Below are 67,618 nucleotides of genomic sequence, written 5' to 3'. Positions count from 1 at the left end.
GTGTTGTCTCTTTCGATGTAACCCTTCTTGAGATGTTCGATGCATGCTGTGTTGTCTTCAAAGATCATCGTCGAGACATCTACGACGGGGTAAAAATCGTAGGAACTTCAAATATGGCTCACAACCGCTCTTAACCAAAAGCATTCCTCAGTTGCTTCACTTAAGACAAGAATTTCAGCATGGTTAGACGAAGTGGCAACTAAGGTCTATTTAGTTGACCTCCAAGAGATTACGGTGCCTCTAACGGTAAAGACATAACCCGTTTGAAAACGTGCCTTGTGTGGATCAGATAAGTATCATGCGTCGGCATAATCAACAAGGCAAGAATCGACTCGAGAAGCAGGGGGTGCATCATCACTCGAGGATCCGTAGGGATATAACAAGCCTAAATCCGTAATACCCTTAAGGTAACGGAAGATATCTTTAACACTAGTCCAGTGTTTGCATGTTGGTGCATTACTGTATCTTGCCAAAAGATTAACAATGAATGAGATGTTGGGTCTAGTGCATTGAGATAAGTATAATAAAGTGCCTATCACACTTAGATAAGGAACTTCAGACTCCAAAATCTCTTCATCATCATTTTTCGAATGGAAGGGATCTCGTTTTGTATCTAGCGATCGAACGACCATATGAGTACTTAAAGGCTTCACTTTATCTTTGTTAAAGTGGAGCAGCACCTTTTGGGTGTAGTTTGTTTGATGTACTAAGATTCCATCTGAACGGTGCTCTATCTCAGGATCGAGATAGTATTGAGTCTTTCCTAGATCTTTCATCTCAAATTCCGACTTCAGGTGTGCGGTAGTTCTCGCGAGCTCTTCAGGAGTTCCAATGAGATTTATGTCATCAACATATACTACAACTATCGCAAAACCAAAATGTGACTTCCTAATGAACACAGAAGGGCATAGGTCGTTGTTCGAAGATCCTTGACTAGTCAAATACTCACTCAAACGGTTATACCACATTCTTCCGGATTGCTTCAAACCGTAGAGTGAACGCCTCAGCTGAATTGAGAATGTGTTTTGAGGTTTGGAAATGTTTGATCTAATCAATGTAAGTCATTCGAGAACTTTCATATAAATTTCTCTATCAAGATCCCCATAGAGATACGTAGTTACTACGTCCATCAGCTGCATACTCATTTTTTCAGAAACTACCAAACTGATAAGCAACGAAAAGTAATCATATCAATAACGGGTGAATAAGTTTCGTCATAGTCAATCCCGGGGAGTTGTGAGAATCCTTGCGCAACAAGACGAGCTTTGTAATGCACAATTTTGTTCTTCTCATTACGTTTCTAAACAAAAACACACTTGTACTCAACGAGCTTCACGTGTGGAGGAGTAGGAACTATAGGTCCAAACACCTTACGTTTCGCAAGCGAATCAAGTTCGACTTGGATTACTTGTTTCCAGTTTAACCAATCTGTTCTACGTCGACATTCATCAACAGAACGGGGTTCAATGTCATCGCTCAACATGATCTCAGTAGTTACTACATATGTTAATACATCGTCGACGATTATCTCATTTTTTCTCCACACATCATCTAAGCTAGCATAATAAACCGAAATTTCATGATTCTTGGAAGGAGGATTCGTCTCTTCAAAAACGCTTCTGTAATATAGAATTTCCTAATGAGTTGGATAGAATGAGTAAGCGACAGTCGAATTCACAGTAAGCTCTTCAAAAGCCCGTGTTATGGGTTTCCTCTTCCAAGCGTGTGAATCTTTTGAACCAAGAGGTCTGCCACGCTTATGTGTAGGGGCAGATGATTGGCTAGCTACTAATATATGTCGATCACCAAAGTTGGTGTCTCGGGCCTTCATGAGGGAATTTCGACGTACATTTGGTACATCCATCTTTGCAGGCACATTTGCAGCTGGAATATGTGATATTGTCACTCACGCTAGATAGGTGAAAGCATCTGGCATGCTCTGAACTATGCTCTGGAGATCTAATATACGTTGCACTTTAGTTTCAAACTAAGAGGTGCAGGGATCTAAATGAGACAAAATAGGAGTTATCCATGATAATTCATGTCGTTCTTCAGGAACGTTGATGTTCTTATCTCCCTTAACGATGGGAAGACTGTCTCATAGAAGTGACAGTCCGTGAAACGAGCGGTAAACAGATCGCATGTCAAGGGTTCTAAGTAACGAATAATCAAGGGAGAATCTTATCTGACATAGATTCCCATCCTTCATTGAGGCTTCATTTTTGTATAGAAGGGTGGAGAAATCGGCACATAGACCACACAACCAAAAATACGCAGATGCGTTATGTCGGGTTCGTATCCGGTAACCAACTGAATGACGTTATATGGTTGGGTCGCAATAGGCCTCAAGTGAACCAACATGGTTGCGTGAAATATTGCACGTCCCCTATCAGCGATCGGGAACTTGGTACGTATAACCAACGATTGAGCAATCATTTATAAGTACTTAATGAATGCCCCTGTCAGGCCATTCTGGGTGTGAACATGGGGTACAAGATGTTCAACTTTAACCTCAATCGACATGCAATAACCATCAAAAGTTTTAAATGTGAATTCTCCAGCATTATCCAATCGAATAAATTTGATCAGATAATCAAGGTGTTGAACCCTGAGCTTGATAACCTGAGCCAACAATTTGAAGAATGCAGCGTTCCTTGTGGACAACAAGCACACGTGTGAACAACATGTGGAAGCGTAAACCAAAATCATAAAATATCTAAATGGTCTGCATATAAGGTGAATCGGTCCACAAATGTCCCCTGAATCCTTTGTAGAACAATGAGAGGATTCGAACAAATCTTGTCATAAGAAAGCTTAGTAATAAGCTTTCCCATTGAACATGTTTGACATGAGATTCCTTGAATCGAACCTAAACTTCGGGTTAGTGGATGCCCGTGTGATGATTTGAGGATACATCACCTCGCTATTCGCCTAGGATGTCCCAAACAATCATGCCAAAGTGTAATTTCGTGCGTGGTCTCATAGGTAGGTCGGCCGCATAGTGGCTTTCTATGGGGCGTATGGTCATAGTATACAGACCACTCAGGATACACTTCATCTTCTCTAGAATACAGTTCTGGCCATATTCGTAGGAAGTTATGCACAAGAATTCAACTCCATTTTCTACGTGGGTTTCAGTGTGGTAATTATTATCTCTAATGTCCTTAAAGCTCAACAACGTTCTTCCGTAACGCGGAGAATAAAGTGCCTCATCAATGGTCAAAATTGTACCATTAGACAACATTATATGTGCCTTACTATATCCTTCAATCAGGTTGGATGGGCCTGAGAGGGTTGCCAAATGTGCATTCTTAAATATGAAGTTAGTGAAATAAATGTGTTTACGCAAAACGGTGTGCGTTGTTGCACTATCTGCCAGACAACTAACTTCCTCACTAGTCATATCTAGAATGAAAAATTAATTTGAATAGGTCACATGCATAAAAGTTCTAAAAACAAAGATCCATTCAAAATAATTTTAAGTATTTCAAGGACGGAAATTAATTAAAAACTTAATATCCAAAAATAAATCACCAACAAATAATCCAAATATAAAGGAAAATTGTTCAAAATTTAACCAAAAAACAAGGAAAAGTTTTGGCCACTACTATGGAATTCAGCCCCATGGTCTTATTTCAACTAAAAAAATGGTTTATGTCTAAGATTCTAATCTTCCATAGGTGTGATAGCCTTTTCAAAGTCAGAAACCTCCATCTTTGAACTCTCCGATTTGTTCACTTGCACAAAGTTTGATTCAAACTTCTTATGACGAGAATGATATTCAGCTTCAACCTTTTAGGGAGCTCGGCTAACATGGGACCAATGGTCATTTGAACCACAGCGATAACATATGTCTGCATCCATGGTTTCAGGTGCTTTGCGCTTATTCTTAAAGTTAGGGGCTTATGAGCGAGGTTAGGGCGATTCTGGCCGCTCATACCATGCCTTTTTTGGTGTTTTAGGCATTGGTTCGTGCTATAGTGTGCTTCAGGCATAGTAGTCGTCCTAGTAGGTCAAGTTTGATGATTCTTCATCAACAGCTGATTTTGCTTTACAGTGAGAAGTAAAACAAAGATCAAATCCAAGAACTTGGTGAACTTCTGAGCTCTATATTGTTGCTGCAGGACAATATTAATAGCAGAGAATGTCGAATATGTCTTCTCCAGGAGATCCTCTTCGGTTAAAGCTTTGTTACAAAACTTGAGAAATGATTGAATTCGACAAACTTCATAATTATATTCATTCACATACTTAAAGTCTTAGAAGTGCAAATCTGCCAGTCATGTCTTGTTTCAGGCAAGAAGATGTCTTTTTGGTGATCAAAGCGATCGGCCAAAGCAACCCATAGTGCTCGTGGATCCTCCTCAGCAAGATATTCGGTTTGCAGTGCATCATGAATATGTCTTCGAATAAAGATCATGGCATTGGCTTTCTCAGCTTCGCTAACCGGGTTGTCCATCTTATCTTCAATGGGGATGCAAATTCTTTGTAGTGAGGTGAAGCTTTACATCTTAAACCCACTTGAGGTAGTTCCGTCCCGAGACCTCCAAAGCAGTGAATTTGAGTTTGTTTAAATTCGATATGTTCCTATCACAAAACAAAGAATAAGATGTGATTAGTGCAATGGAGAAAAAAAATCAACCCATTCACATATGAGTAGAATATTCAGGTTCTAATAGACATGTATTAGTTAAAATTCGCATGAAAAAACTTCGGGTTTTCATGGGTGATGGTTTTAATGAAAACTTCAGGTTTTCAAACAATGCATGTTTTTAGAAACTTCAGGTTTTGAAATAATTATGAACTTCAGGTTCATAGGTTCCTGCAGACAAATGCAAATATATATACATAAATATGCAACAAGAAAATATGCAAATAGAACTTCAAGTGACTTCGGGCCAAAATTAAAGTGTGGGTGAAAAAATATAAAACCCAAGTTGTCTAAAAATAATAAATAATTAAAGCTCGGGGCCCAAAAACATAGGCCAAAGCCCACGGTGGGCTGAGCAAATTTGATACATGCGACCAAGCCTAAAATTGGGCTGGGATAGGCTCAGGTAGCAGGCCTGGGATTGCAGGGCCAGGGATAGGGAATGGGATGCAAAAAAACAAACCCAAAAGGAAGCCTAGATAGGCTCTGATCTTGTGCAACGCGGTGCAGTGCATCGATTTTCCAGCAACGAGCTGAGATCGGGTGCAGCGCAGCCAGGTGAATCCAATGGAGGACGCGATCTAGTGCACCGCAGGCGTATGGGACACCATAGCCCTCAGGCTGGTGTCACAGGAGGTCGAGCCATGGTGTTGGGCTGATTCAGGCGAGCCCAAAAAAAATTGTTTGTTTGTTTTTTTTTTTTCGGTTAAGCCGAGTATGGGGTTGGGTTGGGCTTGCAATAGCGAGCCCAAAGAGAAAAAAAAATTCTTTGAACCCGAGTCAATTCCAAGCCCTAAAATAGGGTCTAGTTTGGACCAAGAAACCTAGCAAAGCTAGGGGGTGTTGCCGGAGAATGAGACTAATGCCGCCACTGCAGGTGGCTAAATCTTGGATGGGGAGACTCAGAGGTACCCTTTTTGGGTGTCTTCAACCATGAGTACGAATCAGAGATTGTGAAATCTTGACGATTCAACCAAAAGCCTAGAAATTGAAATCAGAATTTCAAGAAATCCAATGAGAGTTGAAGGAATCTTCAACCAAGTGACATCGGTAGACGATCTTCAGGTCGTCAGGGAGGTAGCCAAGGTGGCTAGGCATGGTTGGAGGCCATGCGTCATGGTGGTTTCAGAGTGGCGACACCTTTTGGGTGTTAGTTCTGGGTTCTAGGCCTGGAGCCGTAGCTCTAATTTGGGTTATTGGCTCGGGGCCCCATCAACGTGGATGGGTGTCAGAGATCATGGGTCAAAGAACCCTAGGGTTTCCCAATATCAATTTTTTTTCTTTTCTTTTTTCTTTTTTCTTTTTTCAATTCAATTCAAATATTTTAATGCATGGGCATATATTTGATGCAATTCATGACAATATCAAATTCACATAATTCAACAATTATGAATATAATGCATACACAATTTATGTAGAATCTAAAATTCGAAAAACGTAAAGTTGGGTCATGCATTATGGTGAATGTTCATGATATCAGGGCTGCAAAAATATCGAGATAAAAACCATTGTTTTGGACGAACCTGATTGCGTGATGATATGGATGAACTGGTTGAAGCAGAAAAAGCTTCCTCGTCAGATTCCTAAGCTTAATGGTAGAAACGTGTGTTGTAGCCTATTTTATCTAACAAGGAGAAGGAGGCCGGCGGCAAGGAGAGGGAGAGAAGAGAGATGTGTTTGTAGAATTGTAGGGGAATATGTGTGTTATTCTCTCCTACGCTAGTGCCTTTATTTATAGTAATAAGAGGGAGAAGAAATCATTCATCCCCAAGGAATACAAGTTCCTATAGGAAAGAATAACTATACTCAAATCTAATCTAGGATTTACACAATCACACTTAAACTAAGAAAGTTCATAACATAAAATGATTTATACTTCAAATTATTTTTTCTTCTAAACAAACGATAATCTAAACTAAGGGGGTGGGGGTGTGGGCTAAACCTCACAATGGGTAGCAATAATTTGGTTTGAAGTCGTCTTTGGGGAGAATCAAACCTGAAACCTCTCACTTACAAATGAAGAGGAATATCATTAGATCGTAATACTAAGTGGTGATTCATACTTCAATTGAGTATGGTACAAGTATCATGAAGAAGTTTAAATTCAGTAGATACAAATGGTAGCCTAAAATAACATATATGTCTAATCAATCTTATGCCTCTCAAACACCAAAATGATGCAAAATTAAAAGTATGTGTCTTCCATGATCCATCCCTATAGATACACCACAAAAGGTAAAAGCAAATTAGATTACCACCATTTAAGAAAAAAAATAAGAAACAAAATAATAAATTATGTAGCTCACAAACATGAAACGAAATGAACAAAGCCACCTACTTATCACAAAACAAAGAGAAAACAAAACCTACAAAACAAACAAAAGATCAAACCTAAATTTAGCCGATCTGAATTTATGCTGTAATTCATCATCTTCATAACGCACCTAATATTATACAAAAATAAAACGGGAAAATATGTATGAAGGAACACCTAACAAATTTCACTTCAATTTTTTCACACCCCACCATCAAATTTACCTGCAAAACAACAGTTTGATAGAAGAAGAAAAAAAACTTCAATCAAACTAAACAAACTTAGTTTTTTTTCTCTATTACAATTTTTTTTCTCTATTACAAACCCTTTTAAATCTCTATTATGCTGTCTTAGACCCATCAAGGGGAATATTGAAAGGTAGAAAAATTAAACAAGAAATATAGAGAAGAAATATGAAGGAACAAGAAAAATAGAGACGAGGAGTTTCTGCCGTTAAAGAACATCAAGAGAGAAATAGGGGGAATGGGGGTGTTGGTTATTGTAGAATTAGGCAATTGATAAATTTCTTATTTATTTCGTTAAACAATTAAGGAAAAAAAAATCAAATATAAGAAGATAAATACACACACCCACTCATAATGTAAATTATTAAATTTTAAAAAATTAGGGCGCACTCCCTTTATGTGGCCTTTAGTTGTTCAACAAAAATATATGTATTAGAGGTTCATTTATCTGCTAATTTGTGGATGTGATTTTTTTCGTCCCTAAAAGTAGTAGCTGTAATAGGAGCATTTATTATTGTTATTCACCTATTACAATTAATAGAGACAAATCTATATTTCTGCTCCTAATAAAGATTAAAAAAAAAGATTAATAGTTAGGAGCAAATCCTTATATCCGCCTCTAATTCACCGCCCTAATAATCACTATTCTTGTAGCATATACAATTATTTCATCATGATCTCTAGCACTTGAACGAAAATTTGGGAATAATTTGAGGACCGTAGAGAGTAATTAGGTAGCGTTTAATTTTCAAATTTTATTACTATGCTTCGACTTATGAGTAATGCATGTTTTTATGTATCATATTTAGTGACCAATTAATTACCTATATGCATAGACAAATTCCTTATGTATGTGAGTAATTAAATAAATTTCTTTAAGAGGTGGTTGATAAATTTGTGAATATTTTTGCTTTTGTAGCAATTTTTTATTTATTTTAACAATGAGATAGACACGGGTTAAGATCTTATTAGTTAGAAACTCCAGATCAGCTAATATTTCAATCAAGTGGAAAATATTCTTCTGCGTAGAAAGGTATATTAATGCATGACAGTATGAGAGAGATAAAAAGATGTATTCATTTGTCACTTAGTACTATAGTCTAGTGGTATTCATACGGTCTAGTGATATTTCTCTTCACTTATAAGTGAGATATTTTAGATTCGATTATCACCGCCAAAAGTAAATTTGAACCACATTATTACTAGCTCATTGTGAGGCTAAGTCTACCCTCATTTTCCTTAGTGTAGATAATATCATTTGTTAAAAAAAACGTATTCATTTGTCTACCATAGTATAAGACAGTGGTCCAACATATGTCCCTGTCCATCCTTCGAAAACCCAACACATCCGAATATAGATATGTGGTCATTCTATTAAGGCTTTTTATGGTACTGTATCCGCATCTCCTCTACAAGATAATGCACGTACAATATAGAGAATGTGAAAAGAAAAGAAACAACGAATATCCATTTTCTCTCTTTGTTGAGGCTTCCCTTCTATTTTCCCTCGGTCGGCAGTAGCTCAGCTCTAATAGAGGAGATGTGGATATAGTACCAAAATTGGTAAAGAACTGAAGATGTTGTAGGTGATCCTCAGCACCTGCCAATTCTTGCTCTAGTTCTTGATATGCCTAGCCATTCCAAACATGTAAACGATATGCCGAATTGAAGTAGCAAATACTGCTGCTTTTTTCGATACAAGCACGTACCAACCTTTAAGGTTTGACAGACTGTTGATTAGGGTTTACAAATATAGTAGACTGAATAGAAAATCAGACTCCAAGACAATTAATAACATTTTAGATTAAAGCTTTTCTTCATGTCTGTCTCAATACAAAGGACCTAGGAGTTGAATTCATCTGCACGGCACTGCAGGCCATATTTACTGTATACATATACAGGATCCAAGTTTGCAACCGTATGGTATTACTCCTATGATCCTGTCAAATGTGAACTACTCTATACTCACACATGACACATGCATGTGAGATTTAGGATAATATCATGCATTGATGAATTGAAGGAGATAATTTATATATAACGTTTCTTCTAAAAGAAGTCATATTAAGAACAGTGCACACTTCTAATATATATAATAAGCTAAAAAAAAATCAATCCTCCCTTCCTAATTCCTATAACAGAATAAATATATTACCAGATCGCATGAAATATGTTACAATATTTAAGCATGATAGCTCGTTTTGGTAGTGCAGCAGGGTGGTTAGAATGTGGTAGGTAAATTTAGTAGCCTTTACTTTGTTAGTTCAAGTTGCCATGACTCTAGAAAAAAGAATGAGATGCAGCTCTATGTATTGGTCTCAATGAAGTAGTTCTGCAATACTGATTATTTTCAAACCCTATATTAAAATTTATTGCCACAATGAATTGTGTACAACTTTCACATGCATGACCTCAATCATCGTATGCATAGGGTCTAGATTCAGAAAAATTTCAAGTGTGACAGAGCTTGAGGCTTCAGCAAACCCATCAAATGCAACGCTAGCTCTAAATTCAGACTAGGGATGGGTAACGGTTATGGCGGGCGGGTAACCGCGGTTATTTATCCATAACCGTTTATTCTCATACCCGCATAACCGTTTACCCGTGGGGTAATTGTCTAAACGGTTATACACATACCCATAACCGTTTATAAACGGTTAACCATACCCATAACTATGTACCCATTTAACTGTAACCGTTCTGTACCCGTTTACCCTTTTATCATTTTTAAACTCGTTTATCCTTTCTTTTTTACCATTTACTCATTTTTCACCAGTCTACGTGTTTTTTTAACAACTTGAAAATTAAAAAAGAAAAATTTGTCATAATTTTGTTTTTCTAACAATTAAACACCGTTATAGGTACATTCATCATACATTTCCGCATTTTAATTTTTTAAGTCCGTATACCATTCCAATAATTGAAATAATAGTTTACAGACGGTATTTTTAACTATTAGCAATGAAGGCAATATAAAATTTGATAAGTATTCTTGGGTTACGAAAACTGTTAAAAGACAGTATTCTTGGGTTATTTGACTCGGAATGTAAAATATTAACATAATATATATTATGGACCATGAAATTTAAAGTGGTTAAGGAAAACTATATTATATTAGCTATAGAAATCATGCACTATAGTCAATAGAATTGATCCAAGTTTTGTCTGATAGGGAACATGGTTTGTGTTAATTTTACATATATAAAATAAATGGGTAAATGGTTACCCGTTTATAACCGCGGTTAATACCCATAACCGCCCATTTAAATTTCACAGGTAAACGGTTATACTCATAACCATTTATTTATCTAAATGATTATCCATAACCGTAACCGTGAAATTTAAATGGGCGGGTAACCGGGGTTACCCATAACCAATGGGTACTTGTCCATCTCTAATTCAGACAGCCGCCTGCGCTTCTTTGCTGATTCCCTTCTTCAGGTTGTAGTACTCCAGAAACACAGGTCATCACTGAAAAGTGAAAATTATAAAGGAAAAAAAATGAGAAAGAAAATTGTCATGCACAATCAGTTTTTGAATCAATACCAAAGTGAGAAATTAAATGGTACCTAAGGGAGGCATGCATAATTTAATTTTCTTTAGATGCATTAGTAATCACGCATACTGGATAATTCAAGTGCTAAATAAACAAAATTTAAGATTGTAGGTTTAATGTACACCAACTCGAATATATACGTATACCGTTTTGGTATAGTACATTGTAAAAATTTAACAGACTGCGGTTGGGAAATAGATGAATGAATTTCAACTGCCAATCCTAACAGAGCAAGCAAAAGAGTGCAGAAGAATTGCCGAGCAAATCTCCTTTGGCATAAAGCACACTACAAAAATAATGCAAGGCTGGCCAGCTTGTTCAGCCAGAATTAAGCATTTGTAATTGTAAGTGGCTACATGCCAGAGGAGACTTTGCTCTGTAATTTATGCAACTGCACAACCAAAAGCTTAAGTTGCGTAGTGTTGAAGTGGAGACTGTTATTTATGGCAACCCAGAAAGAGCATATGCTAGGGATCCTAAGGAACTATGCTTTCATTTGTCTGTTGAAAAGTAGAAGCTTCATTGACTTCATCCACAATTCGCGTCCGACTTTTTCATGGTAGAAAAACTTTAGTTGCACAGACTACTACTTTTGTTTCGGTTACAAGCTGTAAAGACTTCTTCATGAAGCTGATTTTACTGAATTGATTCGTGATTTTAAGTGGATTAAGTAATATGTTGCACTAGAAGAGAGAAAATAACTGCAACTAATCAAATTCACAATACTAAATCAGTGCCATATATACATGAGAGATTAATAGTCTAATGCTTTTTTATCTAGGGTTCTTATACAATTATAATCGGGATACTTTGGATGCGGTCCCTAATCCTTAACATTCTTTGATTAAAACCTTAATAGTATTCAAAGTTTGATCAAGGTCCCTTGACTTTGTACACCTCATTATATTACTATTAATATTTATATTTTTATAGTTTTGACATTAATTGTGTTGATATTTTATGATATTTATAATCCTATAAATTTAAAATCCCCCATTATAATACTATTAGAAATAGTTACAATAAAAAAATTCAAACATTTTGATTGAATAAATGGATAAAAACTATGTAAAAATAAGAAATAATAAATGGCAAAAGAATGTATCCATAGTGTTAAAAAAATTGGTACATTTTACAAAAAAAATTTGTACATTTTACAAAAAAAATTTGTACATTTCACATATAACAAAGTGGTACATTAATAAAGAAGAATGGGTACATTATAAATAAATTAGGGTACAGATAAAAAAATTAAAAATTATGAGTACAAATGAATTTTTTAAAAATATAGGTACTAAAAGAAATTAATACATGGGTACAAAATAAAACTAAAAAGAAAATACTACAAATTTAAAAAAAATGTTGCAAATTAAAAGTGGGTACAAACTAAAAATATAAATATACGATACAAAGTTTAGGCATAAAACATAAGTATACCATATGTAATTTTTTTATCATTGATTAAATATACAATATCACATGACGGTATACACATCGGTACAAAAAACTTTAAAAAATTTGGGCACAAAAAGAAACTAATATATGGGTACAAATTAAAAATGAAAAGAAAATTGGCAAATTAAAAAATATTTGCAAATTAAAAATAGGTACAAACTAAAAATAAAAATATATGATAAAAAAATTTAGCCATAAATATAAATATACTAATTGTAACATTTTTAACACTAAAGGAATATATTTAAAAATAAAAAATATTTTATTATTCAAATAATTAATGATGTTATTAATACCCAAGGACCTTGATCGAAAATTGAAAATGAATAGGATTTTAATCAATGGAGTAATAAAAAGAAGGATGTGAACTTAATTTTCCTATTATAATCCCCAGTAAATTAGCCACCCAACATGGTCGGTGGTGGATCTAGGAAATAATATTATGGGGGTTAATAAAAATAGCGCGCGCAGCGCGTAAATTTATTTTACCAAAAATAGCATGCATATCGCCATTTCATCGAGTCTTAATAGGCATGAAGTCATTTGGAAAGGCATACTGCACACCTGTTAATGCTTCATTTGAGAAGGTAACTAACATGTTCCAAGGCTACTCTCATATAAATGTTTAACAAAGACACACACTTATCTTGAACACACTAACAATGTTTGATATCATTGCATCTCATTAATATGTTTGTCCAAGAATGATGATACTTTGTTATTCACTGAGATCACCATTTCATTCACTCTTCTTTCATACATTTTATCAAACAATTGGATGGTATGTATGAAGCCAAATCTAATCTTCAAAATGACAACACTCAAGGTATCCATGGACATTTGTAAGAAATTGATATGCAATTGATTTGTATTTACTCAAGAGGTGGAGCCACCAACTTATAGTTACATAAGCATCCTAATATGGTTCCTACAATCAAGTTAAGTCAACTACAAATAAGGAAACAAGTCATTTACAATATTGACATATTCTACATTCCATTCTTAGCTCGATCTCCTTCAACACTCCCCCTCAAGTTGGAGTGTATGTTTATAACACTCAACTTGCCAATGAGCACTTCAAACTGTGTCGAGCTTAATGGCTTAGTGAACAAATCAGCCGGCTGGTTTTCAGTTCGAATATGAGCTGTCCGAATCATCCCTTGTTGAATCTTCTCTCGAACCAAGTGGCAATCTATCTCTATGTGTTTGGTTCTCTGATGAAACACCGGATTCGATGCTATGTGTATAGCCGCCTGATTGTCACAGAATAAGGTTACGAGCTGTGTGTGATCAACTCCCAAATCCTTCAAAATATTCTTCAACCATGTGATTTCGCATCAAGTGGTAGCCATCGAACGATACTCAGCTTCTACACTTGAACGCGATATTGTCGTCTGTTTCTTAGTCTTCCAAGAAACCGGTGCTTGCCCAAGTAAAATGCAATATCTCGTGATTGATCTCCTTGTGTCTTTGCAACGTGCCCAATCTGCATCACAAAATGCCCGCAATTGAAGTGATCCTATAGATGGGAGCAGAATACCTTGACTCGGTGTATGCTTAATATACTTAAGCACTTTATGGGCTGCTTCCAAATGCGGTTACCGTGGCTTGTCCATAAACTGGCTTAGCACATGCACGGCGTAAGTCAGGTCCGGCCTAGTTATGGTCAAATATATCAATCTTCCAACCATTCTTCTGTATGTCGAAGCATCATCTAATAACCTTCTATTGGATTGTGTGAGCGATAAATTTTGTTCCATAGGGAACCGAGAAGGTTTGACCCCTAAGAATCCAGCATCATCCAAAATCTCGAAGGCATATTTACGTTGCGACAAACTGATTCCATACCGTGACCTGGCAACTTCGATGCCAAGGAAATACTTCAGCTGTCCCAAATCCTTAAGCTTGAATTGGTTGGCTAAGAATAATTTCATGTTCTCTATATCCTCCAAATTGTTCCCTGCCAATATGACATCATCAACATATATGAGTAATACCAGGAGGTTGCCTTGACGACTTCGGACGAACATAGAGTAGTCGGATCATGACTGTTGGAATCCCGCAGCTTTAAAGGCAGTAGACAGCTTGATAAACCACTGCCTAGATGTCTGTTTTAAACCGTACAACGACTTGTGCAATTTACAGACCCGATGCTCCCCCTTTCGTCCAAAACCGGGAGGCAAAGACATGAACACCTCCTCATTAAGATCACCATTCAAAAATGCGTTGTTCACATCCAATTGGTGGAAATGCCAGCCTCGTAGAAAAGCCACACTAAGCAGGACACGGACTGTCACCAGTTTGGCAACTGGAGCAAAAGTTTCCCTGTAATCAATCCCTTCAACTTGACTGTATCCCTTTGCCACTAAGCGGGCTTTGTAGCGTTCGACCGTACCATCAGCCTTCAATTTCACCTTATACACCCACTTACAGCCGATCGGCCGTTTATGAGGTGGCAACGGCACCAAGCTCCAAGTCTCATTGGCCTGCAGGGCATCAATCTCAGATTTCATGGCGGCACGCCAGTATGGGTGTTGGACGGCCTGAAAGAAACTTGTAGGTTCTTTAAGGAGGGTAAGTGTGGCAAGATATGTTTTGTGGGTGTGAGAAAGATGATCATAAGATAAGAAATGAGAAAGTGGGTGAGCCGTACCTGAACGAGCGACCAAGTTTGTTGATGACGATGGTGCGGTCCTTGAAGGGAGGCTAGTCTCGAGTTGAAAGTCCTGCAAATAGGCAGGCGGCCGTCGCGGTGCGGAGCTGGGGTGAAAGGTGGGGGGGACGGAGCAGGGAGGTCGGCAGTGGGTGAAAGTGGTAAATGGATAAGTATGGAGGAGGAAATTGGAGAGGTGGGTGTGGTAGGGGAAGAGACAGGGGAAGGTGAGGGTAGATCTGTAGGTGGGTTGAGTAAAGGGGACTCGGGTGGGCCGGTGGGTAGAGGTGGCCCATCAAGGAGGGAAGGCAGGTCCATGTCGAAATGTAAGGAGGGGTCAGGATGGGAGGATGAAAGAGTGTGTAAAGTGGGCGGATTAGTGGACGCAGCGGAGTAGTGAGGAGGTAAGAAAGGAAAGGTATTTTCAAAGAAACTCACATCACGAGAAATAAGGACCTTTTGTTGACTAAGATCGAAAACGCGATATCCTTTTTTACCATGAGGATATCCCAGAAAAATGCACCGAGAGGCTCTTGGATTAAATTTGGAACGATTTTGGGTACGGGTAGAAGTAAAACACAAGCAACCAAAAACACGCAAATGGGAATAATTGGGAGAGCGGTTAAATAACTTCTCATACGGGGTTTTGCCACCAAGGAGAGGAGTAGGGGTTCGATTTATGAGATAGGCGGATGTGAGAATGGCGTCCCCCCAAAAACGAGGTGGAAGCCCGGCCTGAATAAGCAAGGCACGCGCCATATTTAACAGGTGTCTATGTTTTCTTTCAGCAACCCCATTTTGTTGTGGAGTGTTGACACAACTAGTTTGATGGATTATCCCTTTATCTGCATAGAAGTTCCCAAGTTTGAATTCACGGCCATTGTCACTACATATGATCTTAATTGGGGAATCAAATTGAGTGGCAATCAAATTGATGAAATTAACTAGAAGAGTCCTAGCATCAGACTTGTGTTTCATAAGGTAAATCCATGTGCATCGAGTGTAGTCATCAACAATAGTAAGAAAATATTTTGCACCCGAAATGGAAGCAATTTTATAACCACCCCATATATCAATATGAATTAAATCAAAACAAGAATGAGTAGTAATTGAACTTGAAGGAAAAGGAAGTTTGGTTTGTTTAGCCAAAGGACAAATTGCACACTTGTCAGTATCACAAGAGGCTTGTTTAAAATTGGAAAAAGAGAATAATGGAAGAACTCTGGAAGATGGATGTCCAAGACGTTGGTGCCAAAGGGTTGGGTTGGATTTTTGTGCCTGATTGCATGTTCCTGTCTTGGTGCGATCGAGATAGTAGAGGCCCTCCCGTTCAATTCCCGTCCCAATCATCATCCCCGAACGTAGGTCCTGTATAATACAAAATTGGTTCAAAAAGATGGTTATACAAGATGAATTGGCTAACTTGCTAATTGAAATTAAATTCAATTTGAAATACGGGACACACAAAACGTTCTCAAGGATGAGATTGGAGGACAAGATGACTTTGCCAATGTGGGTCACTTGGGCCACAGACCCATTTGGCATTTCTACAGTGTGATTAGTGACCGGCCTTGAAGTAGAAAACAGGTTGGGATCATAGATCATATGGTCCGTGCAGCCACTGTCCAAAATCCAAGTACTCTGTTTTCCATTAGAGTTGAGTGAAAAAGCTTTACCTGAAAGTTCTTCATGGGTTGTGGAATTACCAATATGATTAGCGGAGGAAGACTTGCTTTGCAGCACACTCAATATTTGTTTGCATTCTTCAGCAGTGAATGGGAATTTCATCTCCTTCCTCTCCGTTAGACATGTTGCTGCTTGGTTCCCTTTAGAAATTACGATATCATGATCAGCCTCAACCGCTGCCTTCTTCTTGTGGCAATAGTCGGCCGTATGACCCTTCTATCCGCAAAATGCACATTTTAGGTGTGCACGGCAATTCTTGGCAGTGTGGTTTGTTTTGTTGAACTTGGTGCACTTCAACTCACCCTTTTCTCCTTCGGTTTCACGGCTGGATCTCCTTACAGCAAACACGGCCGCATCTGGTTGTGCCTGAGCTTTATTCGCTGTTACTTCTTATTGTTTTTCATGTCGTAGTACAAGAGAGTATGCTTTGTTCACGGTTGGTAAAGGATCTTGCAGTAAAGTGTTGCTACGAACACTTGCATATGATTCACTGAGACCCATAAGAAACTTCATGGTCTTCTGCGTGTCTAAGTATGCAGCCACTTCCTTGACCGATCCACAGGTGCAGATCGGGAAGGTGCACAAAGCATCACGTTCGTCCCATAGTCCCTTCAATTTCGTGAAGTAAGATCCCACAGACATACTTCCCTGCACACAATCATGAATCTCGTTCTCGATATTGAACAATTGAACCACGTTCACATGTGAGAATCTCTCCTGCAATTCCAGCCACATCTGCCTAGCATTCTTGCAATTAATCACGTTGTTGGCGATGTCTTTCGACATCGACCCTAGCAGCCAAGTTTGGACCAATTTATTGCAGCGATTCCACTGCTGCCATTCATTTGGATCCTGTCCATTCGGCTCCACGATCGAACTGTCCACGAGTCCGATTTTGTTCTTGACCGTTAAGGCCATAGTCATGGATTGTCTCCATGTGCTGTAATTATCTTCGACCAAGGGCTGTGGCACAAGGATAGCACCGGGTTGGTCTGAATGATGAAGGTATAGTTGGTGATTGGGATTATCCCACTTGGTTCCCGAAGCCGTGCCTGATGGTTTGTTCTCTGCCATGGAGGTCGACTAAGGTTTTGTTGTGTTGCCCAGATCAATGCTCTAGTACCATGTAAGAAATTGATATGCAATTGATTTGTATTTACTCAAGAGGTGGAGCCACCAACTTATAGTTACAGAAGCATCCTAATATGGTTCCTACAATCAAGCTAAGTCAACTACAAATAAGGAAACAAGTTATTTCAGCGTATCCATGGACGTTCACCAAAGTTCGGGAGGTCAACTGACCCCTCTCTGCCCCTCAATGCATCCGCCACTGGACACGGTAGTATATATATAAACATGTAGTTTTACTAGCTATCTAGGACGTGAAACATTAAAAGGACCGAGCTGAAAATCGTGAAAATAAAATTTATGAGGGAAGATTCAGAGCATGTTCTCGGTATATCTTTTTCTTCTACTTGTAGTCTTGTAATGTCATCTTCATCGCTTTCAGGACCACCAAATGGACCTAACAAAAGTTGATTTTGTTCGAGCAAAAATTCGAGGGTGCATTCACCCCTGCGGTGTATGTATACATTCGAACATACGTATCCATTTAATTTGCTTTTTTCATTATATATTTCCAGAGAACTATGTTGGCATGACATGAGTTACCCTATTTTAGTTAGGGGATTTTATTTTATTGATTTTTATAAATAGTCCCACTGTAATTAGCTAGCTAGCTTGCCTATTGTATTTTTAATTACTTGTAAAGTCCTCTTATAATTAACTTCCTATATATTCTTCTACTTTGGAGAGGAATAATTAATACACCAAAAATTCCATAAACCCTAGACTTTATATTTTAGCAAAGTGCAACTGCACCTTCATGAACAACTGAACTCAAACATAAAGACTAAATTTTAAAGGGTAATAATGAAAATTCCGACAGGCTTCTACCCAAAGAAAACTAAAAAGAAAAACGAATATGATCATCGTTCTGCTGGAACACATAAGCTTGAGTGACTTATGAGGCTGCAGGATATGCCCTAGAACTGAAGTATATCCTTTAAACAAACACCATATGTGGGGATAAAATTCGAGGCTGTCTTTAATTTGACTCCCTTTTAACCAATTCCTTGTGTAACGTTTACACCAAATGCTAATTGGACCTCCAATATGTTTAGTTCATGTCAGAATTATGATGGAAGATGCTGGAGCATATATGATATGTGTGTATGCTCATATATATTCTTTTTCTCTTGTCAACTCTCATATCACATTATGCGGAAGTTCGAGACTGCCATTTACAATTGGTCTTTCTGCATGCCATTATCTCAACATACATATGCTTTTTTTTTGGTCAAATAGTAGAATGGTTAAAATATTTATCAAATTTAAAATTCTAATTCTAATTTTAAAATCATCAAAGTTCAAATATCTACCTTCCCTTCTTACTTTATATTTGTAGGCCCATGATTGAGGCATGGACCTTGATAGATTAAGTTGGGTTGTATCCGATCTCAAGTTAACATCTCCGCGGAAGCCCACGTATGAATAAACGATTACATTGAGGGTCAGCCCAATTGCGATACACTAGGATTGTAAACGCGTTGAGTCAAACTGGATGTCACTCTTCTTAAGTTTATTTTGTTTAATTTATTTCCAACTCAAACTAAATTTGACTTGCTTGTTATACGAGCCGAGCTCATGAAACTTAAAAACTCAGGGAAAAAGTATGGCTCGTTTGAGAAATACTTTTAAATGGTTGAAAACAAAAATATTTTTAGAACCAATTCTTAGTAAAAATGCAAGTAAATCTTGGAAACACTTAGACTGTTTCTTGCAAAAAGCACTCTAAGTGTTTTTAGAACTTAAAATCATCTTCTCTAAAGACACTTTTAGTCATTTAGTAGTACTTTCTAAACAAGTTCATAACTCATTCCTATATTCATTGTGGAAACGACCAAGAATCCATGCTATGTTAGCAAAACTAATGCTTCTTCAACATTGACAAAATGGGATAAGTGAGACACAAAACAAGAGTGCATGGAATAAATTGAAGTATAATAGAGTGTAAAGGGTAACGTTAGATTTTGTGTAGAATTATATGGAACATTGCTAAAAATAAGCCTATTATTAATACATGTTTTATAGTATGGGTGAATTCTTTTTGTGTAGTTTCCATCTTAAGTTATGGCATAAATAATGAGATACACCTATGGTTGGTGGAGTCAGAAATCGAACCTTAAATCATGTGTGCGGAATTTTAGTCAATTATAAAGGAGTTTTGGTTGTCATTTAATATTACGGTCTAGTAATATTCCTATTTATTAGTAAGTGGGATGTTTTAGGTTCGATTCTCGCTAAAAGCGAATTTGAACTACATTATTGCTAGCTCATTGTGAGGCTAAACTCACCCTCCTCTTAGTATAAATAATATTGTTTCTTAAAGAAAAGAAAAAAAATTAGTTCTGGTTAATTATTCTCTAGTACAAGCAATATTTGATTCACATCCCATACAATTAAAAAATGATTATTGTCGTTCGTTTTCAAGAAGCAAACGCCAAAGACGACCATGTTTGAGACACGATTATTGAAAAACAAACCTTGTTATCATATAAATCACCTAGTCTTAGCTACTTTTCAAAAATTGGATTGCGCTTTTGCCCATCATGTGAGTGCGGATTCTTTAAACGAAGTGATGAAAAGCAAAAAGGTTTCACAAGCAAGCCTAGAAATTAAAAAGATGAACGGGATCAGATGAGCCATGCATTGAGCCTCCCCTCCCAGAGATATGTCAAACGCAAATGGACAAACAGAAATGGGAAGCACAAAAATAAGGAGACAGATAAGGACCTCTTAGTAATCCGTCCTCTAAAAAGCAGGGGTAACACTAGCTCTGTGACTCTCTGGTAGCTCACACAAGAAACAATTTACAGATAGCAGCCATACATTGGGACAGTGATTTAGGGTGGTATTTATGTGCAACTGCATGCTAAAATCCAAAGTGTGTTTCTGCCTAAGGAGCATTTTTGTCATTTTTACAGTATTTTTTTAATAATTAATTTTGTGTGTGTGTGTTTTTTCTTTTAATATTTATTTTATAATTAGTACCTCACAATAGGTTAACAATAATGTGGTTCAATTTTTTTTTTTAACATGTTCAAAACATCTTAAGAGGCATGTAATACCGGTTATAAAAAATGTCATTCGCACGTGGATAATAATGTGATTAAATTAGTTGTCAAATGATTGTTTTTTTTTTAACAAACAATATTATCTATTCTGAGGAGGAGGGGGGCTTAACCTCACAATGGGCTAACAATAATGTGATTCAATCAGTTGTTTATTAAATATTATTTTCTCTATTTTAAACACGTTCAAAACATCTTAAGAGGCGTGTAATGCCGGTTATAAAAAAATTCTTTCGCACACGGATAATAATGTGATTAAATTAGTTGTCAAATGATTGTTTTTTTAACAAACGATATTATCTACACTAGGGGAGGGGTGGGCTTAGCGTCACAATAGATTAGCAATAACATGATTCAATCAATTGTTTATCAAATATTATTTTCTCTATTTTTTAAACACGTTCAAAACATCTTAAGAGCCGTGTAATGCCAGTTATAAAAAAAGGTCTTTCACACACGGATAATAATGTGATTAAATTAGTTGTCAAATGGTTTTTTTTTTTAACAAACGATATTATCTACACTAAGGGGGAGGGGGTGGGCTTAGCCTCACAATGAGTTAGCAATAATGTGATTCAATCAATTGTTTATTAAATATTATTTTATCTATTCTTAATGTAAATTCTATAGAGACTGATTTTATTATGTGAATTCAGCCACTTTAATTGGTTTATAAGGGATTTCTTCTAGCATGATATAAGATTATTCATTTACTTCAAATATTTGATTTTCCTTTTGTCAATTTACGCATATAAATATATTTAAAACGTGTAAGTTGCGTATATATATACAAGGGTTGTCTTGGTAGGTTTGTGTGGTGGCAACTGCCTCATGTGACTAAGGGCTGGTTTGGTATTGCTGTGCTTTGAAAAAAAACTGCTGTGAGAATAAGCGGCTATGAAATAAATCAACAGAGTATTTGGTAAACTTTTTTGTAAAAGTGCTTTTGGAAAAAAAAGCAGTCTGATAGTGGGTCTTTTCATTAAAAGAGCACTGTAGCTCCGTGTGCTTTGAAAAAAAATCAGTTTTCCAAAGCTGCAAATAGCAGCTTCAGCTTTTTCCTTTGATTTCAGCTTATTCTCGCAACAGCTTCCAAAATAAGCCTTTTTTTTTTCAGTTTACCAAACACCTAAAACTCTCACAGCTTTTTTTCATGGATACTTTTTTTTAAACACGTCACTCTCAAACCAACCCTAAGGTGTACGTTCATTCACACCAACTTTCAGTGAAACCTCTCCACTACTATGAAGCACAAATATAATCCTTGGTAGGAGAAAAACTATGGTGTCACCGTTGCACATGTCCATTGTCTCGAAATAAAATTTCCTTCGTTGAGCCAAATAATAAGGAAAGTGATTCTAGTTCTTGATCTCGGTCATAATTCCCAATGACTCCTTCTCCTGAAAGTTATTTTTGCTTTACAACAGGATGATTTGTCACAAAGAGATCTAACTGGGGTGTAAGGAGATTGGCCTAACCACATTTGTCGCAAAGTAATTGTATAGCCTTCTATTGGTTGTAGTTTGCTTGTTGACATAGATGTGTATTATCCACACATCCCTTTTTATTTCTCTCACACCCTTTGTTAATTAATATCCTTTGATCTTCTTCAATTCATCTTATCCGACGACCGAAAATTAAAAGAATATTAAAGAAGTAAAAAATTGTGTGTGAATATCACACCCCGTTGACATAATATCCGAACTGTCTTTGTAATAATCTTAAGTTTAATTAATTTCTGTTTCTCACTCTTATATTTGTTTGCACTAAACTTTTTCTTTGAAGAATGTATGAGTAAGTTTGATATATATTATTTTTGTTTGTCAGTTAATAACAACTTAAGATTTTAAGGTGAGTGATTGTTGTAACAAAATTAAAGATGAAAACGAAAAGCTATATATCTCTTCTTTCTGAGTAGCACAACAATCTTAAGTTTCGTATTTCACTTCTCTCCTATTTCATATATAAAATATTATAGCTAAATCTTGAATACGTACAATCAAATGCAAATCAACACCTTATGATAAATTGAGCATTCTTGCATTTGAGATTTCAAATATTTGAGTTTGCAACTTAGCTTGTATGTAGTCTAAAATATAACCCCATATGTTTAGATTGAGTGGCTCGTTATATCATTTTGTAAAGGGAATTTGGTGAGCCCTACTAAAGGGGAAAGAACGATAAAGAGTAGGACAGGATCCCTTTCCACAAAATCAACTAAGTTTGGAATCCAGAGCGTTGAAATTTGATCTAACGATTACAAATAAGACGTTCTTTTAAAAATTATTATAACTGTAACTGTTTGATTAAATTTCAATGGCCTGAATTCCGAACTTGATAGATTTGGTGGAAATGAATAAAGCAGAATGTATAGTGTCAGAGCATGTGAGCTACGGTCAGTGGTAAAGCAATTAATAGAGCCAATCAACTGCACCTGCCAGCACTAATAATATACACTTTAAGGGTATGGCCATGCAGTATGGTAGATATATATATTAAGGCAGGGGGAGACAAATCGATACCAAACCCGTGAAGACGTACTGTTAAATCAGTGTTAATGCATGCCTTATATATATGGCTCTTCCTCCAGATTATTAGCTGGCTCAATGTCTGTGATGTACATATGGGAGTAGGATTCTCTCATCTCTTAATCTCTTTCTCATTTCATCCCTTCTTATTTAAACAGTTACAATTATGTCACATTTACATCTTATTTTGAAATTTTTATATAAAGAATAAGATAAAAAGAAGAGTGTAAGAGAAGAAGATGAAAGTGAATGATAATAGGAAGAGAGAATCCTACTCCACATACATGTGTTTTGTTCTGACATATCAAACCCCATCTCTGCCGACTCATTTCCCACAAACCCTAGCTATCCCAATGCAAATTTCCCAACTGGAAAAGTAGGTGAATGGGACAATAACATAATCCCATTCCTTCTTTTGTGGTTTTGGCTCTTGCTTATATAAAAACAGCTATTTAGCTAGAACTTGACTAGTTTACGGTATTGGATCCTCTCCGAGACAAAGCTTCGGGATCCTCCTAACCTATTAACACATGTTGTTGGATTTTGATTCAACGGCTACAATTATTATAACTTTTAGAGGGATTCCCTGTTTGTAGCCGTTTGATCAAAATCCAACAGTCCGTGTTATTAGGTCATGAGGATCCCAAGAATTTGCCTTGGAGAGGATCCAATTCCGTCCCCACCTGCCTTCTGTGATCCTCTTAACTCTTTCAATCCTAATACTGGCGAATAATTTGTCTTAATCTTCATGTCTTGGACATGTACCAATTACTAGATCCCACTTCCATCTCAAATTAGATGGTACAATATATCTCAATAACCCATATTGTGTTCAGCAATCAAGTCATAAGACATTGTCTAACGTCTTTCCCAAAAAAAAAAAAAAGACATTGTCTAACGTGATTGATTAACACCATATTAATGGGTGACCAACTCCCAAGTGAGAGTGACATTCATGTAAGAATAGAATTCACTATATTCTTTTTATAAAGAACTTTAACGAAAAGTTTCCGGTACTGTTCATTTTAACGAAAAACCATATTTTTATACTAAAAAGTCAATCCTAGTACTATTCACTTTACCCTTTATTTTGTCCTTATCGTTAAAATTCAAAGTTTTCAAGTCATTTTCATTAGTTTTCTTTTTTTTTTTATAAGAAAAAAAAATTAAAAAGAAAAACCTCTGGGGCATCTACTACAAGAGTTATCAAAATGCAAGGCATTCCTTGCACAACTAGAAACAAAATTAGAATTCACTCTGTTTATTGTGTATGTTTACAATATTTAGTAATATTGTTTCTCTTTTTTTATCAATAAAAAAGGTCGTACCCAGTGCACAAGGCTCTCGCTTTACGCAGGGTCTGAGAGAGGTGAATGTCGGCTAGCCTTACCCCTATCAATAATAAAAGGAAAAAGGAAACTTTACCATTTCCATTGGTTTTGGACTTATTTGATGTCTTATATAATTGTATACCATTTGATTTGTAGACTCAGACTTAACTAAATTAGTTAGAACAGTGTTCTTTCTTCTCTGCATCTAAGTTCAAATTTTCTTTTTTGTAACTTCGATAAATTTGGTGTAGAATAATTTACTATTGCCAAAAAAACAAATTGTATGCCATTTGAATCATTTGCAAAACTTCTGTTGGATATACAGTTTTGCAGTACCTATGCCTATTCCGATAAAAACAAGAGGAGAATAGTTTGGAAATTCAAAATTCCAACACCCACTAATCAGTTAAAGCGCTCTCCTTGCTCTTGGCAAGCTATAAAAGCCATCCCATCCCATGCATGCCACAAAATTATTTAACTCAAATCCGAATACTAGCTAGTGTGCGTTTAAAAGTAAAAAACACAAAGAGAGAAACAGCCAAACAAAGAAACAGAGCTGATGAGAGCAATGGTCTCCGGGCTGCGGAAGAGAGTAGCATTGCGCCGAAAGCTTCAAATTCTAAGGAGCCTTACCAAGACAAAATCCGTAATATCATCTGTTCTTTTGATTTCTTGGTACAAACTAGCTAGCTAACCTATTAAACATTCTTTGTGTTTTGTTGGATGTTTGTACTTAAAGGTCAAGAGGACCTCCATAGTCGTGGATGCTTTACCCCACATTTATATGCTGAAACTCAAGCTTGAAGAAGTCCACAGAGAGTACTCGCATCTCATGGCTATCAAGACAGATTACATAAACCTAATCAAACATCTTCAAGTCCGCGAGGTCTCTCTCTCTCTCTCTCTCTCTGTACTCTATATTTATCAATTTTGTGAATATTGTATATGCATGGATGGGCAGGAAGTGAAGGTAGAGAAGATTGAGAAAGGGTTTCATGTGAGAGTGAAGTGTGAGAAAGCAAAGGCCACTCTGGTTTCAGTTTTGGAGGTATTTGAAGAAATGGGTCTCAATGTTGTGCAAGCTAGAGTTTCATGCAACAACAATTTTTCTATGGAAGCCATTGCAGTTGTAGCTGATCACCAAAACCAAGAAAAGCTGGATGTGATAGTTGTGACACAGACAATACTTAGGGCCACCAAGATTAATCAAGATGGAAAGGAGACGCATGAATGATTTGTAGTTCCTCAAGTTAATAACTCTTAACTAGTAGTGTTGAATCTTCTCATCAATGTATAATGAAGATATTAATTGATGCGTATGTAATATAGAAGTATTTTTGTGTCACTTCCACTTTGAACATCTGAAAAAGGTATTGAAATCTGGTAATGAGACCAAAATTGAAACTTCATTGCGTTGTCTAATTTAGTAATTTTTTAATTGATTTCAGATCACTATTTTTTTGTGTGCGTGATGAATATACGGCATATGGAAATCTAAATACAAGTAAATTATACATGCATATGTTGAATAAAACAAATTGGAGTGAGACATTAATTTTCTGGATTAAGTGGAACTGTACATACACATTGGAATGTTACTACAAAAATTTCTTGTATTCTAAGTTCTTTGCTCACAAGGAGTTTCGATGCAAGAGAACAAGCTTTAATGCATGTGTATGTAGTTTTTTGGGGGGTTTTTGTTTCCAAGCCTCTAATTTTTTGTTTTTCAATTTTTTTGGGGTTTTAGTTCTTTGCAATTGTAAGATAGTGCTAGAGCAATGTCGTTCTTGAAAGGCTTTTTGCATTGGTAAAGATATCACAAGAACGATCACTCGAGTGCTTGGATTAATGACGTTGTTAGAGTTTATATCATCTATTTCATGATTGGATTGATTGTTTGTTTGTTACAGCAGTTGGGATATGAGAATCTCGTTCGTTTAGGGACGAGGAGCATTCATGCATATGCTTCTTCTTTTTTCATGTCCTCAACATCTGTCTATTGGAATATGAATTTGTAGTCTGTTGGAATCTATTTGTATTAGGGCGTGTCCGATAATTAACGAAATATGTATGTTTGAATCTATATGTTATATGCCATATCAATCTATATCCATTTGTCATTTGTCTAAATTTGGAATCTGCATGCCTGCCTGCCTGTTCGCCCAGCGAAGCCTACACACACATCTTCAAACTCATGTTGCGTACCGCCATGAGTTTGAGGGGGTGTTGGAATTCATGAGTTTATTTAGGAAATTAATTAGATATTTGATTTGATTTTGTATTAGGGTATTTTTGGTATCTTATGCATTAAGGTTTCTTATGTTTAGGTCTCTAGCTTGTAATTTAGTTTGAGAACTAAGTCTGTCAAAACGTACGCCTTAGTTTGTGTTGACCCTAAAAACTATTAAGCCTACGTGGCGCACAGGCTGAGTAACTAATGAGTTAACTACGTTATTCGGTTATGTGCGGGGAGTGCCAACTCAACTGTCGAGCTTGGCCGAGGAGTAAAATGTGTTGATGTTGCATTAAGCGCTCTACTGACATCTTAATCTTGCGACTGCGGCCAAGGAAGGAACAAGTCTCGACCTTGAGGTTCTAGAGCCTGAAGACAAGGCTGCTAGTTTTGTGAAGTTCAATATCAGATTCGGCTTTCAATGTACCAAATGTAGTAACCTGGTAACACTTCACTTCGCCGAGAATGCTATTGAGATGACCTCTACCAACAAGGACTCAAAAATCCTTGTCGACCAAGACTTGAAAAGGTAATCAGTCGACTTCGAAACAGTGATGTTTATCTAAATTGAAGGTGCTCCGCGATCGGTTGACTCTACATCAACAGTACTGTTTATCCAAACTGAAGATGTCACCGGTTGCCTTCACAATGCTGTTTATCCAAACTGAAGATGTGTTGAGGAAAATAAAAGAAAATAAAAATCTCAAGGTTGTTAAGAGGTTTCGCGTAGAGCGAGAGTTTGTGCATGACAATTTGTGTGTTGAATTTTAGAGGTTATAGTAGCGAATCCCTTCATAGCCGGGCTAAAATCATACTCAGATTAGAACTTCTCAACCTAATCTGATTAGGTTTCGGCCAATCCTAACTCCAAAAAGACTTTGAACCAAGCTAATCATCAAACCAGATTCATCTCCTAAGTCTCAACATTCTTAGCCTCTTAAGACTCCTCATTGCACTAGGTCTCGACCACTCCATCCTTATCCAAACCAAGGTATTAAATATCGATGATATCGGAAATATCGGTAGTCCAAAAACACGGAAATATCGATGGAAATATCAGGATATTATCGATATCGATAAAAATAATATGGAAACCACGGAAATTGTAAGAAAAACTTGGAATTTTTTATTGAAACTTTGCAACATGTTTATTTAGTCAATTATCTATTAGTTTATCACAAAAAAATGGAAGGAAATGCATTGCATGATGTATTTAACTGATTTAAGTTGATTATATAGCGAGCTGGCAAACATTGTGAGTGTAGAAAATATGTAGTAATTAATGAAAGATATTTAAACACACCATAATCATTTATATATAATTTTTAATCAATCTCGTTGTACAATTTTCTATTAAAAATTATTTTTATTTTTATTATTATTTCTTCTTCTTCTTCTTTTGTTTTTTTTTGGCAAACATTTTTTCTTCTTGTTTTCAGATGGTGCCAACTAACCAATCCAAAACCCTTCTTTTTCTTCTTCTTTTCAGACACTTCCACCCGTGTCCTCACCCCCCCCCCAACGCACCCCCTCGCCTCTCTTCCAAAAGCCCTTTTAGACCGCCTCAGAATAGCAACCAAAACCAAATATCCTCCCTAGAGAGCCCAGAAATCTCTGACACCCCGCACACCCCTCCCACAGCCGATCGCCATGTCAGGACTCAAGAGGACCCATCACGCAGGACTGGGAGCCCGTCATCATCAGGAAGAAGGCACCCAACACCGCTCGCCGCTCCGAAGCTGAGATCGAAACCCTCAAGAAAGGTTTTGTGTGTTCCCCCCTTCCCCAATCCCTAGAACCTTCTCCCTCATTCCTCTCCTTGGCAGCTGCGACGACGGAGCCTCGGCTGCAGTTGCGACGACGACGCCTCCAGCAATATTATCGATAATATCACAATATATTTCCTATAATTAAGTGTATACGTTTGAAAATATCGCCTACTAAAAAAAACGATATTATCGGCGATATTTCGCCGATAATATCGATATTTTGGTCATTAATCTAAACCAATCCGTCCTGCAACAGGATTCGGCAGATCCTAACTGGACGGCCCATGATAATTCTAAAAGAAGACTACTGGGTCGAGAATTACTCCTAGCTCGGCCCAAAACAATATTTTGGGCCCAAACAGTTTGTAACCGTTTTGATATTCTTGTTTGTTTTGTTTTAGTGATAATATTTATAGTTTCATTATTTGTTCGTCGTTTGTCCATTTGGCACTCTAATTTTCAACACTCCATAAGCACTCAAAAACTATATTTTTAACTGTTATAAAATTCTACTATCTTTCTTCCTCGGTTAGTATACATGAAATTTTAGTTTGTCAAGATGATTAAAATTTTAGTTTTGTGTACTTGTAGGCCTCGTTTGGCAGCTCGGACTGTACTGACTATTTCTGTCGGATAGGATAAATAGCCACCGGATAGTACTGACTAAATTAATCGGGCGTTTGGTGCAGTATCGGATTAATGACCGTATTATTTATACTGTGTTTGGTTTTATACCGGATAGGCTAAATCAAACTTAAAATTAAATTAAACTTATAAAAATAAAAATAAAATATGAAACCATCCCTTCTTCTTCCCTGTTCTCTCCGCCGGACCCCTCAAACGCCCTCCCTCTCTCTCCCTTCTTCTTCCCCGCCTGCCTGCACATTTGGTGAGCAACCATGAGTCATCAGATCCACATCAACCCAAATCAAGATGCAACAAACGAAACAAACTAACGATTTGTTGACAAGGTTACCTCCTGCACTGCAACATCGCAAGTGGAATGGACTGGCGGCGGTTTGACAGAGAGAAGGAGAGTAGTTTGTTGGCGTTTTGAGAAGAGAGGTTTCCCAGACACCATGCCGGGCAAGAGAGTGCATGCTTCTTTGCAAGACCCAGTTGCAGGGGAGGACGACGACGGCGACGGGGAGGACGACGATGGTGAGAGAAGGTGACGGGGGGGAGGACAACGACGCCTAGAGAGAGAGAGAGAGAGAGGGCCGAGAGAAGGCGAGAGAGAGAGAGGGCCGACTAATAATCCCGGCCTTTTGGTTGGTTTTATTAGTCCGGTGTATACCGTACTAAATAAGCACACCGGTTAATTTAATCCGGCGCTTATTTAGTACGAGTGAACGCCAAACACCCGCGTCCGTATAATTAGTCCTATCCGATCCTCTATCCGATCTGCCAAACAGGGCCGTAGAATACACAAAATTTTAGTTTTGTGTACTTACTTGTAGAAATTCTATTTCAGGGGACTTAAAGAAGAAATTGACTTGGGGCCTTCCATATGCTTAGGCCTAAAAAGGGAGGCTTATAAGCTCCTGGGCCTTTCCTCAAAAAAGGCGGCCTAATCGCAGTTGGTGTTTTTTTGGTTCGAAAACGGAAACTTCACTAAAATAGAAAGAAACTGTCAGACCGCAGGCTGAAACCACAAATGCACAAACGGAAAAACAAAACCCTAAATTGCAAAGCCCCAAAGTAACAAAACCCTAAATTGCAAAGCCCCAAAGTAGCAATACACTTTCAAAGCTCCAAAAACCCAAATAGAAAACCCTTATCAACACTCAAAAACACCTTGAAGAAAACAGACATCAAACAAGAACCATATATAAATCAGATGGCGTTAATTTGGTTACATAATATCAGTACTACTTTTGGCCAGGCTACTGAACTGGCCAGGTTAGGGTATTATTGCCCAGAGCTCAAACCCTAAATTTGCCTTTACTGGGGATTGAAGGCGGAGATGGAGGTGGTTGTAACTGGCGTTAGGGTATAATGCTACAGAGCTTTTCTTTGGTTTATGCAGTGTGTAGGGGTGCTTTATAAATTCAAGTTTGGTCCTTATCTGATAGGTAGGTTGGTACTTGGTAGTGACACCTCTGATTAAAAACCAAGAATTATGGTATGAACTAGTAGGCAACTTGCAAATCAGTCTCAACACTTCCTTATATATTTTAGGAAATTACATTGTTTTATTTGGATAAAATTTGTTTTCATTAGATTATATCTTTCATAACATGCACTTTGAACTTAATTATAAGTTACGACATGAATATACTACTAAGGTTAATTTATTGATGAGGGTAACTAAGTAGGGTGATAAATAGAGTTAGATTACAAATCTAGCATTCGAAGCCCTACTAATAACCTGGAGAAGTACATATCAAACTCAAACTTATGAATCAACATTTTAAAGTAAATTCATATTTCTTACCTCTTTAACAGAAAACTTTCTATCCAATCCAATCCAACTTTACAGTGCAAACAGTTGCATATTTTCACACATGTGCAATGTACGTGCATTGGTGTTATGGCCGTACCCATCAACTTCACCAATGAAAGCTTCTATAGCAATACAATTATGCAACTGTTGTAAATGTCGACGTTGCCTACTTCAACTAGCACCCTTCAAGGACTTGGATTCTCTGCCCTCTCATTTCAGTACTCTTTTTATGCCCTCTTGTTTTGTGTGGTCACGGTTAATCCATGCTAACATTTTATATTGTTTTTTTATAAAAATAATAAGACAAAAAAAAATAGTAATATAAAATATTGACGTGGCTTAACCGTGACCACACAAACAGGAGGGCACGGGAAGGGCACGGAATTAGGAGAGCAGAGAATCCAAGTCCCTATTGAAAATTACAGAGCAGGCCTGCAGGCTGCAGCTTCAATCTTGACCATCAATAAATAGTTTAATTATATATCAGATTGATGTGACCCGCTTGATGACGAAATGCTAGATTGCTTCTTTGAAGTGCAGTGACAAAAGTTACATACATGCAGATTTAATTAGCTTAAATCCTTGGAGGTACACAAGGGGCCACTTCCATAGTTCCTTGTTAAAAGCTTTCACCCATCGGTTAAATAGGACGATTTCTCAATTTTCATGAACATATATCAATAGTTGGAGAGTTATATTCTAACTGTGGTTGGTCCCAAAGAGCAATGCATCACTCCGACAAAATCAAAAGTCAGAAACAAAGCTAAAGTCAACCAAATAATTAGTGTCCCTTCCAGGAAAATGTCATATAACAATTGTACATTCGATTCTCCAATTCCTAACACTAACATGTATTCAAGAATTTATAAGTTGAACCCAAAATATGGATGAAGTACAAGTTGTCAGGTGATCTGTTAAATAATGATAATGCTTGATTAGCTTAAGATTTATCTAAAATATGTTGGGTAGAAAAAAAAATATTTTGTCAAATAATAAATTTTATCAAATTATAAACGTTTATATATCAATTGTCAGGATATTAGAAAGCCACCCTGACATGTCTAACTCCGGCCTCCGGTAGCAGCCTTTATTCCAAAATATCAACAAGGCGATTGATTGCGCTCCATTGCTAAGTAAGAACACCACAGTGCTACGTTTATTGGCTAAGTTATGAGTATATCAACAAGAGTTCCTTCTACGTTTAGGTGTGATTTTGTGAAGATGCCAAATTGGCTTGGGACAAAGGTTAACAAGGTGAATCCATCTCGCGCCCCCACCCTAATTAGACATTGTTCTGAGTGATATATCTTCTTATCCAGGAGCAAAGCTAGAAAATTAGTTTACCGGGGGAATAATTAAGTAGAGGCTTATCGGGAAGGTAAGTATTAAGTAGAGGCAGATGTAAGACTCTATCCTCGTTGCATGCCAATAATAGTGGGCGGAGTGCCAATAATTTTTTCTAGTTTTTCGGTGAGGCATTTCTTGGAGCACTTGGCTAAACCATACTATTGTGTGCTTAGCGTACATCCCCGACCTTTAGTGTTTGTTTAATTGCGTGTTTAGGTCAATATTATTACAGTCACTACAAAGAGTTAATCAAATATGTAAAGGGGCATAGCTCTAATTTATAAGACAATTGAGAGGAGGTAAGGTTAATGGGACTTTATTATTTTAAGAAAATGATTGTTAAACTTTTCTTAAAAACGTTATCATTATATCTAACAATATATAGGTTTTTCCCTGCTCTTCTTGATGAATTGCAATAACCAGCTTTGATACTCGCCTCCCAATGGTCTTAGAAGATATTCGAGTGGTAGAGTTGCACGGAAGAGATATCAATGTTGTTTAGTTTTTGTTGAACTTGTCTGCGTCACGGAAAAAAAATTGAAGAAGATATAACTTGGGGTAGTTTTGTCAAATTGATTGAAATTATGTATATTTTTTTTTCCCAGCCAAAAAAGTTGAGACACCATTCTGACCCTCTCAGTATTACACGGATCAGGACAACATGTGGGTTACATTCCGTTGGTTAATATTGCTTGTTTTGATTTGCTGGGAGATCACAAAGCTTCAATGCGACATATACTCACCCAAATATGGCCCTCTCTTTCTTATCACATCGTAGTCATAAATATGAACATGCTTGCTTCCTATTCAATGTTCCTGTCGAGCGTAAAAAACATGTGTTTGGCTCTTAGGAAAAATATTCAAGTCGAAGATTTATTTCTAATTTAAAATATGATTGAGGAAAGCCATTGGGAACTTTCCCTTCCTTGAAAATATACATAATTGTGAACAGGCCGCATATCGCGTTTTACTACAGTGGTAAAAAGCAATTATGTTATGCACTATGGTGTTTATGCATTATAGTGCGAGTTCGATCTTACTGATTCTCCTCATTTTTAACAACTAACTATTGCATGTGGTTCAATATTATAGTGGATAGAAGAGAGTTGAGTTTTTACTCATGCATATCAGGTTCGAAATTTCTCCATCTCTCCTAACTTATTGTAATAGTTTCAAATTCTTCATTAATAATAATAATTAAAAAGAAGACTCTGAGCTGTGACATATGTTTGAGGTAGAGCGGCCATGACGGATGCAGTGGGTGAAGGAATACTAAAATGAATTAAATTAAATGAAAAAACTATTAAAAAAAACTAGGGTAAGTAAACATTGTACAATATACAAAGAACAGTATAAAAGTCGTATTCATATACATATACACATTGCTTCACGGCACCCATGGATGGGGTTCTAGAAGACTTGTATTTATTTAGAGTTTTGATAGTTTTGATGTAACATATAGGCCAATTGGGACTGCAGGAATATTATTAACTGACTTGGTCAAGTTTTGAGGCTAAACTTCAGTTTCACGCCAAAATTATAAATTTTGGAACTATGTCAGATGCCTCAAATTATCCAAAATGTTTTAGAGATATTATTTTTGGCTTTGTCTTCAGTCATGTCCCCTAAAAATGTACTAAATGCTCTGCAATTAATTAAAAACATATGATTATCTTCCACCTTTTGGGATTACTCTATGTCTGTAATTCGTTAATGAATAGTTTTATTGTGATCATAACATTCTATCAAGTTTAATTTATATTTTGTTTTTATGTTAACACGATATTTTTTTTTAAAATAGAATAATAACGTTAGTGAACTAAATAGTTAACTATTTAAGAAGATTGGAAAGGCCGAATACACTACCACGATCGGCTGACCTGACACTATGATGAAAAGAAAGTTAAATTCACGTCAATACTGCTTAGCCTAGCTTCAATAGGTGTAATTTGACTTTTCTTATTAATTAATGGATAATTGATTTGAATTAAATGGGGATTAAGAGCCCTTGAGAGACAGGAAGGAGAAACAAATTTGGTGAGATCATCATGGTTATATAAAATGAGTCGATTAAACAACATTATCAATTTATCATGTCATTTAGATAAGTCATATTCATACATGGTACTTGCCTCTCTATTTTCCGTGTATCTACGGTTGGGGAAGGAAGTCCGTGTGAAGTTAATTAAACCGTTTTCCATTGAATTTAACGAGGTGAACATAATTAATATCCTTGTTTATTTATGATTAATCACAATGGAGTAGGTGTTGACAAACTTGCAAAATGGGCTTCGGATCCTTTTCACCAAGTTTACTAAGGCACACAATCTGAACATTTGAAATTTGATCCAACGGCTACAAACAGGGGCCCACTTTAAAAATTATAATAACTTTAGCCGTTGTATCAAATTTCAAATGTCCGGATTGTGTGCCTTGGTGGACTTAGTGAAAAGGACCCCCTCTCAAAATAATAGACAAGCATTTATTAATGTAACAAAATATCAAGCATTAAGTGAGCTCTAAGAGCATCTCCAAATGGGGAGGAGAAATGCTAACGAGTTTCTTTCAAAAGTGAAACTCTCTGTGGACTTTTTGCCACTTTTTGTTTTTGGCACAATGTTTTATAATGTTGGTACATAAATTGACGTTAAACTATGCAGTAGCAGACAGTCCATGAAGCGTACCACTTTGAGAGAGTCTCCCTAGAAAACAAGGATGATTTTCTGGTTTCAAAGGAGATGCCAAAATTTTACATAAATTGACATACTCTACTTTGCTGCCAAATTTGATGGCAATGTCATTTTTTTGTTTTGTTTTATTTTAATGTTGGACCCACGTATTTCTTTATTTTCTTCACTTATTAGTTATTTTATTTTTAAATTCTAACCCACTTAATTTTATAAATAACCCAAAAGAATTTTAATTTGATATCTCGGTTGGAATAGAAGACTTTACAAAATGCTATTTTGCCACATCAGCTATAAAAATGAAATTTAACATCTCTATTTTTTTTTGGGTCAAAAAACGTCTCCATTGAAGATGGTCTAAACTTTAGCCTGAACTCAAGATTAAAACATATCTTGTGAATTCTTAGTTGCGACTAGTCCAATTATAATTCGTTGAGCATTTTGACCGATCCTAAAACGCATCTATGTAAATATCTTATTGACGGTAAAAAAAAGGATCAAAAGACGTGTGCAACCTTTAAAAAGGAAACCAAATAGAAACTTCTTCAAATTGGTAAAACACATTCGATTTGTCATATAAATTTTGTGTAAAACGTTTTTGATCAAGTACAAAGATACGTAAGACTTGTTATCTTTTCTCCCTTGAGTGGAGGTATGGGGTGGTGGGCAATGAAATCAAAGACTAAAGAGGGCTTACGTTACGTGGATCAAAATTGGAAAATAAGAGAAGGGTCTCTTTCAGATTGCAATGTGATTAGTTTGGGTAGAAAAAGAAAGGAGAAAATGGAGATGGATAATAATGCATAAAGCCAATTATTGGGTCGGGGGTTTAAATTAAAAAACAAACATTTGGTTACACGTCCTTAATTTAATATAAACATATAATCCAGAAGCCCATTTGTCAATGTGGCGGCCAAATTTTAAAGACCCCACCCCTCTTCTCTAACACCTCCCTCCGCTTGTTTCCTCTTCTTCTGCTTCTAAACCCCCCATCATCAAATCAGAAACTCTCCCATCTCTCTCTCTCTCTCCTCCGTCTCTGCTCTGAGTAGCCAGTTTGTGTTTCTCTGCAAGCATCATCATCAAATTCAGAGCTCCAGAACTTCCAAAAAATGGACCCCACATTCTTCAGCAGCAACAGCAAACAGTTTCTGAGCGATCAGGAAGAGAATGACAACACCACCTCCTCCACGCCGGAAAACAGTTCAGACTCTCCTCCGCCGTCCACCAATTTCAGCGACTACCCCAAGATCACCACTTCCACCTCCTCCCCAAAAAAAAGGTTTGTAATTTACTCCTTCTCAATTCACAAATTAACCCAGTTTAGTTCAACTCCATGCACAAAACCAATGTTAATAATGGGATTTTTAAATTAGTGTTAATTTACATGAATTTAATTGTTACAGTGCTCGGCGAGCAATACACAAACGAGTGGTGTCGGTCCCCATCAAAGGCGACAACAGCAACACTCCGCCGCCGTCCGATTCTTGGGCTTGGAGAAAGTACGGCCAAAAACCCATCAAAGGCTCACCTTATCCCAGGTAATTCTACCAATAATCAATCAATCCGTAATTACATATTTAAGTTAAGCGAGTTTGAGCGATATACTGTAATTTCATTTTCCATACTAATAATCATTTCTTAACCCCATGTGTCCGCCTCTTTGTATTAAGTTGCAATCTTTTTTCTCACGTATATTACAGCAGTTTAGAATACTGTCGAATTTGGTAGGTTTTTATGATCCGTGACTAATTATCTGTTCTGTTTTTCTTTGGGATTTGGTTATTTACCAAATTGGGCAGAGGGTATTACAGGTGCAGTAGCTCAAAAGGATGCCCTGCGAGGAAACAAGTAGAGAGAAGCCGCGTGGACCCCACCACGCTGGTCATCACCTACTCCTCCGAACACAACCACTCTTGGCCCGCCTCTCGCAACCACCACAACAACCACAGCAATTCAAGTTCCGCCGCCGCAACCAAACGCGGCCCCACCAAGACCGAAGCCCCGGAGGCCCAGCAACCCGACCACCAAGATCAAGACCAAGACTCTAGGTTCGCGGATCTAAACCACGAGTCGCTTATCGTAAACGACGAGTGCGTCTGGTTCCACGACATGGAGACCACGTCGTCGAGGGTGCTCGAGAGCCCCATTTTCGCCGAGAGCAGCAGCTCAGTCGGGTCCGACTCGGCGGACAAGGCGGCGATGGTGTTCCCCATGGGAGAGGAGGACGAGTCGCTCTTCGCCGATCTTGGCGAGCTGCCGGAGTGCTCTTTCGTGTTTAGGCACCGTGGTGTGGGACCACAAGCTCAGATCTGTTGACACGTCCGCCCTTTTCCTCCAAAACCCTCCATTTTTATTTGTCTTTTTTTACACACTCTCTCTCTCTCTCCCGGTAAATACAAGAGTTTTGTGTCATTCAAACGAGTATCGTGCGCCCTAAGATACCGAAAGTTATTATTTTTATTTATTTAACATTTTCTGATTTAGTTTTTATTTTTTAGTAATAAAAAGAGTTTAATTATTTTTTTTCTTGCCTTGATTTTAGCTTGGTGAATGTTTAAATCTGGATCTGTCATGATGTTGGTGTAATTAGCATATTTTGGCCGTCTGCTTGAAATGTGTACATAGATTAGAATATTCTTAAGTGGGGCTCACCAATCAATTATTGCTAATTTTATATATGCTAATCACACATTTGTGACATAATATCTTAATCCCCCGTTTATTCTTATAATATGAAAAACTCGTTTGAAAGTGATTTGAAACTTGTAAAACGTTATTTTGATGAAAGTGCTTTTGTAACCAATTATAGTAAAAATACAAGTGAATTATGAAGCACTTGTAAGAAGCATATAAGTGGTGCTTTATGCATGAAACATTTCAAGTGCATACGGAATCCAAAAATAATTTCAGTCATTTTAAAAGCACTTCTAAGTGAACTCGTAGACTAGTAATTCAAAACAAATATATATATATATATATGTGTTAATAATTTTTAATTGAAGTGTTGATAAAGAGGGAGTCCTTTGGTGTCAAGGATTGAATTGATAGATGTGAAGAAATCATATAAGATGTTAATTAATATCATTCTATGGGATTGAAATGGACAAATTTCCTTCACGAGTGATCTATCTTCTACCTTTAGCTTGAACAAATCTCAAGTTATCCGATCTAATCTATCTCTTGTGTTTGTATTGAAGTTGAAGTCTTTTCTCTTGTCTTCCCATACTCAGTTTGGCATCTTGAAGCTTTTGGATGCATTAGTGTAAGGGGATTAGAACCAAATCAGACTTGACCCAAATTCAAAAGTCGGACTGTTAGCTAGCCCTTGGAGCTGGCTAGGTTAATTATATTCTTTTTCCAACTAAATTAATTATGACAAACATGTGTATACCGTCACGTGACATTGTATATTTAATCAATGATAGAAAAAGTACATATGGTATATTTATGTTTTTATGCCTAAACTATGTATCATATATTTATATTTTTAGTTTGTACCCACTTTTAATTTGCAACATTTTTTTTTAAATTTGTAGTATTTTCTTTTTAGTTTTATTTTGTACCCATGTATTAATTTCTTTTAGCGCCTATATTTTTAAAAATTCATTTGTATTCATAATTTTTAATCTTTTATCTGTACTCTAATTTATTTCTAATGTGCCCATTCTTCTTTATTAATGTACCATTTTGTTATATGTGAAATGTACCAATCTTTTTGTAAAATGTACCAATTTTTTTAAAACTATGGATACATTCTTTTGCCATTGATTATTTCTTATTTTTACATAGTTTTTATCCATTTATTCAATCAAAATGTTTGAATTTGTTTATTGTAACCATTTCTAATAGTATTATAATGAGAGATTTTAAATTTATAGGATTATAAATCTCATAAAATATCAAACAATTAATGTTAAAACTATAAAACTATAAATATTAATAGTAATATAATGAGGTGTACAAAGTCAAGGGACCTTGATCAAACTTTGAATACTATTAAGGTTTTAATTAAAGAATGTTAAGGATTAGGGACCGCATCCAAAATATCCCTAAAATAATCTAGCAACCATTGAAATCACATGGCCATTTGCTTCCTCTTTAGTCTTCCTTGAGTTCCATCTATCTTATCCTGCACATTGAATTTTCTTAACTTTTGTTTGCACGAAGCAATCCACACTGTATTTTTTTTAAACGTTCCTTTCCTTTTTTTCAATGATGTATAGTATTGCCATGATACTAGGGTAACTCTTTAGTCTTAGAATCATCATTTGCATATTATGCAATGATGTGTTTATCTTTCTCGTCAAGTAATTAGTGGAATGAGAGATATAACACGAAGTAGTGTGTAATCCCAGCAATAATTGTCCAAATATTGTTTTCTCGTATACATATGATTGATTTAAAATCAACGCAATAATCTAAATAAAAATATTAACAAAAAAAAAATAGTGGGTTAAAACACACACACATAAGAAGATCATAGTGGAATCGGATTTTCCACTTTCAGTAAAATTGATTTTAAATGCAAAAATGCCCTTATTGTCACCCTCTTGAAAGTTTAGTACTGAATTGGCATGCCCTTATATATGCACCAAAGTTGGTCTTGTTAAATTCATCATATGTATCGTGAAAAGAATTTTATTGCTGATGATTTCGCTCATTTGGGTTTGTCATGCAGTTTGGGTCTTTTTTTTTTTCTTGAGCAAGCTCCTCTTTCTTGTCGTTGATTGCTAGTTACAAATATAGCTAGAGTTTTGTAGCCTCGTAATATTCTTATGTAAGCTTTCATTTTCTTTAAAGCTTATGCCCCGTTGTAAAAAAAAACATACAAAAGATAATATAAAGACAATTTGGGTTTGTTTGGTATCCTTTTTTAATCCAATTTTTTGTTTTAAAAAAATAAAAATAAATTACTTAATATTCATTAGTTTCAAAAACAAAATATAGATTACAAAATAGTACCAAGCCTTAGGGTTTTGTTCTTCCTTCTTGATTTTCTACGCACGCCATTATGTAGGTTCTATTCCACCTTCATAATCATAAGCAACCCACGTACGTTATGAAATTGAAGAGTAAGATTCTCATGGTGCGATTGGACGTCGAACGAATGTGCCTTTCTACTTTCTAGGCAGACCATTTCCAAAGTCAAAGAAAGCCAAAACCCTTGACTTTTAGGTGGTGATGATATAGCTGGATTTTGACCCTGTCACCAACCATGGTGGCCCATAGAAAAAACATACTAAAATATCTTGCACGTCACACTTTAATTTTCCAAAAAATTAAGGAATATTGCTAATTGCATATTTATTTTTACTTTTCGTAAATTTTTATTGGATTTTGATTTTTAATTTTTTTAATTTATTTGATTCGACGTTCAAAAATTAAAATAAGTACTTGAAAAGCAAAAATGAATGTGTGATAGCATTATCCTTAACTCTTAACTGCACCAGCATACCTCAACATATTATAAACCCTAAAATTGATGGAAGAAAGATTCAAAGTGATATAAGTTGTTGACGAAGACTAAAGAAGGGGACCCAACTGGATATATATATATATATATATTAGTTCAAAACCCTAAATTATATGTATATATTTTTTATCTTTTTTATATTTATAGTTCGAAACCCTAAATCGTATTTATTTATTTTTGTACGACTAACCTAAATTATTTAAAGTTTAAACCCCTACGTTGTCATGTCGAATTTAAAATATTAATACGATTGTTTAAAAAATGTCTCATCTTTGCAACTGGCTTTTGATTTACAACATCTGCACAGCATTTGATACGTCACATAAATTATCGCAGAGTCATTGCTCATGTCACGGAAGAATCCTTTTGGATGGTTGGATGGGATCTACTTCTTCCTTATCCGTTACGGCATTTTACAGAGAGAGAAAGGGAAGAGATGAATAAATTAAGGCAAATGACAGCTTAGGCATGAAGATTCACCATTTTATTTAAAGAAAAACTAATGAAAATGGTTTGAAAATTGTGAGTTTTAACGATAAAGACAAAATAAAGGGTAAAGTGAATAGTAATATGATTGATTTTTTTAGTATAAAAATATGGTTTTTCGTTAAGTGAACAGTACCGAGAACATTTTATTAAAGTTCTTTTTATTCAAACCCTAATAAACCTCAAATCCTGCCAAGTTTGTCTCTGCATGTAACGTGCTCTGCATTAAAAACCTTCCGCGAGTGTTGGCTGGAATCTAGGTTTGAATAAGGCACACTTGTAATAACGGGAAAGTCAGAAATATTTTTTCATTGGACAAACTAAAATATTATGGTGCTAAACGGATTCAATCAATGTGGGGGTCCACACAAATCCAACGGCTCGCAGTTTCCTTAGCTTTCCTCGATGGATAATACAACGTATTGTGCAATTTGTGCTGTTGTCGTAGCTAGGCTAATCTGTGGATTACTGAACGCCGGCCGTCCGGCGTTGCCTGTGGACAAGGGAAGTGTTTGAAATTGTTTAATTCGTATCGGCAATGACATCCTTCCCCGATGATTACGGACACATCAGATCATCGAAAAACGACGTCCAAACTAAACTATTGAGTTTGGCAAAAAATGAATTCCAAAACGACACACCCCCACACCTTCACCAACTGGTTTTGTTTTCTAGGAATCAACATGCACGACAACCTGTCTAAAGAGGGAACTACACAGCAGCCATGAAACATTTGCCAACATACGACAGATTATACAGAGGGAGTTGAATGAACAATTTCAATTAATTCGTCTCAAGAATATAATCTCGGAATGCCGAATAATTCGGGCAAAAACCTATGTGAAAAGTAACATGTAATATCTTGTTACAAACTCCTCTTGATCCGCTAAACATATCTGTCTTAGGATAATTAATGATAACGACAATGGAAGTAAACACGGAACCCCGCCTGCCTATCTCCTAACGCCGGCAGAATTTCCGAGAATTTTTTTTACACAACCCCGGTAGAGGGAATAACAGATATGTGGTAACAGAAACCAGCTACATCTGGTGCAGATTCGGACCCTAGCTTGAGCAACATCCAGCTTTCTTCACAGCTGAAACATCTTTACTGACATCGATTTTCTCTCCTTGAGGAACGGTCGAAGCAGCTCCATCGCCAGCCTCCATGGCCTTCCTGCTCACAATGCGAAAGATCTGGGTGAGGACTTCAGAAAATGCATTGTCCACGTTGGTCGCTTCGAGTGCAGAGGTTTCCATGAAGTAGAGAGACTCCCTCTCGGCAAAGGATTTTCCGTCCTCAGTTGAGACCGCCACAAGGTGACGAAGATCTGATTTGTTACCAACAAGCATGACAACAATGTTGGGATCAGTATGGTCTCTTAACTCCTTTAACCACCTTTCCACACTTTCAAATGTTGAATTCCGAGTGACATCGTACACAAGTAGTGCACCAACAGCCCCTCGATAGTAAGCACTTGTTATCGCTCGGTACCTACAAATACAATACAAAAGGTAAATACATGCTTGATGTGAAAGGAATCTAAAAAACATAGAATTTTTCACTGCCAAGTCCCAAACTATAGCACTAATGTAACAATACTAAATAATGATAATGATAACAATATAATACTAACACAATTAGTTAGGACATCAAATTACCATTAACTTATTCAAAATCCCATATACAGCATTACTAGAGAGACTGAGAGAGACAATTACATATAAACTATCAAACGAGAGCATATTGAAGTTCTACATCACAGTAAATGTAGGTGTTCCAGATCAAGTGTCAACATCATCACAAAAAAGAAATGCTGTCAAATTATACATTGAATATATAATAATAATATGATACAACCATACATAACCCATCTGAATAGAGCCAAAAGTTCATCAATTTTTCTATACACAATGGTAACTTCCGTACACAGACAACAAATGTTGATAGTGACAAGTTGGGTTGAGGTGGATGGCTTGGGGTAACTTAGTGTCAGATATGAACCTGAAGTCAGATGGTGGCTTTACAATATGTTTCAGAAGAAAATTTGTGCATGTCGAATAACATAGTGAAGAGATTAGTTATCTCACATCCTCATTGGTTTAAATAGTTTAATAATAGTTGGGCACGGAGGGTAGGTTGGGTTATTTAGTCTATCTCCAATCCTGTGTGGATATCTAACATGGGTTTCAAACAAAATAGTTCAACCAATATTTGGTGCCAATCACAACCTCAGTGTTGCTATTCAGATGGCTTCATTTTACCTTTTTTTTTTCAAGAGAAAGGGTAGTCCTGGGACAACTATATTGGCATACCATGAGGCACTCAACATATACTTCAGACGATTTGTTTATGTGGACCAGCCACAATTCTCGCTAGGAGAGCACGTAGTATTCAATGAAGAGATTTTAAATTATCTTGTCAGCTTAAGCAGAATAATTCATAAGAATGTGCAGCATGTTTGTTTTTCTATTATAACATTCATTATTTTCTCCTTCTCAATGCTAGAAAAGAAAGTAGACCTGATAGTTTACACTCATCGCACCCCTCTTATTCTAGCAAGAATAATGTAACTTGAATTCGAGGGTAATTGAACTGTCTCGCAGTTCGTACAACTTCACCAGAACAGTAAGGGAGACTAGATAATCCTCATCAGCTGTCTGTTTGGGTGCTCAAACTATTATCCATTATTAAATATGCATAAAATTCGAACCAAAATTGTTAATTGAAGAGCAAGTGTGCATGTGGCACAATACTGGCTAAACAGTTATGCAGAAAACCTGTTCAAAGTGAAAAGGCATGTGAAGGAGTTTGAATGACAATAGAGAGTTCGGATTTGTAGTAGTAGTACTGGTTTGAATAGTAATAAATTAGGAAGGCTTTATCTCTCAAAATGAAAAGTTGCTCCAGGCTTATAGAAAGTCATTAGAATATAGAGACACATATGATCGTAGGTAATACAGAAAGTAAAACTTTGGCCAACTTCAACATCCATCCGCTCAGATATGACTTATCTTGTTTATTATATTATACCTTATAGTGGTAGGATTTGAAACTGAGTATAATTTGCGTGCTTTTCATAATGATGAAATACTAAAACCATCACATTTTTACCCCTAAAGATCATAACGCTCAAGGCAAACTATACAGAACAAAGATATAGCACACCTGCATTGCATGAGCACTTCCCACCAGTAGTTCATTCCAGAAAGCATAATATAAGACTTAACTTAAATGCATTACCTATAGGTCACATTTATCACACCAATTTCTTTTCAAACCATGTCAAAGTTCAAACTCTGCAGTTTGAGAAAATCAATTCAGTTTCTCAATAAGAAATACAATCTCCTTGATAATTCCATGTTAGCAGAGATCAAACAATCACGTTCCACTAATGTAAACAAGTTGCCTTTTTCTAACAAAAGACTGTAGCCTCGTCAGTAAACTGTAAGAATACTCAGGGGGCGACACCAAAGTTATATTACATCTTTTTTTTACTGGCGACCATACAGAATTTGAAGCCCAGATGAAAATTTGAAATCAGATTTAATGAAAAATCTCTCTACCAACACAGTAGCTGGAATCTCCAGAAAGTAATGACTTTGAAACAGAGAGGGTTGGTTTGACTACCACATATATTTAAGAAAAGCCAGCCATTAACAAAGCTCCACTAAGAAATGGTATCCAACAAACAGAAGTTCTGCACTAAAAATCATCATTCCACTGAAAATTAAGTACATTTCTCTGTAGAAAGTAATGGCATTTACTATTTAAGCATTCTATCCGATGGATCAATGACGTTACATGTAGCAACTAGCAGCCAGACTTTTCCAAATACCAATTCACACCAACCGGAAAGCATAAATTACAGAGACCTATAAACACAGATTGCACATTTCATTTCATTTCTAATTCATAAGTCATATTTAAAGTTAAAATGAATTGCAGAAGAAATGCAGATATGCACAACAACAACAACAAAATAATGTCAAAACCACATTTTTCCTTCAGACAATGAATCAATGCTTGATCTGTGTATAACTTAGATTGCTACAGAAACAAATCGAAACCAAGAAAAGTATGAGCACTTTGATTCTAATATTCAGATCTACTAAAACAACCCAAATAAAGCACCAAATCCAGGCACCAACCAAATTGCAAAAGCTTAATTCTTTCATCCCCTAAAACCCAACAACCCTGACCCATTTCATATCTTATGATCATCAACCAAAAGCTTCAATCCCACCTAAAAACTCAAAAAAATAAGAATAAACCAGATCACAAAAAAGCAGAAAGATGAAGAAAGAAGCAAGAAAGCAGACCAACCTTTCTTGGCCAGCAGTGTCCCAAATCTGGGCCTTGATGACTTTGCCGTCGACATCCAAGCTGCGGGTGGCGAACTCGACTCCGATTGTGGACTTGGACTCGAGGCTGAACTCGTTTCTGGTGAACCTCGACAGCAAGTTGGACTTGCCGACGCCGGAGTCGCCGATCAGCACCAACTTGAAGAGGTAGTCGTAGTCGTCCTCAGCTCTGTACCCAGCCATTACTGTGACCCCAAAGAAAAAGTCTGAAGCTTTTTGGCTTCTGGGAAGAAGGTGGTGATCTCGTTCTTCAGATCTCTCCCGGTGATTTGCTTTTGCTCTCTGCAATCTCCGTTATTATTTTCGGCTTTTCGGAGGCGCGTCAGACCTGTGGAAGACTCCTGTCTGCAAGGAGGGAATGTGGAAAGTGAAATGACGTTTATGTCCTTGCTTGATCAGTGCGGGTTACAGCTGAGAGGTCTCATTTGGAGTGAGGGTGTTTTTGAGATTTTGGGATGCTCGTTTTTGGGTCTTCTAATTTCTGGTCTTTGGGCTAAGTGGGCTTTCAGAAACAAGAAAGTAGGATAGAATTTAGCAGATTCGAGTGAGATATTATGATATTTTATTTAATATTGTTGTTGGTCAAGATTTTATTTACTAAACGTTATGAACTATCTAATAAATGAAACCGTTATTCTATTTTCTAGCGTTATGATCTAATGTTAGATCTAAATTATGAGAGGAAAACTCGAATTCAAATGTATAGAGAGAGCATATGTGGTCTAACTAATGAAGAGGCAGAGCCATGATGGTATCATGCCCATGCCTTCTGATATTTTTTTCACGCATAAAAGTTAAGTATTATGTTTTTACTCTTCAAGGTTTTCTTCGTAGGCTCTGAGCCCTAATTCGACATTTTTACTTGAAAAAAAAATTCATCGGGTTTGATTTGAGGTTGGTAGCTCCTATGGAATTTAGAAAATCCGTTGTTTTGGAGCTTTGAGGAGGACTCCGGTCTAGGGATCAGTGGAAGAAGAGAAAGAAAGTTAGACAGGCTTGGCGTTTAGGTTTAAGGAAGAGAATGATGAGGATGACACCATATTAGACCCAAATGACGGTGGTTGTTCACCACACAACAAAGTAATTTTTGCAAGATCAGTAGAGCGTTTCAAATTGAGACTTTTAACATAAAATTCTGGCTCTGTCACTGAACTAATTTACGGTGCAAGTATCATAGTCATTCGTAACATATGTATGAACAAATTACACCAAAGAACTTAACAAGCAACTAGAGTGTCGCACTTATGGGGTATATATGTTATGGTGAATATCGTGAACCATGTTAGCTAATGACTACAATGAGATTGTGATATTTCTATTGCTGCCTTTTCTTGATTTGTAATAATGATTCACATTTTTTTCATGATCGTTCCCTTTTGATAAAGTTTCTGAAAGCATGAAAACTGACACTGTTTTCAGCACCAAAGTGATCGATCTTCATTCCGCGCTACTTCATCATCACTAGTAGCATCTTTCTATCATTACATCACTTTGCAAATTCAACAATAATAATTATCATCGTCATACATTTGAGAAAAGGTAAATCCATTCTATCTACGACCGATGTATGATATACATTGTTGTACAATAAAGTTTTCTTCGTATAGCATGGCCACTCAAAAGGTGCCTGATACTCTACGGATGTTGGTCCAAGGAAATAATACATTCAACTATGTCATAGAGAAACCAGTTTTTCTGCCTGAAATTGCACCAAAAATATAATTTGGGATCTTTCCTCACCAACCAGACAATCTTTCACACCAACCATGAATTATGCAAGCGTTGGGAAATTAGTTGGGTGTCCCATGAAGTAGACCCACAACTGATTTATGTGTGCCACCGTGTCCATTCGCAGCGGATTAAGGTTTAGGTTGATTGACGTGGTATTGAATTATTTGACTCGCGATGCTGTTCACTTTAAAACAGCATATTGTGAGCTCCCATCGAAACTTTGAAAGTAATATGTAAAGCATGATTAACTTCGATGTTTTACATTTGTCAAGCTATTGTTCGATCCACTCTACCTCCGCCATATGTTGCACAAGTACGACAGCTTCCTACATAAATTATTCCCAAACGGGCCCTATACGTATATAAGCAGGCTAAGCACCTTGTGATGTGAACTACAGAACCAATATTTATAGACCTCATTTAATATATTACTCCTCTAGCATCTCTCTAAAGCAAACCTTTTCAAATTCCAGCGACTATTTAGCTTAAAAAAACAAAGAGTGCTACCAGATATTGAAACACATAAACAAAGACATAAGTATCGTAGCATCCACGATCTCCCCCTATGATTGCATACAGCCATACACGTTCTTACCACACTTCCCCTTTATACACACACATTATTTTTGTCAAGTTATAAGTTCCTCATCTTTCCAGTTCCGTTACTCTTGGTTCCAATTTGTCCAAATGCCTTCTGGTACTGAGTCTGAGCTCTCTTCTCCTTCTTCTTCGTCCACACCTGGGTTGCCTGACACGTGTCCTCTTTCCGCTTGTCCAACTGTGCAGTTGGTCCCAAAATCTACCTCTGATCGACTTCTGCAGAAGTTCTTCGATGCCACGGAGTTCGACTTTGATTACGAGCAGAGCGGATTGTGGTCTCCTCTGGTCCGGCGTACGGTGTTCCTGAGCTCTCAAGGAAAAATCGTCACTGACCAAGAAATGCTTGCCAGACTTTCAACCCTAATGGATGCTCCTTCTGCAAGACACGATAAAGCTTGTTTTGGGGTGAGTTGCTAAGCTTCTTGTTTCGTTTGTGTGATTGGTTTACTTTTGTGCTTCTGTATCGCGCTTAGGTTGTTTCACGCTTGGTTTTTTATGTATGTTTTTGTCTGATATTTTGTAGGGATGCTGGTGTTCTTGAAGGATATTTTGAAGCCATCCTGACTTCATTTATGAGAATTGCAGGTCAAGAAACCAATTCAAATCAAACAAGGAAGAAGAAACAGACAACCCCATTTTTCACTATTCTTTTACTTTATCATGTAAATGTTCCTTTTTTACAACCAAAAAAGGAAAAGGAAAAAGAATATTTAGAGAATACAAATATTTGGCATCTAGCCTTTTTATTCTTTGAGTTTTCTTTTTGTTTGTCTTTAATTTCGTTTACAAAATTAGAAAATTCTGTAATTTGCATGTTAGTTGTTCAATTAACCATTGATTCTATATACATATATGTCAGGAAAAATGTTAATGCACCTAGGAGTAGAAAACTATTGCTCATGTATTTGTATACGGAAGGAAGATTCGACTGAGAAGTTCTGTAATTTGCCTATTAGAACATTAGTTAGTGATTCCATATACATAAATGTCATGAGAAATGTTAATGTACCTAGGAGTAGAAAACTATTGCTAATATATTTGTATCCGGAAGGAAGATTCGAACATTGGGAGAGTGAGAAATTGGGTTATGAAAGTTTATGTCCTATGATAAATTTTAGCTAATGTGTCGGTTACAAGGTGAAAGTTTTGACATTACCTAGGAGGGAAGGTCCAAACCCCACGGCTAAAAAAGGGAATGATTTCTTATTGAACAACGCATATCAATGAGAAGGACCGCTATGTCACAGGAATATCACTGCGGTGATATTTTAAACTAATCATCTTGTCAAATAGAAATGTTATTTAAGCTGTATTACAAATCAATGATATCTGCTATGTAAAAAAGTTAAATGCATGATACTCTATGAATCACTTTATACTGTAACGATGACTTCTCGATGTAGGTAAGTTTCTTCCAACATTAATTACCATGTTGTGATTAGTGAGGTCATGAAACGTATCCCAAAATCACAGCTCACTGAGACAGGCTTATAGGGTCCTCAAATTGCAGTTTCTGCATTCAATAACAATTGGAATAATATCCTCGAGATCGTATATGTAAATATCATGCAGTGATCCAGCGCCCAAGGCTTATTTTGCATGTGGCATCAATGCTTCGCAGTCCCAGACATATATTCCAATTCTACAAACAGATGTCTACTTTTAGCATGACAAGGTCAGGAAACTTAGATGCAAGAGCATTCATCAAAGCTTACATTGTACAGAGAAATTTAAAGGCAAGAGCCTCCAATTCATACCTGCCAGCTACATGAGGAGAATATCTTACCGATAAATTAGGCCACGGTTTTGTGACAGTATCACAAACTATTCAAATAGTGTAATGTGTCTTAACTTTCTCACATAGCAGTGTTTAATTGGCTTGAGATACTGCCACTATGACATCTGAGCCTTCTAGTTATTGGTAAGTTACTCTCGTACATGAGGCCTCATTCTGGAAAAAACTTATATAGAGCTGCCCGATTAACTGGATGTTGAGGTACACACACAATGGAATAAGCCCCCACTATACTCAAGCATGACTTCCAATGCACAAAGGCCCACCCTTAGTGAGAGTGACCTGACTAGCAGACTGTCCTACTGAATATTTTCTCCTCACCTTGTTCCTCTCAGTTCAGGATGGTCCAGAGACTGTAGGGTTTGAGGAGAGAATTAAAAAAAGGATCCATTTTTCTGTATACTTATTATCTCATTGAATATCATTAGAAAACATAATATAAGCTACTCGTGTACAAAGTAAACTGATGTTGAAAAAAGTCTTCAAACCTTTATATATAAGGAGATTTGGACCTCATGATCAAAGGCTATAATTTCAAAGTTAACACTGCTATGATGGTCCTAAAGAACCCTATAATCTTTGATTGCTTTGATGGTCCTACAGAATCCTCTGCCTTTCATCTGCTACGAGTATATACACCTGCAATGAGAAAGACAGGAGGTAGCCTTAAGTTAAAAGGGCAGCGGTTACAAGGAAATGCTATATTGAAAACGACAATTCTAGAGTACATCTATGTATGACATATATGGCGGAATTTAATGGCTGGATGTAGCTTTATTTTAAACTCCAAATGAGAAAAATTATCTGTTATAAGACCGAAATTGTTAACATATTATGCTCCATTTTTTTGACTTACAGAGTTAATGTTGATAGCAGAGCTCTATACATGCAGCATTACACTGGTACAGGGTCTTGTTCCAAGATTTCCTTTCCCGTAATTCCATCTTTCAAAGTTTTAAAGTAAACATCGTAGTCCTTCTCAGGAGGTGGGTTTTCGGGATCCACTGTAAATGGCTGGCTAAATGGTATGACACTCTTAACCTGCAAAGGAGTTATAAGTATGTCATAATCTGCAAAAGTTGATGAATGGTATAACACAATGTAGAAACAGCACTGTATTAAGGGTGTGACCTCAAATGTCTTGCCAGTTGCATACGGGCTTTCTAAAGCAGCAACGCAAATTTGAGCAACCTCCTCTCTTGAAATCTTACCCTGTATACATAATGTAAATCGTCACATTCAGAAGGGGAAGATGCCATCTACGATTATCTGCTGTCCAAGAACCCAATGCCGGCAGTATTCTTTGGAATACTATTCCCATCAGATAGTTGACGAACTTGACGTGCAAAAGCAAAGCAAAGAGACTTAAATACATCACAAACAAAAGGGAATACTGATCTTCCCTTTAACTATACCGTTATATTGTCTCCTTGATCAAAAATGAGATCTGCTCCGGCAGGCTCCTCGGTTAATGCACAAGGCCTCACAATTGTGTATGGTATTCCACTTTCCCGTATTAAATCCTCCCCCTGTTCCAAAACTTTCAAATGTCAGAAAATTGTAAGAGCTAAATCGTAAAACTCTACTTGCTACATGTAAATAGCAGCAAAACACTAAGATGCAATAAAATGTTGAAGCCCAACATAAGTCAAATTATCAAACAGATTGCACTGGATTAGGAGGAAACCTTCAACTTGTATGTAAGGATAAAATCCAATTCCTTGTTCAAGCGAACAGCGGGAGGTTGTTTACTTAGGTCAAGTCCAGGCCTCTCAGGTCGGGTGACTCCTGCAGAACCTACATGTACAAACCTACATTGGACTCAAAGCAAGGAGATCAGTTAAATACTAAACCAGAAAGTGCACCTAGCAGATCAATTATGTTCTGTCCTTGAAAAATAGTTCGAAAAAAGAAGAAGAAAAGAACGTGAAACCTGGGAGTTATAGGTTCTTTTAGATATGCCCGTATGCTTGATAATGGGAGCTGAAATGGGCCTTCCACGAAAGTAGGATTTAGTTTCCCATCGTATTCAAACTTGCTAAACATGAGCTGCCATAATTTTGAATATCATCGGTAAACATAGACGCAAGAAAAATGAAATAACAGACTAAAATAACGTGAACGTTATGGCTGCAGAAATTGTACCTGCAACGACACAACGTTGCTCGGGTCAAACGGTGGTGCATCTGATACAGTTCGTGCTCGAAATATTGGTTTCAAAGAAGAAAATGGTATGCGTACCTGGAAGGAATTTGAAAAATTATTAATGAAGTTTTAGAATTTAATCACATTGTTTATGTTAATCAAAGGGTAGTGTGTTACTTACCGTCTGCCACTGGTTTCCAACAGTGTCAAAACCTGCTGTGTAACCAACAGTATCCCAATCACGGCTTGTGCGAACAATTAACTTATAGCGTCGACCATCACCTTTAAGGCGTAGCTCCAAGCCATCATATGCAGAGAGATCCTCAGCTGTTGGTAGATTCTAAAAACAAGCATATTCATCACTAGATAATAAGCAACTTACGAACTTCAAAGGGCGGTAAATCTTGGTGCAGAATTTAGGTACAAGTCAGAAGAAAACATTGCTATTTACCTTTGTTCTGATACTAGAAAAACCACCATTGTTTGCAGTGGAAACAACCCCTGAAGGAGACATACCAAATAAATAAACGTTAACTAAATGCATCCAAATATAAATAAAGAAAAAAATCAAACATTGTCGATCTGCTTGAATCACCACTAGAAAGGCAACACACAGACAAAAGTTCTAAAGTTTGGATAGAGCAGACCTTTAAAAAGTCCAGTTGGTCCACCATTTTCACCACCGTTTCGGTCAATCTGAAATGTACTTTCACTCACTCCACCCATCACAACATCATCTAAAGCACCCCAAGTCATTTCCTTAAAACTATTACCTGCAAATTACAAAGGGATCTCATTTGGTACCTTAGAACATTTACATATTTGAGCACCTACAAGCATTGATGATTTCAGTTAGCTTCCACATCTAGAAAATTCGAGCATCTTCCCTTGCATTTTTAACAAGTATAATAAAAGTTTTTCACCATTTGCTTCCCCTGCTATATTTCATATAAACCTAAATTCTCCCCCTGTTTTTTCCCTTTTCCGAAAGAGCTTTCTATATTTCCAACTAAAGTAACTGGACCTAGTATAAGACAGCCGCGAGGATTGTAATCAGCGTTTTCACCGTTCAGAAGAGTATACCTTCGAATCCAAAAAGTATTTTCCCATTTTGAAGTCCGACGCTTCCTTTTACAGCATTGATCAAATTTTTCATCCCAATGTACTCCACCTTTTCGGGTGAATCCCCCTTTATCTGCTTGCATCAATCAACCAATGCGTTACTAAGAAGAACATGTTTGTATAATTATATTAACACACATAACATAAGTAAAATAATTATTCGTGTCCAAATTAAACTTTATATTCAAGAAATTTCTGGCTCCAAATACAAAATGTAGGCAATCAGTTCGTCACCTCTGGTTCAAAGAACTTGATTCCCTGTTCAAAACAAATTTTGCTTGTTAAGTGCTTGCTTAAGAAAGATAAATGAACTTTGAAGGCATCAAAGATAAGGCCTTTAGAACATACCTGGCTATACTTTTGCCTATCAGGAGTGTCACCTTCCTTTGGACCAACAATGACAGAAACCGCATTAATCACTCTCCTCACACCTTTGAAGTACTCAGGAACTAGTGTACTCTCCTTAGTAATGTCTCCAACAACCTGACATTTTCCGGGAAATAAAAGAGGGTTGCTGTTGAGAATGTAAAAGATAAAAAAATGAAACCACAACCACAATTTGTACAATATACTTGTAGCATGCATCAAGACACCACAACCATTGAATAAGTCTTGTACAAATGAGTCTGATTCTTTACCATAAAGTATCACCACTAAAAGTAGGACTCTCATAACTAATTCCAACAAGGAAATTTAATATACAAGGTTGCGAGCTCACCAAGTCGATATCTGGGCCTAACATCTGTCGTGCTTTTTGTTCATTTCTAACCTGAGAGAGTTTATATAAAAAACATAAATTTGAGGAAGGAAAGTTTAAGCAGTAAAGGTGATTTGAAAATTAAAAGCAAAAAATATATGAGCAGAATACCAATACTCGAACTGGAAACCCTTTCTTCCTTAAGATGTTGACTGCCCTTCGACCTACACCACCGGTTGCTCCAGCCACTAGGACAATGCCAGAAGTTTCCATTTTCCTTTCTGGTTTACTAGGTGATGAGCCGGATAGTTTTTCAATTAAAGCCTCAATAAACTTCACAAATAACAAATTCTAGTTAGTTGAAACAAGATCACTTTTCTGTTTTAGAAATGTTGAAAACTTTAGCAGTGTGCAACCTTAGCAGGAGAGGGCGGTTCGTTGAAGAAATATATTGTTTTCAAGAATCTAGTCAAGTCCCAACTTTGCTTTCCAGCTTCTGCTGATATGTATCTTCTATACGTTCTCGTAGAGAGATTATCAGTGTTTTGTTGGGAGAGAAAGCTATGTGGTCTGTCATTAAGTTGAAGAAAGGGTTTAGGAAGTGGAGAGCACAGCAACTGAGGATGTAAAGATTTTTTAAAATGATTCCTACCAACAGGTGATGAAAAATCCTGCAATATCAAGCCATCAAGTAATTAAGTCCTGGCAATTAAGATTCACTAGCTATTTTCCTGCAGTTTATACATGATAATCGGTACAATTCAAGCTCGGCTGAGCTGAAATGAAGTTGAACGTCGAATTGATCAAAAGACAATCCCCCCATTACTTCACGTAGAAATGCAGGTAAAATAACGGTAAAATTGTTCTAATTGCTCACTGGAATTAGTTGAATACTCTGAACCAAGTACCAAGTGTTCAATAATCAAGAGAAAACAAACTATAATTTCGGGGATCACCGATCACTTACAGACTTTTAAATAAAAATTAAACCTGGGAAGACACTAAGGAAACAATAAGCAATAACCGCAGTTTATTGTCTGTTTAGTGTCCTCCCAGTTATATTTTTTATTAAAAGTTTGTGACTTCTTCTATTTATGCAGATGTCCTTATATTTTTTTTTTTCAAATTACTCATTTACTTACTACAAAATAAAATTCATCTGGGGAAAAGATTAAGCCTTTGCCTATCAGAATTCATCTGGGGAATAGATTAAACCTTTGCCTATCAGAATCTTGGTAAGCAGACATAGCAATGAAATTACACAGAACTTTAAAAACCACCTCCCAAATTAGCTGGTTTGATTGAATATGAAAATTTTGAACTCTATACAAAAACACCACAATGTCTACTTTTCTAGTCATGCAATTCATAGAAACATTAGCAGATAAGAAACAAGCAGAAGCAGGAGTGTAAAATAATGAGGTTATTTTACCTGAATTCTGAGGGCTGATGGAGACAAAGGGGACGACAGATTAATGGCACCTAATTCCATTTCCAATTTTCCAGCGAGAGTTGGAAACTGAATTCCAGACTCTTCTGGGTTTTTATCTTGTTGCTTTTTTCTTGTGTGGTGATGATGGATATTTGTGGGAGTAAATAAACACCACATATACAAGGGTTGAATAAGTAAAGGGCCACACTAACTGTTACTTTCTTTGTTGGAACTTGGACGTGGCTCCTTCTCCATGCATTGTGCATATACAATCTAGAGTTAACTCGAATTAAGAATATTTTTATTACGAAGAGAAGTGTCACTAGACAAAGAGTTAGTTGACGCTTGGTCGTCAGTATACTTAGTGTGCAGCGATACGATTTTCCAATTTGCATTAGGAACTAAAATGTTTATTGTTTAACAATGTACCTTACTAATACAAATTGGAATTATATTATTCTCTAATCACAGTGAACCATACTGAGTCCGAGAAAAACATTTACCTTATTAACAAACTATTGTTTGTGCCAGTCCGAATCCCCGGAGGTGTCATGTAAAGCCAGCCCACTTCGAATCAGTTACCCAGTGTCCAAAGCCCAATAATCATACAGTTTAATCTGCGTAACCAAATTGGCCCTCAACTGCTTGATAAATTTTGTAGTGTGACGGTCATACCATCAAATAGGGTTATTAATTTATGTGTTTACAATATGGGTGAATGATATTGTATTGTATTACAACTTTTTATTTCCCCATGCATGCTTCGTTACTTATAAAGACCATATGAGCTCCCACTGTACTAATCAAATATCTCCAAAACCTGGAATGAGATCAACTAGATGTCTGATTCAAAAGTGATTAATTGAAAATGAGTTTTTTGATAAGCTCATTTTAAAGAGAGTCTCAAACTGATGAAATTGCAATTTAGTGAAAAACATAAAAAAGGGAACAAATTTTCTTAAACACTATATAATTTTCTAAGAGATCGATTTCCATGACTGAAAGTACCTTAATGTAGCCTCAATTTTTGGCGTCAACGAGTTTTCAATGCGAAATTAAAACAAAATTACAATTCATGAGAAATTCCAATTTGTCATCTTGGTGGAGAACTGAGGAGTGTGCATCCAGTGATTTTTAGAGTGTATCCAACTCCGGCCACCAGCCACCAATTGCGCGCAGGTGGACGTCAGCACCATTGGAACCACAGTTGGAGGTAAGTATAATATACTAGTATTTGAACTCATTTGTTTAGATTCAAAATTCTTTAATTTTAACTTTTATATCATTGTTTTTCAAGTGTTTAAACTTGAATTCTTAGAGATTTACACCGATAAGTACATTTTGTATAACATAAATACAATAATCTGGTGTTATCAAAAGGAAAAAATTAAAAAATTAAAAAAATGAAGAATAATGGGAGGATTGATAATGATGCTACTGACTCCTCATGTTAGGATTTGTAGTACGGCATCAACTGAACAGGCGAGGATAGGTAGCGTCATACCATCTTCTCATCTTTCAATTCTTTTATTTTATTTGTTTATTTATTTTAAGTCTCTCTTTAATTCCTGGATAGTTGAACTGATTCTCATTGATCCTCTATTAATTCCTAAGTCTACCAATTCCTAGCAAATAAACATGTCATTCGGAAAACTTCTCCTTCGTACACATTCTCATGATTTTTTCTGTTGACTAATGTTGCATATAGGAGCTCTTTCTAGTATTTGTGGCAAAGTGTGGCAATATATATGTATTAACTAGGAAGAAAATTTTCTTCATAAGATGAACCAGGATCACATGGCCATGACCTTTTCTTTGGATTAATTACTTTTGGCGCCCTGCAAGTTTGCAACCATCCAGACTCCAGTAGTTATCCAGTATCAACAGATCGAATCAATTTCCATAGCAGCAACGCAGCAAGGAAAGCCAACATTCCTAACGAGTGTGAACAGCCGTGGGATTAATTTTGACTGAGATTCGCACAAGAACTTGATCAATATTCCACTATAAATAAATATATATATACACACACCAAATATTTAAGAAATATGTGACACAATTGATGATCGAGGCACTTACAGTTGCAATGTCTATATATATATATATGACTTCTGCCTGACGTTATATACTAATTGATTGTATATTCAGTTTTGTTTTTATATTTTAGCCGGCGAGAATCAACCAAACTTGGCTCGGCCGTCGCTGCGGGCTCCTGTGGGGTACGGTATTTCAGTATGTGTGAGCATGTACGTATGTGTATGTCTTTTATACATACAAGTCATGGTTGATTAAGACGTACAGTACTTAATTAAGGAGGAACCAGAATTAAATCTTTTGGATTTAGTTAATTAGCTGTTTAGGTTTTGGCATAAATCTCATAGCTAGAAAGTAATATTGTTAGCAGTTGTTGGTACGCGGTTTCGTGGGACTGCTGCAGAATGCCGATGCCATGGAATATTATTATAACATATATGCCTTGGGGTAGCTATCAATTTTGTAGTATTATTATGCAACCAGAACCACCTAAACTAATTGATTATTTAATATAATACAGGGATAATAATTCAAAGATCAAAGAATCCAATAATTCCATCGCAATGTCCTATCTTTTGTTAGCAGCCTAAGGTCAATGATATGTGCGAGACGTGGACTACAGTCGTAGTGTAACATTATTAACAAAGTTTGACTTACTTACTTAATTAATTAACTAATTAAACCTAGGAGGCTATAGGACTAAAGATAATCGTGAAAAATTTTTAACATTATTTTTAGTGGAAGTGTTAAGATCACATATATAGAAGAGTAATAACTATATTATTTCTTAATTAATTTTCATTATTTGACCTTGGAGCATTGCCTATTATATTTTCCATCTACTTTGAACACGTAGTGCATGGGTAATTGGCCACTTGTAATTCCGCCTCAACTTGCATTCGTTTTTTGTTTTGGTAACATAAGGGGTGGATCATCCAAAAAAACTAGCTAAAAGAGTTATTATAGATAGTTCGAGTCTTAGGGACTCCCGTCATATCATCAAATAACTGAGTTTCAATTCAATCAGGAAAATTCTCAAAATAATAGTACCCAAGATCTATATTATAGCTCCAATCGACAATCTCATCTGCCACTATGCTCTTCATATGGTAGACATGCACTAACTTGCATTCGACTATGCATGTCATAAATTATATGCACTGATCAATGATGTTGGCCGGAGGATAAAAGCTGGTATCAGCCTTATCAACTTGCATTTGTTTTGTATAGATCGAAAGTCAGCAGACAACTCTCAAATGATACACCATTAGACGGATCATCAATTTGATTAAAATATTATTCGTCCAAACTTCAAAGCTCAAGAGAAGGATATTCAAAAGATGTTATGCATTTTCTTGTGACAAACCCTTATGGGTCTACTTCTTTTTGCTCCTAATTAATTTGTATATCATATCTCGTGAACCGTTTATTTGGTTTTTGTAGGACCCTTTTGCTTTGTTAATTTTCATTGGTTTTTGTTTATATATTTTTATTTAAACAGATTGAAAACATGAACATGCAAAGCATTATCACCTAATTTCGACACATACATATGAGAGCAATTATTTTTCATGGCAAGCATGATTCTCAATATGCAGAAATTATAGCAAATAATTTGGGTTTCGCAAGTAAATAATTATCATACTTCGGGTCAATAATGAATAATTATTTTTCAGCATAGGTTAATACGTGAATACTAACAGTTCAATTCCTCATCCATTCAAATACTGTTCCTATTACACCATCAATTGCCTAAACCCTAATTTCAAAAATAAATATCGACTTCCATAAATATTACAAAATAAATTAAAACCAAAAACATATGGAGGTTTCCCATGGCCAATTTGATTATGCATGCCCATAACAGACAAAACCATATCAAAATTGTTGACTTAATGCTAGCTACCTTACTTTGCATAAAACAAATCTGCATGATACTACCTACATTACGCAGAAAAACATAAGCCAAAAATGCAAGAGATAGAGAAGTCACAGTAGTATGGTGCTGAATTTCCTGCATTGTCGGCATAGAATGGCCCAAGGAAGAAGAAATGCATGTGCAGGGCACCATGTCAACAAAACAACCCTTAAATCATTCACCCATGTCAGCTGCTCAGGTATTTTCATTAGAAGATTTATCTGCTCCCATGGCCCAAAAAGTTTATTGTCTGACCATACAACATAAAGTTTCAGCACATGAAGAAAAAAAATGTATATCCTAAATTCATATATCTAAGTAAGCATTTTCTTTGTGACATTTATTTAATGGGGCACTTCTATGATTTGGTCTAGCTAGTAGCTAGAATGTTGTGACTCATAAGGTATGAATGCCATTTAATAATATTCCATTTGCATTTGCTGAGACCAACAAATTAAATTTCCCTCATAAAAGAAAATGTTAGAGAAGGGGCAAAAATTCCAAATACCATGTGACAAATGATATGACAATTTATTGGTTTACTACTTCTCGTTCCGTACTCACAACATTAAAACTATATATGATTGCTTCACCTCAAACAATGACCTGACAATTTGGAACAAGAGCAAATTACAATGCAAAATGACTAGGGATTTCAGGGTACAAAACGTTCACCTAAAACGTGTAACTTTGAGCCACAGCTGTTAAAGGGGGACTTGTACATGTGGTTAGTCCAAGTTGTACTGACTGTAAGATAACCTAAAAAAGATGAAACTGATGTTTGAGCTGCATTTGACAATTGAAGAAGGAGCTAACATATATTTTGAACCGTATATTGTTTGTTGCTAAATCCAACCCTTTAAATTAAGTTGAACGTGTACTATTAGTTTAAATTCTATTTATGATCGTTTTCCAATTTGGTATTTTTTGCCTTGCAGTGCACACGTTCGTTTGTTCTCTCTTTCCAGAGCATTGAAAACTTTCAGTCAATATTTTGCACCTTTCAATTTCAGTATGCATGCATGCATGGCCAAAATAATCAAGAATGAATTAAACATATGTTGCAGCTCTGCCTTAAGGAATCACCATCTACATGCTGAGAGTTGTCCCTCATTTGAAATATATATGATCGTCTTCAATTTTGATTAGTAGGGTTTAGTTAAAAGAGACATCTTAGTTAAACCCTTATTCGAAATACATATGATCGTCTTCAATTCTGATTAGGAGGGTTTTGTATTCTAGTTATAGGATTAAAGATGGTAGTGTATTTTTTTTTATGCCCCGTAAAACTATTTTCAAGCAGCATACCTTTTTAATTAAAATTTTAAGATGCAGTTTTTGTTCTTGAAAATCACGTTTGAATTTAGTAACTTATGATGTCACAAGTGTGAGACCGTTGAATCACGTCCCCATTTTTCTTCTCTAAGATTTCCACGTAAAAGGAATTGGGTTGTGAGGGACCATTTGGATCTTCCTTGCTCTTCAGCTTCACGGCTTTGACTGTGTCCACCTATCCACGAGCTCCCCATCCACCACCCCCCCCAAAGTGCCAAGCTTCTGCTTCCAAAACAAGTGGCTCGGCTGCGCTTGGCAGGTCCCATGCTTTTCACAACCTTCACTTTTATATTTTTCTTTGTGTTATACTATTACTAAATAAACATTATGGTATAGATTATGGTGAAGTAGATTTTATTCGCACCTTATTACCTTGATTTAAGAATAAATAAATTACCTTCTTTTCATAAACTCTTGCAACATCTCAGTCTCATAATATAATTACAATAGTACATGAGGGCTCCATTGAATGAGAGATTTTTCAATGTGCATAAAATACGGTGTGGTATACCATATATAATTATACAATTAAAGGGATACTTGAAAATAAAAACTTTTCATCAATTGTATAATAACATGTGACTTACCGCCTCGTACTTCAGGCACATTGAAAAATCTCTCTCATTGAAGCAGCACTCAAATAAATGCTTTCTCCTTATATAGAAATGTCTTTGCAACGTTAACACATAAATATCCACTATGTCTAGTCGTGGCTTTCTTTGCAAAGAAGAAAGTTATCCCTTGTAAGTTTTAAAGAAATGAGAAATATTTTTTCTTGTTGACAAATATACGATATTCTTTGATAAAAAAGTGAAAGAACACACACAAAGAGCGAGGTGCTTTCATTTGGGTCTCGCACCCTACAATTACATAATATGAGTATCCTCTAACAGAAGATCAACAATAAAATTTAGAGATTCCCCTAACTGAATAAGCTCTTGCGCGGCCATTACTCCATACCTCGCCAACCTATGTTCAAGAAATGAAAAATAATTAACTTTTAAGAAGATGTTTTGGAAGCTCTATTGAAAAGGTTTAGCTCTTTAATTAACATTGGGTTTAGTTAATGAATTTAGGAGTGTAAGAATTTTCCTTTAGGATGGTATTCCAACTTCCCCTGGCCATTTATTAGCACCAAAAGAGATTATATGATCAATATAAAAGAAAGAAGTAATAATCCTTTCAACTTGAATGCCTTAGCTCACATTGAATTGAATTCATCACGAGTGTAATAAAAAAATCAGATAAGTACTTATGAACTTAAATCTACTTCTATTAATCACAAATAAAATTGCCTTTTTAAAGGAAGAAACCTGTAATTTAAATAATGAAGAGTATTAATCTCGCATAGTCGCACTTTAATTTCTATGTATACTTTTCGAATTACATATTTTTTGTATCTCTATGCAAACTTTAGCCGAGGTTTTTCTCATTCTAGACTTTTTTCTTTTGATTCATTTAATTTAAAAGTTCGCTAAATAAAAGAGTGCAAAATCAGCCCTCAAATAAGATACTCTATTTAAGACAAATTGGCTAGCCCCGGGTGTCAGCTGATTATACTTGAGCCAAGCCGGGGGTGCATTAACTTGGAGGGAAGGTGTTGGTATTTGACGGTGCATGTGTTTTCAACAAATGAAAATTACCAAGAAAATGAAGAGAATATGGCCGGCGGCTTAGCTCACACCCACCAAACCGGTCTCCAATTCCTCCACGCGGCCTCCTCTCTCACTCTCTCAAGTCTCCCACATAGTTTGAAATGACATTATTGCCACTTTCCTCCGACTAACCTGATTCTCTCTTCCAACTTGATATTGACTTGGCCACCTCCCTGTCCCTGTAGACTCAGGCAAACTTGTTCAGTAAGCTCCTCTCTCTTTCTCTCTCTCTCTCTAGCCGCCACGGGGTACACGACTTTCTCTCTCTAACCCTACTACTATATATATACATGGCCTAACCCAATGAAACCAATCCCCCATCAGCATTTCTTCAACCTGCACAAAACCCACAATCCCAAATCTCTCAACTCTCCCTCTCTCTCTCCCTCCCTCCCTCCTGCCCTCTCTACATTCTTGGCTACCATGCCTCGTCTGACCGCTTTGGCACTGATTTTCTTAGTGGCAATGGCCTCATCTGTGTCAACTCTAGAAAGCAGAAAGCTTTTGGATGTAAAGGACGATGCCGAGAACCAAAAGAAAGTGGCTTCTCTGTTTCTAAGTGCCCTTCCGAAGGGCAAGGTGCCAGCTTCTACCCCAAGCAAGAAGGGTCACGCCGTCGTCGTCAACGAAAAGCTCATTGCCCGCCATCTTAGCGTCGTACAAAATCGGATCCTGGCGCAGTCTGTTCCCAGCCCCGGCGTCGGTCATTGATTTGTACCAGTTATACATTCATAACTATTCGTTTCGTATATTTTTTTCATTAGTTTTCAATTCTCTATAGATCACTCCAATTTTGGAGCTTGATTAGGTATAAAATTTAAAGAGTTGAAGAGAAATGTATAGACAGTGTAGATGTTATTTATTTCATTTTCTTTAATTTGTTGGGATTCATTTTTATAATATCTGCATCCCTTTAAATATTATAAAGACAGTGTTTTACAAGATCCTATTTGTAATGTTGCTCAAATTATTTATTATACTTGGGCTCCCCTCTTTTCTTTTTGTTTAATATGTTGTCATCACCGTTGAAAGATAGTTCTGCGAATTTTCAACGAGAAAACAGATGAAGAATGGTATATAAGTAAAAGGTAAGAGAGGAACAAGGATTATTGGTTTCTTCTTGAGTAATGAGATATCAAACTCGGAGCTTCGGATGCAAAGGAGATCAAACTCAGACCTTGACTTGCATTTGGTTAAATGTGGCATCTCCTAATTAAGAGCTCTTGACTTGCATTTGGTTAAATTTGGCATCTCCTATTTAAGAGCTCTCCAAATTCTTGATGATTTCATAAGCTATAATTATTTTTTCTAAGTGGGTGGTGGAGGTTCTAACGTCAGTTGTTTCTGTAATTCTTGTTCATTTAAGTAGCAAAAAGTGTTGAGCATAACACTATGGTCTCTTTGCCAAAGTTAAACAAATAGATCATACCAAAACGAACAAAAAGTTCCTAAAATAGAGATTTTCTCTTTTATTAATTGGGTGGGGATACATATAAGACTTTCATTGGAAGTTGAATTAAAATAAATTATTATCATTTAGTGTTGGAAAAAAATGTAAATAAATAGTAACAATGGTGGAGAGATGTTGTATAAAATGGTATATGCCATTTGGCTCTAAAGGTGGTGAAAGAGAAGTGACAGAAAATGCAAAAGCGCGTTTTTGGGACTTGCTTTTGAAGCAGGACCCTCACAAGCCGACTGGTTGTTGGATGCTCTTTAATAAATAATAAAAAGAAAAATTAATTAAAATGGTTTGAAAATTTTGAATTTTAATGATAAGCACAAATAAAGGGTAAAGTGAATAATATCATGATTGAATTTTTAGTGTAAAAATATGGTTTTTCATTAAAATAAACAGTACCAGGAGCTTTTTGTTAAAGTTTTCTTAATAAAATGACATTTGGCATAGGGCTCCTGTATTGGTGAGATTTTTTAGGTGTGCTTGAAATACGGATTGGTACATTACATATCATTATATAAATTGAGAGACACTTGAAAATAAAACTTCTTTCCACTTATACGATGACATGTGATATATCATTCCGTGTTCTGGATATACTAAAAAATTTCCCCCTTTGCATTCACGACCAAGTAGAAATTTACAAATAGCATTTTTGTCATAATAAAATTTATAATGTGCATGGTTTTATTTGGGAATTTTTGAAGTGTTTTTCAAATAAACTAAACGTGTTTTGAAATCACGTCCATAAGGAAGATACAATTTAGGTCTAAGGGTGCCACTTGCAAAGACACACATCCATTAATTGAATGAGAAATAAGTAGAAAGACGTATACGATGGGTATATATTATTCTTATGGGTAATGTTAGAGAGATCATGTGTTTAAATCACATTTTGTAAATTATATGATGGGGTAATGCTAGAGAAATTAAATTCTAAACTACATTTGCAAATCAAATAACATATTTGTTGGTGATTAAATTATTACTTAAGTATTGATTAACGTGCTTATTTTCTATTGGTGACACATCAATTTGGTCTACATAGCCTTATCCTTATATGACGTGGTTTTTGTAAACTATTTTGGTGGTGCATCACATAGTTTACAAATTTAGTATAAAAAGTTATGGTTCGTTTGGAAGAACTTTTAAAATGATTGAAAGCGCTTTTGGTGATTTTTTTTAATTAATCCTTAGTAAAAATCCAAATGGACCATGAAAAAACACTTGAAGTGCTCCTTGCAAGAAACACATATTTGGGGCTTCTTTCAAAAAACACTTAAAATGTTTTTGGAACTCAAAATCAATTTCTCCGAAAACACTTCAGTTATTTTAAAAGCACTTCTAAACAAACACTTAGAGATCGTTAGGATGTGTTTTTAAAATAACTAAAAGTGCTTTTGGTGAAAATGTTTTTGGAACTAATCCTTAGTAAAAATGCAAGTAAACTCTGGAAAAGCACTTAAAGTGCTTACTAGAATAAGCACATAACTGGTGTTTCTTGCAGAAAACACTTTAAGTACTTTTGGAACCAAAAAATATTTTCTCTAAAATCACTTTTAGTCATTTTAGAAGTATATCCAAACAAGCTCTTAGTCTATATAGCATTATTCTTATCCTAATCCTCAGAATTGACTATGTAGCTTGGATCAGATAAGCATGCACAATATTCATTAGAGTCTACAACTTTCTTATTTTCTCCAAGAATATCTATTAACTTTCAAAGTCACGGTTTGTTAAATTCTAGGATCAAGCAGGTTTCACTCATAAGTCTATTCACATCTCTTTCTTCTGACTTCTTGCAGAAAGCACTTTAAGTGTTTTTAGAACCAAAAAATATTTTATCTAAAAATATTTTCAGTCATTTTAAAAGTATATCCAAACGAGCCCTTAGTCTATATAGTATTATTCTTATCCTAATCCTCAGGATTGACTATGTAGCTTGGATCAGATAAGCATGCACAATATTCATTAGAGTCTACAACTTTATTATTTTCTCCAAGAATATCTACTAACTTTCAAAGTCACGGCTTGTTAAATTCTAAAGATCAAGCAGGTTTCACTCATAAGTCTATTCACATCTCTTTCTTCTGGCTTTCTTGGGTAGAATATCTATTAACATTCAAAGTCATGGCTTGTTAAATTCTAAGATCAAGCAAGTTTCACTCATAAGTCTATTCACATCTATTTCTTCTGGCTTTCTTGGAATGTCACCCAAAAGAAAGGAAAAGAAAAAGGAACTTTCAAAAATCAAAATTCGCAATTTGGCAGCCCAATTTGTTGTCATGTTAATGAAAGAATAGCCACTTCTACAGGAAATAATAATAAATAAATAAGGAAATCTGTTAACATTCAATTTTTTTTTTGGGTTTATTTATTTATTTATTTTTATATATAAGTGATAATGAAGAAGAAAAGTCAAACTTAAAATCACTTCATGTGAATCGATAAATATTTGTTCAAAACCTATATGGAAGAAAGAAAAATCAAACTTAAAACCTCGGTGCATAATCTTAGTACTCAAGTTACACAACCTCGCTCAATTTCAATTTGATTAGACAACGTAAAAAATGACTAAACCAAGGCTCAAGAATATCGAACCGGCTCTTGGCTTTTGTAAACCAACTCAAGGAATCCATAAAACCGCGCACTCATTCGTTAATTTAGACCTGATCATAGAACCAAAATGCCTCCACTTGGTTTGTGATTTTTGGCATATAGATTAATTATGTTTCCAAATCAATAATGCACAAGCGCTGCTCAAGTTGAATTAATATAATCGAAATATATAAGGAAAAAAAAAAAAAACCAAATAAAAGTGTGGGTGCAAGCATGGCTCCCATATTTGTCATCAGCTGACGGCCATTGACTAACCAGTGGCGACCTACATTGGGTAGCGCCACCTCTGGATATTTTGGTGGGTTGACTTTTTAGTTTAGAGTTGTACAAGACGTGTGGTGTAAGTGAACCTAATTGAACAATAGTGGCAAGGGGCTTGTCGCATTTATTAAGAGTGTTTATCCATACACCGATATAAAAACTTACTTGAGCAACATCAATTAACTTTAGCTTGAGGGGTTTGTTTGACTGGTGAGATGATTATAAAAAGTGTTAGATTCGATTCCTTTCAAGTAACCAAAAAATGGCAAAAGGAATTCAATTCACTCTCTCAAAGGTATGCATCTCTGTCCAAGTTCAATGCACTCATACATGCAGATTTAGTGGCTGAGATTGAACAGGCAATTGATAACAAGTCGGTCTTGTAGAACCTAACTGACTATTTGTTCAAAATCTAAATTACAAATAAAAAATTATATTAAAATTATGAATAAGACATGTGTGAACACGGAAAATTCCTGAAACGAAAGAGACAAGAACAAACGTGCACAAACAAATATTTGTGTTTGATGATTTTGGGTTACAACCTCTCTCAAATATATCCTCTGATTCGATCTCTGTAAGGTGTTGATTGGTGGGTGTTTCGTTGATCCAAGGGCCGTCGAGGCTTGATCTTAGATGAACAGTTGGAAGTTTCTTCAAAGGGCCGTGGGCTTGTTCTTTGAAGGTGGGTTTGAGCGGATCTTCAAGGAGCCGTTGGGGCTTGATCTTGAATAACGGTGATGAGCGGATCTTCAAGGGCGTTTGGGCTTGATCTTGAAGAACAGTGATGAACGGATCTTCAAGGGCTTTTGGGCTTGATCTTGAAGAAACAGTGATGAACAGATCTTCAAGGGCTTTTGGGCTTAATCTTGAAGAACGGTTGGATGTGTGTGGATTTGTCGACGTTTGTTGATCCCAAGGGCCGTTAGGGCTTGATCTTGGATGAACGGATGATGAACGATGGTGCTTTCTTCAAGGGCCGTCGGGGCTTGATCTTGGAAGAACGATGAACGAAGAACACTTTCTTCAAGGGCCGTCGAGGCTTGATCTTGAATTGGTGGATGATTGTTGATCCAAGGGCCGCCGGGGCTTGATCTTGGAAGAACGATGAACGAAGAACGAAGAAGGCTTTCTTGATTCTTCGGGAACTTGGATGCTTGAGAGCTTCGGAGTTTCAGAGCTTCAGAGCTTCAAGGTGTAATATGAATTTTTTCCCCTTTAAATGAATGAAATGGGCTTGTATTTATAGAATTTTCCAATGCCTAATTTTGAATATAATATCCCAGATGAAATAAGTCGTTTCTGCCATGTGTTGACACGTGTCCTATTTGATGACTTTTCCAACTCATTTCAATTTTCGTTGAGTCACACGCTACGTGTAAAATTTATGTAAT

The 67,618-nt window shown here is 36.3% G+C and overlaps 5 protein-coding genes, 3 long non-coding RNA genes and 1 other non-coding gene across 11 annotated transcripts; 3 read left to right on the top strand and 6 right to left on the bottom strand.

Moving 5' to 3' along the window:
• Positions 1–10,294: 10,294 nt before the first annotated feature.
• On the bottom strand, positions 10,295–11,168 carry LOC139195982 (uncharacterized). Its single transcript, XR_011581075.1, has 2 exons — positions 10,780–11,168; positions 10,295–10,681 (listed from the first exon to the last, which is right to left on the bottom strand). It is a non-coding gene; the product is annotated as an uncharacterized lncRNA (long non-coding RNA).
• On the bottom strand, positions 11,023–11,145 carry MIR399G (microRNA MIR399g). Its single transcript, NR_120963.1, has one exon. It is a non-coding gene; the product is annotated as a microRNA MIR399g (primary transcript).
• Positions 11,169–13,622: 2,454 nt separating the features above from the next.
• On the bottom strand, positions 13,623–14,251 carry LOC139196272 (uncharacterized mitochondrial protein AtMg00810-like). Its single transcript, XM_070821955.1, has 2 exons — positions 13,824–14,251; positions 13,623–13,707 (listed from the first exon to the last, which is right to left on the bottom strand). The coding sequence occupies exons 1-2, from the start codon at positions 14,249–14,251 to the stop codon at positions 13,623–13,625; spliced, it is 513 nt and encodes a 170-aa protein (XP_070678056.1).
• Positions 14,252–25,057: 10,806 nt separating this feature from the next.
• Positions 25,058–26,021, top strand: LOC103427867 (transcription factor bHLH61-like). The gene is made up of 3 exons (XM_008365947.4): positions 25,058–25,258; positions 25,352–25,498; positions 25,574–26,021. The coding sequence occupies exons 1-3, from the start codon at positions 25,172–25,174 to the stop codon at positions 25,844–25,846; spliced, it is 507 nt and encodes a 168-aa protein (XP_008364169.2). The 5' UTR covers positions 25,058–25,171; the 3' UTR covers positions 25,847–26,021.
• A 3,284-nt stretch (positions 26,022–29,305) lies between these two features.
• Positions 29,306–30,092, bottom strand: LOC139195981 (uncharacterized). The gene is made up of 2 exons (XR_011581074.1): positions 29,591–30,092; positions 29,306–29,492 (listed from the first exon to the last, which is right to left on the bottom strand). It is a non-coding gene; the product is annotated as an uncharacterized lncRNA (long non-coding RNA).
• A 5,861-nt stretch (positions 30,093–35,953) lies between these two features.
• LOC103434906 (probable WRKY transcription factor 65) lies at positions 35,954–37,615 on the top strand. The gene is made up of 3 exons (XM_008373278.4): positions 35,954–36,376; positions 36,501–36,635; positions 36,897–37,615. Exons 1-3 carry the CDS (start codon positions 36,207–36,209, stop codon positions 37,411–37,413), a joined length of 822 nt encoding a protein of 273 aa, XP_008371500.2. The 5' UTR covers positions 35,954–36,206; the 3' UTR covers positions 37,414–37,615.
• Positions 37,616–41,821: 4,206 nt separating this feature from the next.
• Positions 41,822–45,957, bottom strand: LOC103434907 (ras-related protein RIC2). Its single transcript, XM_008373279.4, has 2 exons — positions 45,384–45,957; positions 41,822–42,551 (listed from the first exon to the last, which is right to left on the bottom strand). The coding sequence occupies exons 1-2, from the start codon at positions 45,602–45,604 to the stop codon at positions 42,122–42,124; spliced, it is 651 nt and encodes a 216-aa protein (XP_008371501.1). The 5' UTR covers positions 45,605–45,957; the 3' UTR covers positions 41,822–42,121.
• Positions 45,958–47,601: 1,644 nt separating this feature from the next.
• On the top strand, positions 47,602–48,500 carry LOC114825012 (uncharacterized). The gene is made up of 2 exons (XR_011580837.1): positions 47,602–48,157; positions 48,276–48,500. It is a non-coding gene; the product is annotated as an uncharacterized lncRNA (long non-coding RNA).
• Positions 48,501–48,993: 493 nt separating this feature from the next.
• On the bottom strand, positions 48,994–55,116 carry LOC114825010 (protein HIGH CHLOROPHYLL FLUORESCENCE PHENOTYPE 173, chloroplastic). 3 transcript variants are annotated; one of them, XR_003773710.2, is made up of 18 exons: positions 54,944–55,116; positions 53,928–54,182; positions 53,683–53,844; positions 53,533–53,583; positions 53,163–53,297; positions 53,049–53,072; positions 52,776–52,887; positions 52,340–52,465; positions 52,144–52,193; positions 51,874–52,032; positions 51,693–51,788; positions 51,481–51,596; positions 51,235–51,358; positions 50,963–51,076; positions 50,679–50,759; positions 50,404–50,588; positions 50,036–50,186; positions 48,994–49,900 (listed from the first exon to the last, which is right to left on the bottom strand). XR_003773710.2 is itself a non-coding variant. In XM_029103118.2 (17 exons), the coding sequence occupies exons 1-16, from the start codon at positions 55,001–55,003 to the stop codon at positions 50,442–50,444; spliced, it is 1,812 nt and encodes a 603-aa protein (XP_028958951.1). In that variant the 5' UTR covers positions 55,004–55,116; the 3' UTR covers positions 49,922–50,186; positions 50,404–50,441. The 3 variants fall into 3 exon arrangements, 1 of the variants encoding a protein (XP_028958951.1); XR_003773711.2 differs by having other exon boundaries at positions 48,994–49,394; XM_029103118.2 differs by lacking the exon at positions 48,994–49,900 and having other exon boundaries at positions 49,922–50,186.
• Between the last annotated feature and the right edge of the window lie 12,502 nt (positions 55,117–67,618).

The sequence above is a fragment of the Malus domestica genome, chromosome 05 (assembly GCF_042453785.1).
Source record: "Malus domestica chromosome 05, GDT2T_hap1".
Classification (NCBI taxonomy): Eukaryota; Viridiplantae; Streptophyta; class Magnoliopsida; order Rosales; family Rosaceae; genus Malus; species Malus domestica.
Note: the sequence above shows the minus strand (reverse complement) of the source record. Positions and strands in the feature narration are given on the sequence as shown.

Excerpts from the sequence above, each read along its gene's own strand:
- LOC114825010 (XM_029103118.2), bottom strand. The coding sequence starts at position 55,003 with ATGGAATTAGGTGCCATTAATCTGTCGTCCCCTTTGTCTCCATCAGCC. Across the intron at positions 52,033-52,143 it reads TTTCTAGTATCAGAACAAAG|AATCTACCAACAGCTGAGGA; the intron begins GTAAATAGCAAT and ends GCTTGTTTTTAG. Across the intron at positions 51,597-51,692 it reads GCAACGTTGTGTCGTTGCAG|CTCATGTTTAGCAAGTTTGA; the intron begins GTACAATTTCTG and ends AAATTATGGCAG.
- LOC103434906 (XM_008373278.4), top strand. The coding sequence starts at position 36,207 with ATGGACCCCACATTCTTCAGCAGCAACAGCAAACAGTTTCTGAGCGAT. Across the intron at positions 36,377-36,500 it reads ACCTCCTCCCCAAAAAAAAG|TGCTCGGCGAGCAATACACA; the intron begins GTTTGTAATTTA and ends TAATTGTTACAG. Across the intron at positions 36,636-36,896 it reads AAAGGCTCACCTTATCCCAG|AGGGTATTACAGGTGCAGTA; the intron begins GTAATTCTACCA and ends CAAATTGGGCAG.
- LOC139196272 (XM_070821955.1), bottom strand. The coding sequence starts at position 14,251 with ATGTTCGTCCGAAGTCGTCAAGGCAACCTCCTGGTATTACTCATATAT. Across the intron at positions 13,708-13,823 it reads CAGTTTATGGACAAGCCACG|ATTGGGCACGTTGCAAAGAC; the intron begins GTAACCGCATTT and ends TTTGTGATGCAG.
- LOC103434907 (XM_008373279.4), bottom strand. The coding sequence starts at position 45,604 with ATGGCTGGGTACAGAGCTGAGGACGACTACGACTACCTCTTCAAGTTG. Across the intron at positions 42,552-45,383 it reads GACACTGCTGGCCAAGAAAG|GTACCGAGCGATAACAAGTG; the intron begins GTTGGTCTGCTT and ends TTGTATTTGTAG.
- LOC103427867 (XM_008365947.4), top strand. The coding sequence starts at position 25,172 with ATGAGAGCAATGGTCTCCGGGCTGCGGAAGAGAGTAGCATTGCGCCGA. Across the intron at positions 25,259-25,351 it reads GCCTTACCAAGACAAAATCC|GTCAAGAGGACCTCCATAGT; the intron begins GTAATATCATCT and ends TTGTACTTAAAG. Across the intron at positions 25,499-25,573 it reads AACATCTTCAAGTCCGCGAG|GAAGTGAAGGTAGAGAAGAT; the intron begins GTCTCTCTCTCT and ends ATGGATGGGCAG.